The following is a 72,089-nucleotide window of genomic DNA, read 5'->3' as shown; positions in this document are numbered from 1 at the left end:
CTATGAAGTCAAGGGAATAAGATAGAGGAGGGAGTACAGGGAAAAAGCAAGAATGAAGTTACCTAATGACCTTGAAGGAATGGCCTGGAGGAAAGTCCGTTGGCATGGAAGGAGTCAAGGTAACTGGCTAAGGACAAAAGGGAGTCGGTGAACACATATCCTAAGGTAATGGTGTGGGTCCAGTAAAGTCAAGGTGAGTCACCTTACCATGAGCCTGAGGTGCCGCAGAGGTAGATCGCTCGTCCTGTGGAGTATGTGATGAAGGGGGAAGCGTCCTTTTAACATGAAAAGTGCCGCGACGTCACTTCCGGTTTCACTCTGAAGCGGTGCATGATGGTCGTGGTGCACTGCGCATGCGCGAGTGATAGATCCGGTGTTTATAGTGAAGAGCGCGTTATTGCTGCCGGTGGAACGCGGAAGTGAATTTTTGGAGCGCACATGTGACAAGGGAGGCGTGTTAGTGAGTCACATGACCGTGTTAGTGGAGGATCCAGGTATGGAGATCGCGTTTCAGTGCAGGGGTATGTGACAGGCTGGATATGGTTGTCACAAAGTGATGCTAGTTCTGTAATATAGAAAACAGGAATTAGGATACTGTATAGTGAATAATCACATATATACATAGAAACTATATTACAAAATTATATAGTGGAAGTAGTAATCTCAGCATAGTTAGTCACATTAACCATTAATGTTAATGGGGAACAGTAAACAAATTGCGCATAAAATGACAACACTTTAAATCCCATACCTGGGATGACCGCAATTATGTGCAAATACATCTATAGATGTATATGCATCTACATACAGGCACCTATAAGTACCTGGAGGAATGCGATGGATACACATGTGCACATATATATATCAGCGTATACATCAAGTAACATATGGTAGATCATAGGAAGGGGACAGGATTATGTGGTAGTGGTTGCTGGGAGAGGATTGTTAAAAAACCTGTTCATACCTCCGGTTTAAACCGTGAGGCTCAAGGGTACCGAGAGTATGGATCCATCGAGCTTCCCTTTCCCGAAGGATTTTGATCCTATCACCACCTCTACGGTTAGTGCCCACCTGGTCTATGACCTGAAACTTGAGTTGTGAAATCCTATGGCCTGCTGTTATGAAATGGAATGGAATAGGTAATAAGGTGCGACCGCATCTAATGTCCGATTTGTGTTTATTGATGCGGTCTCGGATATGCTGGGTTGTCTCCCCAACATATCCGAGACCGCAAGGGCACTTGATGTAGTATACAACGAAGGAGCTGTCACAGGTGAAAAAGTCCCTAATGGGAAAAGATTTCCCGGTTCTGGGATGTGTAAAAGAGCATCCCTTGGTGATGTTGGAACACTGGGCGCATCTGAGGCACGGAAAGGTGCCAAACTGTGGATTGTTGAGGAATCTTTGTCTAGGGGTGTGATGGTTGGAGCCAATATCTGCCCGGACCAGTTTGTCCCTGATGTTTGGTGATTTCTTGTAACAGATTAGAGGGGGTGTCTTAAATTCATTGATTTGTGGATAGGAAAGGCCAAGGAGTGGCCAATGTTTCAGGACAATTTTTTTAACCAATGGAGAAAGGGGATGGAATGTGTTGATCAATGGTATACGATCGGATTGTGTTAATGGCTTAGGAGATGAAGATCTCGTTTTAATAGCTATATTGTTAGGATAACCCCTCTGTCGAAACCTGCTGCTCATTTCATCATGTCTAACCAGGCAATTGTCCTTATTGCTCACTATACGGTCAACTCTCGTGTGTTGGCTGATTGGTAGCGAATTCTTTGTATGTTTGGGATGGTTACTGGTATAGTGGAGCAGGCTATTATTGTCCGTAGGTTTAGTATAGATATCCGTTGTAATGCTGCCGTCACCATTTTTTATAACCCAGCAGTCCAAAAAATTAATTTTGTCAGTACTGTGGTTGATGGTGAAAGTAAGACCGGTTTGATATTTATTGACATCTTCAAAGAATGAGAGTAAAGAATCTAGACCCCCGTCCCAAATCAGGAAGATATCGTCAATGTAGCGACGCCATAGCAAGGCGTGGCATAAAACCAAAGGATGGGAATGTATGTATTTATCTTCGAAGAAGGCCATGAAGATATTAGCGTAGGGGGGCGCGACGTTAGAACCCATCGCAGTCCCCCCTGCGCTGTATATAGTATGTATCCTGGAATAGAAAAAAAAATTTTTCCAGGATAATCCTGAGTAAATCCATACAGAATTTTCTGTTTCCCATTGGTAAGGTGGTGAATTGTTCAAAAAACCACTGTACCGCCTCCAAGCCATCCACATGGTTTATGCTGGTATACAGCGAATTGACGTCGAGTGTTACTAGTAGAGACGTGTGTGGAATCTGGTGTAGATCTGTTAATGTCTCCAGGAAATGGGACGTGTCCTTTAGATAGGAGGGAGTCAGAGGGATAAATGGTGAAAGAATTTTCTCAACTGTGCGGGCCAATGGGGAAAAAACCGAGTCCGTTGAGGCCACTATAGGTCTACCAGGGGGACGAGTGAGGTGTTTGTGCACTTTCGGAAGTGTGTAGAAAACCGGAGTAATCGGATGTGGGTTGCTGAGGAAGTCTCTTAATTTATGATCAATAATGCCCTGTTCGAAGTGATATTGGGCCGTGGTTTTAATCAAGGAGGCAATCTCAGATGTGGGATTGTGGGAGACTGGCTCATAAGTGGACCTGTCGGATAGTTGTCCCATTATTTCTGAAATATAATATTGTCGGTCAAGGACGACAATGGCTCCACCCTTGTCAGCCGGCTTGATAATGATGGTTTGATTGTCCTTCAAATTTTTTAGGGCTCTGGATTCGTCTATGGATAAGTTATTTTTGATGCGAAATGTGCCGGCATGAATCTGTTTATTCAGGTCCTCGATGTCATTGGAAACCAGTGAGACAAAAGTCTCAACTGGATGAAACGACCTCGGGGGCATGAACGTGCTCTGTGTTTTGAGTTGTAGAGATTTCAATGAGAAACAGGGGGAAATTACAGAAGAGACCGTAGTAGCATTATCTACATTATCAGCAGTATTTACATTGTTGAAGTGCACTTTCAGTCGTACAGATCGGAAAAACCGATCCAGTTCTTGTTGTACCGAGAAAGTGTCGTATGTTGGAGTAGGGCTAAATGTGAGCCCTTTCTGGAGGACCAAATGTTCAGCAGGAGACAAGTTATATGCAGAAATGTTGTAAACTAAGTTTGCATTACCTGTGACCTGGTCCATACACGGTCTGCCCGATAATTGCGATTGCCGCCTGTATCCCCTCCTCGTCTTCTTGTTGGAGGTCGTCGCTGGCCTAAAAAACTTTGTTGTTGACGCTGGGGACGAGTGTCGAAATCCGAACTCCCGGAAGAAGAGTAGCCTGTATAACGAGAAGGACGTCGTGAGAAGGAGGAGGACTCCCCTGAGCGCCATTTATAGACGGTCCCCTGGGAGTAGTCAATGAAGAAAAAACAAAAAGCCAGCACCAAATGTGCACTACAGCACTAAACATTCCAAACTGTACTTATTATAAAAAGATTTTTTGAGATTTTTGGCAAAAAATTGCAATTTCTTGAGCTGCTTCGCCACGTCACGGCAAATCTCATTTGAAGCAGTCCTACACTAAAATATTTTTATAAAATGTGCCATACGGCCTCACATATGAATAGTAGAACTGCTCTTAGCAGCACTCACCTGGTCTATTTCAATCCCGTACCCATGACTGAGTCATGGCTGTGGGCGGGACAGGTCCAAGCAAATGCTGCATGAAGTAAATAGCCTGTGCACAAAGCCTGATGACTTAATGTGAACAGTCACCAACCGCCAAAATCCAGACAGATGGAATACATCCCAAATTGGGGTGCATAGCAAGGTGGAGGTCAACCACCGACCAATTCAATGAAGAAAAAACAAAAAGCCAGCACCAAATGTGCACTACAGCACTAAACATGTTTAGTGCTGTAGTGCACATTTGGTGCTGGCTTTTTGTTTTTTCTTCCCTGGGAGTAGTCCTCCTGATCTCTGAAGAACTTGTTACGTTTTTTTGCCTCTAATGTTCTCCTAAAGTTTGAAATATAATCGTCGGTTTCTTTTTTGAGTTGTTCAAGATCTGTAGCTGATAGGACTTGTTTTAGGATAGCTGATAGGACTTGTTTTAGTTGAATTTCGGTTGCTGAGATGGTGGCGGAAAGTTGGTCGACCTCTTTTTGCAGGAAGTCGATCGTCAGGGTGATGATGTCCATTGAGCATTTATTTAGAATTGCTTCGAATTTGTCACAGAACTCATTATTGTCTGCGAAGATCGTTGGTCTTAATGAGACCCGTAGGCCCCTTGGAATGCGCTTGGTCCGATGATATTCGGCGAGAGTAGTCAGATGGAGATCTAGGGATGCGTGTCTCTGCAGCACCTTCTCAAGATCCCTTCTCTTGGTTTCCTCAGTTGGTATATTAAGGAAGGAACTGGGCTTCGTGACCCTTGATACTATGGTGTTTGTCTCTTCTTCATTATAAGAGAATGTGGTAAAGCTGGGTTGCGACATCGGCAGATCCAGAAAAAGGAATGGCCTTGTTGGGGAAATGAGGGAGCTAGGTCAAAAATAGATCAATCAATAAGGAAGGAATGACCTCGCGTCACCTCCCATAGGTGCTCAGGAGAAATAGGACAGTCAATCAAAGGTTAACTCCGGCACACTATTATTTCCCAAAAACCAGATAGGAGACAGTCATTGGATGTCAAAAATCCTTTTTCTTTTATTTTGTTAGTGCAAAACGTGAAAAAAGTGAAAAACGGTGCTATACAATTGTCCGCCAGGTGTCGACGTTTCGGCTAGCAAGCCTTCATCAGGTCGGCCAGACTAAATACATCATATACAGAAATGAAAACAAAACAAAGAAAAGGAAATCAGTCAATTGTAATAGATAGCTGTATTATCAAGGTAAACAAGGCTAAAACTATGCATCAGTTAACATAGATACTGATAGAACCATAGAGACAAGGGTACATAGAAAGTGCATACAGTATAAACCTGGGAAAGAACTCATGCATCAAGGTTCACAGAACCTGTTTGGTTATTTTTCTACTAATGCTCAGTTGATATAGATTAAAGAAATAACGTGAGTGACCGTGGGGTATGAAGAACATGGCAAGAATGCTCACCTTGACCTACACTGGAGTTACCAGCCTGGTAAATATGTAGAATAGCTGTAAGGATGTAAAGACCTCCGTACGGGGACAGCTGGGGAAGAGAGTACAAGTGAGAGAAGAGAAGAGAGGAATTAGGATGAGAAGTAGAATAGAGGAAGAGAGAGAAAAAAGGAGAAAAGAGAGAAAAGGGAGACAAAAAAGGAGACAAAAAGGAAGACAAAAGAGTTGTCAGTTGTGACATACCCTCTATGAGGACCCTGGGTAATATCGGTGTGCGGGATCCGGCCCTGGAAAACTTTATGTATTGGTCCTAATGAGGGAGTCTGGAACAGAGAAATCACGATATGTGCTTCTAAGAAGTATGGAAATAGGGAATGGCCTATTGGATTGAGTAGTAGTATAGTACTAATCAATAAGTGAGGTCCATTAAGGGAAGTGAAGTGTTAATTACCTTGGTAGTAATGTGTGTCTCTTATTGGAGCATCCAGATGTTCAGAAATGTGGTGGCCACAAGTGTGTCAATGACAGGGTAATTCCTGTGGAATAATATCATTGTCCAAAGTTCATTGAAAGGGAGAACGGGTAAAGAAAAGAAAATGAATAGAGCATAAAAGTTACCTATTGGCTTAGTAATATAGTCAGCTGTGAGTTATGTGGAATACTGTACTCATAGGACTGTTAAGGATAGTTCCTACAGCATGGATCTGTGTCCAGGACTCGTCGGGGTCAAGGGATAGTTATTAGGCTGTACAAAATAGGATTATATCAAGGTGATTTAAGGTAACTATAGAGCAAGGAGTAGGGGGAAGGTAGGGGGAGAGAAAAATGGAAGACATGTTACCTAATGGCTTCAGTGGTGTAGCCCGGGAGAAGGTCCGTAGAATTAGGAGACCATTGCCCTTATAGGAAAATCATACAGAGTGAAGTTCCTATGGTATAGAGACAGAGTCCAGAGCTCACGCTAGCAGTCAGGGTGTTATGCCTGATTGTCACTTTCGGCTACATAAGAGAAAACAGGAATAGTAACATGGTGACTATGAAGTCAAGGGAATAAGATAGAGGAGGGAGTACAGGGAAAAAGCAAGAATGAAGTTACCTAATGACCTTGAAGGAATGGCCTGGAGGAAAGTCCGTTGGCATGGAAGGAGTCAAGGTAACTGGCTAAGGACAAAAGGGAGTCGGTGAACACATATCCTAAGGTAATGGTGTGGGTCCAGTAAAGTCAAGGTGAGTCACCTTACCATGAGCCTGAGGTGCCGCAGAGGTAGATCGCTCGTCCTGTGGAGTATGTGATGAAGGGGGAAGCGTCCTTTTAACATGAAAAGTGCCGCGACGTCACTTCCGGTTTCACTCTGAAGCGGTGCATGATGGTCGTGGTGCACTGCGCATGCGCGAGTGATAGATCCGGTGTTTATAGTGAAGAGCGCGTTATTGCTGCCGGTGGAACGCGGAAGTGAATTTTTGGAGCGCACATGTGACAAGGGAGGCGTGTTAGTGAGTCACATGACCGTGTTAGTGGAGGATCCAGGTATGGAGATCGCGTTTCAGTGCAGGGGTATGTGACAGGCTGGATATGGTTGTCACAAAGTGATGCTAGTTCTGTAATATAGAAAACAGGAATTAGGATACTGTATAGTGAATAATCACATATATACATAGAAACTATATTACAAAATTATATAGTGGAAGTAGTAATCTCAGCATAGTTAGTCACATTAACCATTAATGTTAATGGGGAACAGTAACCAAATTGCGCATAAAATGACAACACTTTAAATCCCATACCTGGGATGACCGCAATTATGTGCAAATACATCTATAGATGTATATGCATCTACATACAGGCACCTATAAGTACTTGGAGGAATGCGATGGATACACATGTGCACATATATATATCAGCGTATACATCAAGTAACATATGGTAGATCATAGGAAGGGGACAGGATTATGTGGTAGTGGTTGCTGGGAGAGGATTGTTAAAAAACCTGTTCATACCTCCGGTTTAAACCGTGAGGCTCAAGGGTACCGAGAGTATGGATCCATCGAGCTTCCCTTTCCCGAAGAATTTTGATCCTATCACCACCTCTACGGTTAGTGCCCACCTGGTCTATGACCTGAAACTTGAGTTGTGAAATCCTATGGCCTGCTGTTATGAAATGGAATGGAATAGGTAATAAGGTGCGACCGCATCTAATGTCCGATTTGTGTTTATTGATGCGGTCTCGGATATGCTGGGTTGTCTCCCCAACATATCCGAGACCGCAAGGGCACTTGATGTAATATACAACGAAGGAGCTGTCACAGGTGAAAAAGTCCCTAATGGGAAAAGATTTCCCGGTTCTGGGATGTGTAAAAGAGCATCCCTTGGTGATGTTGGAACACTGGGCGCATCTGAGGCACGGAAAGGTGCCAAACTGTGGATTGTTGAGGAATCTTTGTCTAGGGGTGTGATGGTTGGAGCCAATATCTGCCCGGACCAGTTTGTCCCTGATGTTTGGTGATTTCTTGTAACAGATTAGAGGGGGTGTCTTAAATTCATTGATTTGTGGATAGGAAAGGCCAAGGAGTGGCCAATGTTTCAGGACAATTTTTTTAACCAATGGAGAAAGGGGATGGAATGTGTTGATCAATGGTATACGATCGGATTGTGTTAATGGCTTAGGAGATGAAGATCTCGTTTTAATAGCTATATTGTTAGGATAACCCCTCTGTCGAAACCTGCTGCTCATTTCATCATGTCTAACCAGGCAATTGTCCTTATTGCTCACTATACGGTCAACTCTCGTGTGTTGGCTGATTGGTAGCGAATTCTTTGTATGTTTGGGATGGTTACTGGTATAGTGGAGCAGGCTATTCTTGTCCGTAGGTTTAGTATAGATATCCGTTGTAATGCTGCCGTCACCATTTTTTATAACCCAGCAGTCCAAAAAATTAATTTTGTCAGTACTGTGGTTGATGGTGAAAGTAAGACCGGTTTGATATTTATTGACATCTTCAAAGAATGAGAGTAAAGAATCTAGACCCCCGTCCCAAATCAGGAAGATATCATCAATGTAGCGACGCCATAGCAAGGCGTGGCATAAAACCAAAGGATGGGAATGTATGTATTTATCTTCGAAGAAGGCCATGAAGATATTAGCGTAGGGGGGCGCGACGTTAGAACCCATCGCAGTCCCCCTACGCTGTATATAGTATGTATCCTGGAATAGAAAAAAAAAATTTTCCAGGATAATCCTGAGTAAATCCATACAGAATTTTCTGTTTCCCATTGGTAAGGTGGTGAATTGTTCAAAAAACCACTGTACCGCCTCCAAGCCATCCTCATGGTTTATGCTGGTATACAGCGAATTGACGTCGAGTGTTACTAGTAGAGACGTGTGTGGAATCTGGTGTAGATCTGTTAATGTCTCCAGGAAATGGGACGTGTCCTTTAGATAGGAGGGAGTCAGAGGGATAAATGGTGAAAGAATTTTCTCAACTGTGCGGGCCAATGGGGAAAAAACCGAGTCCGTTGAGGCCACTATAGGTCTACCAGGGGGACGAGTGAGGTGTTTGTGCACTTTCGGAAGTGTGTAGAAAACCGGAGTAATCGGATGTGGGTTGCTGAGGAAGTCTCTTAATTTATGATCAATAATGCCCTGTTCGAAGTGATATTGGGCCGTGGTTTCTCTCCCCCTACCTTCCCCCTACTCCTTGCTCTATAGTTACCTTAAATCACCTTGATATAATCCTATTTTGTACAGCCTAATAACTATCCCTTGACCCCGACGAGTCCTGGACACAGATCCATGCTGTAGGAACTATCCTTAACAGTCCTATGAGTACAGTATTCCACATAACTCACAGCTGACTATATTACTAAGCCAATAGGTAACTTTTATGCTCTATTCATTTTCTTTTCTTTACCCGTTCTCCCTTTCAATGAACTTTGGACAATGATATTATTCCACAGGAATTACCCTGTCATTGACACACTTGTGGCCACCACATTTCTGAACATCTGGATGCTCCAATAAGAGACACACATTACTACCAAGGTAATTAACACTTCACTTCCCTTAATGGACCTCACTTATTGATTAGTACTATACTACTACTCAATCCAATAGGCCATTCCCTATTTCCATACTTCTTAGAAGCACATATCGTGATTTCTCTGTTCCAGACTCCCTCATTAGGACCAATACATAAAGTTTTCCAGGGCCGGATCCCGCACACCGATATTACCCAGGGTCCTCATAGAGGGTATGTCACAACTGACAACTCTTTTGTCTTCCTTTTTGTCTCCTTTTTTGTCTCCCTTTTCTCTCTTTTCTCCTTTTTTCTCTCTCTTCCTCTATTCTACTTCTCATCCTAATTCCTCTCTTCTTCTCTTCTCTCACTTGTACTCTCTTCCCCAGCTGTCCCCGTACGGAGGTCTTTACATCCTTACAGCTATTCTACATATTTACCAGGCTGGTAACTCCAGTGTAGGTCAAGGTGAGCATTCTTGCCATGTTCTTCATACCCCACGGTCACTCACATTATTTCTTTAATCTATATCAACTGAGCATTAGTAGAAAAATAACCAAACAGGTTCTGTGAACCTTGATGCATGAGTTCTTTCCCAGGTTTATACTGTATGCACTTTCTATGTACCCTTGTCTCTATGGTTCTATCAGTATCTATGTTAACTGATGCATAGTTTTAGCCTTGTTTACCTTGATAATACAGCTATCTATTACAATTGACTGATTTCCTTTTCTTTGTTTTGTTTTCATTTCTGTATATGATGTATTTAGTCTGTCCGACCTGATGAAGGCTTGCTAGCCGAAACGTCGACACCTGGCGGACAATTGTATAGCACCGTTTTTCACTTTTTTCACGTTTTGCACTAACAAAATAAAAGAAAAAGGATTTTTGACATCCAATGACTGTCTCCTATCTGGTTTTTGGGAAATAATAGTGTGCCGGAGTTAACCTTTGTTTTCACCTTCATGGCCAGACTAATTTTTACAATTCTGATCAATGTCACTTTGAGTTAATAACTCTGGAACACATTTCAACCCAGTGATTCTGAGGCTGTTTTTTATGACATACTGTACTTCATGATAGTGGTAAAGTTAGGACAATACTTTTATTTGTGAAAATATTGAAAATTTGGGAACGATTTGACAATGGCAACATTTTCAAACTTAATTTTTATACTCATAAACAACAGAGTTATCTCACACAATTAGAGTAAATAACTTTTTCCACATGTCTACTTTACATCAGCCCAATTTTTTAAAGATCTTTTTTTCGTTAGGAAGTTAGAAGGGTTATCAGCAATTTCTCATTTATCCAACAAAATTTAAAATACAATTTTTTTAGGGTCCACATCACATATGAAGTGACTTTGAGCAGCTAGGTGACAGAAAATACCCAAAAGTGACACCATTCTAAAAACTGCACCCCTCACACTGCTCAAAATCACATCTAAAATGTTTATTAACCCTTTAGATACTTCACAGGAACTAAAGCAATGTAGAAGGAAAGAATGAAAACTTTACTTTTTCCCACAAAAAAAAGTTACTTTAGCACCATATTTTACATTTTCACAAGCTTATCAAATTACTGTTCAATTTCTCCTGAGTATACCGATACCCCATGTGTTGTGGAAATATACTGTTTGGTTGCATGGAAGGGCTCTGAAAATAGGGAGCGCCATTTGAATTTTAGAGCTCAAAATTGTCTGATGTGCCTAAAAAGTGTACCTCCCCCATAAGTGACCCCATTTTGGAAACTAGACCCTTTAAAGTCTATCTAGATATTTGATGAGCACCTTCAACTGCCAGGTGCTTTGTGCTTCACAGAATTTCATAACATTGAGCCGTTAAAATTGAAAAATACATTTTTACCACAAAAATGCTGCTTTAACCCCAAATCTTTCATTTTCACAAAAGTAACTGGAAATAATACTCCATACAATTTGTTGTGCAATTTCTACTGAGTTTGCCAATACTACATATGTGGTCGAAAGCTACTTTTGAGGAATAGTACAAATTGAAAAAGGGAAGGAGAGACATATTTGAGTTTAGATTTATTTGGAATGGTTTGCGAGTGCCATGTCATATTGGCATATCCCTTGATGTGCTTAAACACTGGATTTACCCCACAAGTGGGCCCATTTAAGACCCCTCAAGGAATTTATCTATATGTTTGGTGAGCACCTTGAACCCTCAGGTTCTTCACAGAATTTTATAACGTTGAGCAGTCAAAATGAAAAAATACATTTTTAACCACAAAAATGTTGATTTGACCTCAAGTTTTATATTTTCACTAGCATAATAGGAGATATTGGACCTTCCAATTTATTATGAAATTTCTCCTGAGTACGTCAATACTCTATATATGGTCAAAAATGACTTTTGAGGCACAATACAAAGTGAAGAAGGGAAGGAGTGCCATATTTGAGTTCAGATTTAGTTGGAATGATTTGCGAGTGCCATGTCACATTGGCAGAGCCCCTGAGGTGTCAGAGCAGCAGAAATCCCCCACGAGTGACCCTATTTTACAAACTGCACCCCTCAGTCAATTCATCTAGGGGTGCATATTGACACCAGAAATGGTGTTACAAAATGTTATCATTTTTGGCGGGGTGAGCAAAAAATAATTATTTTTACTATTTCCAATTTTCACAAGACAAATAGGTAAAAATATCTCACAATTTCTCTAGAACGTTTCAATACCCAACAAGGCACTGTACAGTACTGTTTGGCCGCATTGCAGGGCTCAGGAATGAGGGAGCGACATTTGATTTTTGGAGTACAAATTTTTCCTAGAATAGTTTGGGACTCCATTTTTAGAGCCACTAAGTGGCAGAACAGCAGAAAGTCCCCCAAGTGATCAAATTACACCACTCTGCGAGTTCATCTACGGCTGTAGTGACAATTTAGTCTATGGAAAACACCCCTGGAGTGAAACGCAGTGAATGTTGCAGAATTGACAATTGCAAAAAAGCCCTGGTTGTGCCCAGTACATTGTAATGCCATACATTATGTCCAACTCATGCTTCTGGAAACTTGCACACCATAAATTAAGCTGGGTTCCTCACTACAACAATGCCAAACATGAGGACGTTAACTGTGGTTTAGACATTATGGGACTCAGAAGGGAGAGGGGCATTTGAATTTGGAGAACAGATTTTGCTAAATTTCTTTTTTGACAGGGGGGTATAGCTTTTTTTTCCAGAGCCTTTGTGCTACGAGTAACCTGTAAATCCCCTGTATTTTTGTTACTGTATGATGGACTTGAGCGGGAACTTGTTTTTTTGTTTGTTGAGTTGAATGCTATTTGATGGCAATTTGGAGTACAGAACATTTTGGTTCTGTTCACATTCATCCTGTTGGTCTATACTGAGCATTTACATTAGAGTTTCCATCTACATCTCCAAAATACGTGATTCCGGTTGAAAATCCTGAAGGACCATTTTTGTTTGAATCATGTTTTTCAGAGATTTATATGTAATGCATGGTGTAAGCATAGATTGCAGGAAAAATATGAACCGCGCCATACTACGATCTTTGGGAGGCAGAATAAACAAATCAACAGCAGTTGAGGAATTGGCTTTATTTCTTTTTTACTCTGTTTACCTTGCGGTATACGTGATTAGGTGGCTTTATTCTTCTGGTCAGTACAATTGGGCCGGGGCCACATGGGGCACTAGTGCGATGTTCGCATGACACTCGGCTCGCGCTGGCAGCACAGCAGGAGCCGAGTGTCATGCGAGTGTCCCTGCTACTGAGGTCCGACCGTGCGAGCGGACCTCAGCTGCGGGGGGCAGGCCGGCTCTGAGGAGGGGCGGGCCAGCGCTGCGGAGGGGCGGGCCGACACGGAGGAGGGGAGGGAGGGATTTCTCTCCCTCTCTCCTCCGTAGCCTGCCATTGTGATTCTCGCTCTGCACGTGCGGTATACCAGTGTACTGCGAGTGCAGTGCGATTTTTCTCTCGCCCCATTCACTTGAATGGGTGCGAGAGAAAAGAGTCTCGCATTACAATCGCAGCATGCTGCGATTGTTTTCTCGGTCTGACATGTGCGCTGACACACAGGCTAGAATTGGTCTGAGTGGAATCCGATGTTTTATCGCACTCCACTCGCACCAATTTTCTCGCCGTGTGGCTTTAGGTTAAGTTCACACTTCAGTTGTTTTGCATCAGTCACAATCCGTCGCCTTGGGGAATTACGGTATCCTGCAAAATATTTTGCAGGAATCCAGTATTTCCCCATAGACTTCTATTAGTGACGGATTGCGACTGATGACCCTGCGTTGCACCCGCTGCGTCGCGGTCCATCGTTTTTGACTGACCGCCGAGCGGGGAGCAACGCAGAATGTAACGTTTTTCGGGCCGTCAAAATAAACGCGCCCCGCAGGAATCCGTTGCCATCCGTCAAGCTTGTAATGTATGTCTATAGTGCTGGATTCCGTCGTAATCCGTCTTACGACGGAATCCAGCGCAGGATTCTGTCATGCTCTACTGAGCATGCCCAGCATGTTTGGCACACCCCCTGGGCTGTCCCAAACACAAACGGATCATGACTGATCCGTCAAAAAATGGACGCACAACGGATGTAACGGACGCAACGGATCAGTTTTTTCACAGGATTCCTGTGAAAGGAATCCTGTAAAAACACATCCGTTGCATCAGTTGAAAACGACTGAGTTAAAAACGACTGATCCGTTGCTGACGGACCTGACGGATTTAAAACAACTGAAGTGTGAACTTAGCCTTAGGTCTTACAGTGATACTAGATTTATATTTTTTTTTTTAGGTCTGGCTACTATCACACTAAAAATGCTTTTTTACAAAATAAAGGTTTTTTAAATCACTGAATCTTGAAGGCTATAGCTATTTTATGTTTTTGCCGACAGAGTAATGAGAGGGTTTGTTTTTTGCACAATGAGTTGGAATTTGTATTGGTACCATTTTGGGCCACATTAATATTTTTTGATCATCTTCTATTTTGAGTTTTGTGATGCAGAATCAAGAAGAAACAGCAATTCAGGAATTAGGGTTTTTTAGCACCCTCTTTTTGGTGGCCATTTTTTACATGATAGCTGTTTTGCATTTAGCAGTCATTGTATAGAGCTTTTGTCTCACTCATGAATAATCTATTTGGTCTATTTTTGGGTGGCGATTCTGACAAGCCCAGTGAGTGTTGAACTTGGTGGGTGTGTTTATTTTAATAAATTGGTGACTAGTGACTAACGTTGTACAAATCTTTGGAAGTTCGGTTTGCTGGCAGCAATCAAATAGAACCTCCACTGGTTCAAACTCTACTGAGCCTGGTTCATTGTCATTGATTGGCAGTTTGAGTCTCCGCCCACATACAGACAGCCATAAGCAGATCACTGCCAGTGAAGGGTGACCTGGCTTTTTCAAATATTTTTTTATTGCACACTACACCAGATCATGCTGTTGTTACCCCTAGTGGGCGCTGTTCAAACACTGCAAGAGGCTCGCACAGGAATGAGCACCAAGCTTACCTGAGCACGGCGCTGCTTGCGCGAGTGAAGTTCGCACTTAAAGCATTGGAATTCTGAACCTGAACTGTAGTTTTTAAAGTTGGTGTTCAGCTTGAAAACCAAACCTCGGGTTAGCTCATCTCTACTAGTGACTACTGTTAAAACAACTACCCTTTATTACTAAGTATTGACTGGCTTTATATTTGATATTTTCTATGCACTAAGCACTTTTTTGGAGGTTTCCCTGGTGATGGGTACCAAATTTTGTGATTGGTAGGGGCATATTAGGGATAGCCACCATGTAACGAGGGCACCACATCCTTAGGGTGCTTAAAGCTCCATTGCCAGGCAGGGAGAAGTGGCAGGTCAGCCTACTTATCCCTAATTGTTATTGGGCTACAGAGCCTTTACCTTTAAGGATGCCACTGCTCTTTTTGCCCAAACTACCCAACACCACTATTGGTATCCTGTGTGCACATTTCATATAGCACCTTATTCTCTTAAGGCTGCTTTCACACTTGCATTGAACGGCATCCGTTGCTACCTGCCGCCTTGAGGAATTACGGTAACCGTTGCAGGAAACCGTTTTATTCTTCATAGACTTCTATTAGCTATGGGTAGCAACGGATGGCCTTGCATTGCATGCATCAGCCGACGCTGGCGGATGGAACGCTGCATGTAGCGTTTTTCTGCGCTTTGCAGAGTGTCAAAAAAATGCAACCTTTAGAATTCCGGCGGCGTCCGTTGTTTTTATAATGGACGCCTATGGTGGCGGATTCTGTTAGAATCCGTCATTTGACGGATTCCGTTAACGCAACTGTCTTTACACAACTGCGCATGCCCAGATGTGTAAAGTCAAGAAAAAAAACCTATAACGAATTGCCTTATTTTGTACGATCCGTTGCATCCATTGTGCCACTATATGCAACGCATCCGTTGATCCGTCACACAACGCAATGCAACAGATGCCGTTCAACGCAAGTGTGAAAGTAACCTAATATGTTTGCTTGGGACGGTTCTAGCAAATCTAACAAAGTATAAAAGTTTTAGAGGGTTTTTGTTTAGTTTTCATGATTCAGTAGCAACAGATCAAGCAATGATTCCACAAGTCACTCTTATTATTTTCGTTCCTGCAAAGTTTTACTGTTTGAAACCCTTGGGTAGAAAAGCTGTACAGCAGAGGAGTTGCTGCTGTGCATCCTGTGTGAAAGATGGTAACTGTGCTCAGGAAAGTGTCTGCTCATTTTCGCCATTCTAACATGGCAAACCACTCCCTTCTGGCTTTAAAAGAAAATGATCTTCCATAGGACTATTTTTTTTTCTATTTTGCCTCACAAAGATCACAATAAGGCTTGGTTTACATTTATCATGTACTCTTCCTTAACACTTAGGCTATGTGCGCACGTTGCGTAAAATTCATGCAGTTACGCTGCGCTTTGCAGCGCAGCGTAACTGCATGCGTCCTGCGTCCCCTGCACAGTCTATGGAGATTGTGCAGGGGCCGTGCGCACGTGGCGTCTCAGAGCGCAGCGCTTCGGCTACTGCCGAAGCGCTGCGCAAAAAGAAGTGACATGTCACTTCTTTCCTGCGCTTTGCCGGCAGCTCCTGCTCTGTCTATGGCAGGAGCTGCAGGCAGAGCGCATGGAATCGGCGCTCACTACGGACATTTCTGCAGCGATCTAAAGCGCACGTGTGATCTTCAGATCGCTGCAGAAATTTCTGCAGGCTAGTACGCAACGTGCGCACATAGCCTTACTTTGTGCCTTCTGTCTAAATCTAGGAAAAACAAACCCTGATGTAACATTTACTATAACGAGGCAGATGGAGTCAATTTGGACTCTGTATAAAACTATGATCTGTCGGTGTCCCTCTTTTTAGGCATGCACAAAAGTGCAGATGACCACAGTTTTGTGTTTGAAAAGATGGAAACCACAAAACAGAGGCCAAGAAGAAGTAACTCTGCCTGAGTGAATGGATCTGTCAGGTGTTCCATCTGAATCATGCATTTAGAAGATTTAGATGGAAACCGCAACGTAGAGCACAAGATAGCTTTGATTAAAGCCTTAGATCTTAAAGGTCTAGTTTCCAAAATTAGGTCACTTGTGTGGGGTTTCTGCTGTTTTTACACTTCGGGTGCTCTGCAGATTTGACATGGTGTCCGCAATCTATTCAATCCAAATTTGTGCTCAAAAAATCAAATAGTGCTTGTTCCCTTGCAAGACCTGCCAGGCGCCGAAACAGTAGTTTTTTACCATGTACGGGTTATTGCACTCAGTAGAAATTGCAGAACAAACGGTGGGGTCCATTTGCTAGTTTAGCCATTTGAAAAGGAAAAATTTGGGGCTAAAGCAACATTTTAATAAAAATGAAAGTAGTTTTAAATACCTTAAATGGTACAATTTTAATTTGCGGTCTTGTTTGCCGTATTTACGATATATAGGTTTCTTAAAGTCACTTCAAATGTGAATTGGTTCTAAATAAAACATATTTTGTAAATTTCATTGAAAAAATGAAAAATTGCTGCTAAACTCTTAACCTTACTAACATCCTAACATAAAAATAATTTTATTTTTAAGAAATTATAATCATATGCAGTAGACAAGTGGTACATTTTAAATAGTATTTATTAACTATTTTGTGTCCTATGACTATTTTAAGAGTATAAAAATTCTAAATTTTAGATAAAACACAGATCATATTACCTCCAACTTAAATTATAATGTGTCACAAAAAGCAATCTTAGAATTACTGAGAAGTATTCCAGACTTATTACAAAATAAAGTGACATGGTAAAGTTGAAAAAGGTGCCCATGTTAGGAAGGTCACACAGGCTTTGGTGGTAAGGGGTTAAGAAGCCTACAAAGTCTGTTAGTGCAGTGTGATATTAATTCCTTCATTTTTCTCTAGCCAGATGAGTTGAGTTCACCAGCGACAATGTGCGGACGAGCCGCTGAACACGCAAGTAAGTGTCACACCCCACGGCCGAGGCGGAACATATATACAACACCAGGTTGAAGAAGGATTGGAGCACGGCCAACCATCACCCGGCTCCCCCATTCAGGCCCTTAAAAAATAATACAAAATTTGAGAGTAAAGACAACAAGGACATTAGGGATGTCTTTCTCCTCTAAGTTATATTTGAAAAAAATGCTGACTTGGGTTCAACAAGGCAATAGGAACTTGGGGCCTCATTCTGCTTCCCATTGTTTTTCATGGCCTATAATGTATGCACCTAGGCCTGCTTCTTCACATTAATTAATTAATTAATTTTATTCATTTATATAGCGCTATTAATTCCACAGCGCTTTACATACATTGGCACATTGTTTTATAAATATTGTCAATAGCTTCTTGGAGCTTTCTTTGGGGTGGGGTGAGGAAGAAAATTATATTTATATATTTTTAAAGTGGTTGTCCACTACTCAAACAAGTCCTTCTCAATCTCAGTGTCAGCTGCAGCTCTGACTCCCTGTAGCTTCTCGTCCTCAAGATTTCTCTTGAGCTGCGCCAATTCTCTGGAACACACTACCAAGAACAATTCAATTAATTCTCAAAATTCACACCTTTAAGCAGGCCCTAAAAATGAATTTCTTTAGACTAGCCTATCACCTCACCTCCTTCATCTAACTATTCTTATTCTTCCCTTCATAAAATTTACTTCCAATTCTTGTCCCCTGTATTTTCTGGTTGCATTCCTCTTCATCATTCCTTTTCATGTACTACTTTTCTACTCTGTACCTGTACTTGTATAAATTCTGGCTGGCGACCGGTCCAGACAGCTGGATTTGAATCCCCTATTACTTTGATGGCTGGAACATACACGACAAGCTTTTCTTCCCCCAGTTTACCTTTTGTGCCTCCCCTATTTCCTCATAGACTGTAAGCTTACAAGCAGGGCCCTCACTCCTCTTGGTATCTGAATTTTATTATTCTGTAATATCTCATATTGTCTGTACATGTCCCCTCCAAATTGTAAAGCGCTGTCGAATATGTTGGTGCTATATAAATAACAATTATTATATTGGTGTTCAATTTGTCCAAAGGGGAGAGTGGAGCCAGTGCTAATTGAGTGCAGGGCTCATGTGACGTCACATAACAACTTCACGAGAGCCCAGAGAGATCAAATGCTGACATTACTGGAATGGTATGGGAACCAGAGGTGAGTAAGAGTGTTGTTATTTTAATGGGGCAAATACTCAGATAAAGAAGGGGTTGTCCGAGTAGTGGACAACCTCTTTAAGTATTTTATTCCTCAGTTGCTAAAAAACCTTGTTCTCTCATGTCTTAAAAAATAAGCCTGTTTCCATATTTATTTGCCATCTATATGATTTTTGGTAAACGTTAGTTCTGGGTGGCATTGACTGGTAGGTATGTCCAGGCAGACATAGGCTCCAGTTGCCACACTCCCAGACAGAGGTTTCTCAATAACCCACAATTTGGGACCTTTCCCTGTCTTAGATGCGCTCAATGTTCCAACATTACCAAGGGATCCTCTTTCACACACCCCAGAACTGGCAAATCCTTCCCTATCAGGGATTTCTTCACTTGTGACAGCTCGTTTGTGGTTTATTACATCAAATGCCCCTGCGGTCTCGGGTATGTTGGGGAGACTACCCAACATATCCGAGACCGCGTTAACAAACACAAATCTGACATCAGATGCGGGCGCACCCTACTGCCCATCCCATTTCATTTCATAACCGCGGGCCACAGGATCTCTCAGCTCAAATTTCAAGTTATCGATCATGTTGGCACCAACCGCAGGGGTGGAGATAGGGTTAAACTTCTCCGTGAAAGAGAAGCCCGATGGATCCACACTTTGGGCACCCTTGAGCCCCATGGTTTAAATCGGAGATATGAACAGGTCTTTTAAAGACCATTTTTCGTGTTATATACCCTATCATTTTACTTACTCCTACCTGTTGCTCATAGTACATTATCAAACTATATACACATGTATGTACCCTTTTTTAATATATATGTCCATACCAGCATTTCCTTTATCCTGGAGTGTGTGCATATATATTGCCTACTTAGGAACCATTGATTTATTATCCCACCACTATGTAATATTAAGACTATCAATAATAAACAGATCGCTACTGTATTGTATATAATCTCTGGTTTGCTTATATGAATATGTGATCATTCTGCTATATGACACCCTAACTCTTCCTTTCTCTATTACAGAACTAGCACCACCTGATTACCACATCCAGCCCACCACTTGTCCCTTCACTGAAGTACAGTCTCCGTTCCTGGCTCCATCTCCTGCACGGTCATGTGACCCACCTGCACGCCCCCCCTGTCACATGTGCGCTCCAGCAATCCACTTCCGCGTTCCACCTAATAGTGACGCACCTCCTCTTCTCTGCACTGGACAAACGGCATCCACGCGCGCAGGCGCAGTACACCATGCCCCCTAAAACCGGAAGTGACGTCGCGGCTCACTCCGGTTTAAAAGGACGCTTTCCCCGTATTCCTGCATCCCACAGGACACGCGATTTGGCTCTGCGGCACCACAGGTTCTTGGTAAGGTGACTCATCTGTACTTTGCTGGACTTTTTCTGCCATCATTATCTCTGCATTCATTGTCTTTCCCTCCTCCATTATCAGCTGCCTCTGACTTTTTCCATGCCCAACGGACCTCTCTCCAGGCTTTAATACAGAAGTCACTAGGTAATGCTGCTCCTCTACATACTTTTCCTCCTCTACCCCTTTACTTGCACACCTGATCTCCTAGTTACCACCAGGTCACCTTGGCTTTGACTGTAAGTTTATATTATTGGCATAACAATCAGACGTAGCATCCCGATTCCTGGTACGGGCCCTGGATCCTGCTTCTATATTGCAGTAACTACTTTCCTTAGATAACATTATTTACATGAGTATTGTACCATCATTTTATTTTAAGTCATGTAACTGAAGCAATCATCAGACATATTACCCTGACTCCGAGCGTGAACCCTGGACCCAAGTTCCACACGCTTTATACATACCCACAGTATGTCTTCTATCCAGCGAACCTTCATCCTAGCTACACCATAGAAACCACAGGTAATCCTATCCACATCACTTATCTCTCATTGCAGTTACACCACACCCTATAGCCACTACTGAACCACCCCATATTCCCTTTTATACAGCTACAATTACAGCCGAGCCCTTGTCCTGATTCCAAGCCTGAACCCTGGGCCCTAGTGTCCCTCTAAAGTAGCTACTTTTTTCCTGACACTCCTACGGTTATAACATCCCTGGCCACTTCAAACCAGAGACACACACGACTGCCAAGGTAACCAATATTTTTAATCTTTTATATGGACCTAATGTATAGAACAACATCACCTTATACAACTCGGCAGATCTTTTTCCTGCTTTCAACAATCTTGGAATACTTTACATGTTCTCTGTTTCAGACTCTTTCCCTCCGCGCAATGTACTTTTATAGGATGTGATCCTATATGCCGGCACTCCCAGGGACCCTATATAGGGTATGTTCATTACTGAACTTTTTTTTCTTTCTCTCTCTTTCTCGCTCTCTTTCTCTTTTTCTCTCTCTCTCTCTCTTTCTCTCTCTCTCTCTCTCTCTTTTTCTCTCTCTCTCTCTTTTTCTTTTTCTCTCACTCTCTCTCTTTCTCTTTTTTTCTCTCTCTCTTTTTCTCTCTCTTTTTTCTCTCTCTCTCTTTTTTTTCTCTCTCTCTCTTTCTCTCTCTCTCTCTTTTTCTCTCTCTTTTTTTCTCTCTCTCTCTCTCTTTCTCTCTCTCTCTTTTTCTCTCCCTCTCTCTCTTTTTCTCTCTCTCTTTCTCTCTTTTTCTCTCTCTCTTTTTTTCTCTCTCTTTTTCTCTCTCTCTTTTTCTCTCTCTTTTTCTCTCTCTCTCTTTTTCTCTCCCTCTCTCTTTTTCTCTCTCTCTCTTTTTTTCTCTCTCTCTCTTTTTCTCTCTCTGTCTCTTTTTCTCTCTCTCTTTTTCTCACATTGTCATTTCTTTTCCTACAGCAGTCTCCGTATGTGATCTCACAGCTACTAACATACTCACCTGATTATGATTCCAGTTTAAGGTTAAGGTGAGCCTCCTTACCTTGCTCTCTACTCCCCACGGTCACCCCACGTTGCTCATTTTATTCTATATCCTTCATTCTAATTCAGCGGATTTACTCCATGTATGACGCATCCCTAATTTGTATACATATACCTCTGCACGCTTGTCTCAGTTGCATTGTATGTCTCTCTGACGTTCGCTCTGATATTTGAATTTTGCCTTTTCTGTACCTTAATGATGCAGCCAATATCTCAATGGATTGATCTCCTTTCTATGTTTTGTTTCCCTTGTTTTGTAAATATTGTATCTAGTCTGTCCGACCTGATGAAGGCTTGTTAGCCGAAACGTCGACACCCAGCGGACAATTGTTCAGCACTTTTTTCACGTGTGACACTAACAAAATAAAAGAGAGGGATTTTTATCCAACTACTGCGTTCCTTCTTTCTATGGGAAATTAATAGTGTGCCGGAGTTAACCTCTATTGACTGGTAGGTATTCTGTCCCATCATCATCAGACTTGTGAATCCTCCCAGTGCACCCACTGGCCAGAACCCGGTTAATTGATGTGACCTTGCTTAGTGCAAGCGTATTGAGTAAGGCGGCGCCCACTAATTGAGTTCTGGCCAGGAGTATGCCAATCACATACTTGACTGTTGTTTTCATTCTAGACCAGACAACCTCTTTAAGAAAAATCATGGCTTCCTTTACCATCATCCTGATTTTAGTAAAAATTTGTATCTTTTGGGCATTTATTTGTATGAATCCCCCAGGAGACTTATGTGCAGAATTCGGCCCAAGCCCATGGCTGGGGACATAAATGGCTGTTGTAGTGTTATCGTTTTGTCATCCGCTCACTGGATAAGAGAAGGAAAGCATTAATAAGATACATAGTACAACCAAGTTGTCCAAAATGAACAAAAAAGGCAATGCCATAAAGTAATAAAAGATCCATCTCTATGAAACAGCAAACAATAGGCTGGAGAGGACAACTCTGGCTATTATTTTATGCAATACCTAGGTACTAGAAAACCCCTGTATCTGCACCAAATTTATTAAGATAAAGATGACATTTAGTAAATGTGGTGCATTTTTGGAAAACTGAATTGAAACGGCATTCTTCAATCTCATTGTTCTTCTCACTTCAAACTCAATGTGCAGAAGCCTTAATATATCAATTGTCAATAAAATCAACCAAATGCATCTCCCATTCTTCCCAATATCCTCTCACCACTTTCTATAAGCAGATTACTGAAAGAATAGTTTTGCTATCAGACAACATAGAACTCTTGCCCCATGGGTGCCTCTTTACCATCACTGGGTCGCTCCGATCTGTACCCATGTTATCAGTGCTACCCAAAAGACCAAAATATAAGTTTCCTAATTGTAGGAAAAAAATGCAAAAACACAAACTGAAACCCTGGCCATGGCAAACACAGAAGAATCTGCAATTCCCACTATGGTGTTTCTTGCTGGTTAACCAGATCTAAAATAATATGCTACTGTTATTACTTTGCAGTTTCCATGGAGATTCTATGTTTGTTTACACAGGAAATCCACGAGAAGTTTCAATCAAGTCCGGAGTCTCATATTTGAATAGCAGTAGTTTGCATACTAGTCAAATAAAGGCAAAGTACATTTTCATTGATCTTAAAAGAGATACCAGTGTCTTAAGGCGGAGGCCCCTGTTCTGTGTGCTTTTCTCTGAGACCTGCAGGGCTAGGGTGTAATAGAGATTACTACTGTTAACACACTGACCCTTTTCTTGTAGAACACAGGAATATTTATTTACTCTCATTTGTAAAATTACAGGAACTACATATTTATATGGTGAGAAATATATTTTTTCATTGTGCACGGCACCTCGCAATGCCACATGACTGCATTACTGGCTCTGGGGGACACGGCCTACTGCAAGCGTTGGTGACATCTATTGTATTGTTGTCACTAGAATATATAACGGGGAAATGAAATGGGGCCATGTGGCTATTTACCATGTATGAAGCTGAACTGACAATTAGTGTCATGATATGGTGGCATGTGATTATGTTGCCATATCTGTGGCAGTGCGAGAAGCTGACCAGAGGTGGTCATGGTTAGCCTCATCCTCCAGAAGGTGTCAAGTTAAAACAACTGATTGTGGTCATGCTTCACTACGCTTTGATGTTGTCACTGCTGAGAACTTACATTACTTTCCTAAATGACTTTACTTCCATTATATGCTTAGTGCTCATATATCCCTTAGTATATGGAGTGAGGTTCCCTGGTTTTATGTATAACAAGTATAGAAGAGTATAGAAAAAAATCCACAGAATCTTAAAGGGTTTAACCCATAAACAATGTATAAATTATTCACAAGATAGATGTGGTAAAAAAAAAGAACTACTGGTTGGTTTGGCTTCTGAGACCCCCAAAAATAGGGGTCCCAAAGTTCCTTGGTGCACATTTGCAACCACCAACCCCATAAGCAGTGAGTGGAGCAGCGGTTGCATTTGCTCACTTCTGCTCTTGTCACATATGGGACTTTGGGACCTTCTTTATTCTAAGGTTCAATGGCGGTCCTACCATAGTGACACAACATCAGGAATGGACACAAAAATGGGCGCCTGTGTGAGGACAATATGTGGGCCCTCTGCAGTCATCCCATTGTAATGCACATTTCCACCTGCTTTGTAAGCAGAAGGGGGCCCCTTACATCAGGTTGCACCAATGGTATGTCTGCCCCTGTATAGCATCATTTACTAAGTAATATCTCTTTAATAAAAACTGTTATTATTCTATGAAGGCCAGGGCCACACAGGGAATACTATGATCCCCCCGCATCACACTCGGCTCACGCTAGCAGTACAGCAGAGCTGAGTGTCATGTCCCTGCGACTGAGGTCCAATCGTGAGAGCAGACCTCAGCTGCGGGGGGCGGGCCGGCACTGAGGAGGGGCGGGCCGGCGCTGAGGAGGGATAGATTTACCTCCCGCTCTTCTCCGTATCCGGCTATTGCCATTCTCACCCTGCCGGTGTACCATGAGTGCAGTGCAATTTTTCTCTCACCTCATAGACTTGAATGGGTGCGAGAGAAACAAGGATTGTATTACAGTCGCAGCATGCTGCGATTGTTTTCTCGGTCCGATTAGGGCTGAGAAAATAATCGCTCATGTGCGCTGACACACAGGCTAATATTGGTCCGAGTGGAATGCGATTTTTTTATCACACTCTACTCGCACCGATTTTCATGCCATGTGGCTTAGGCCTAATTATAATGATATTTCTCAGTGACTGCGGTGAACATTACTACTTTAGAGTTGGATATTGTGGACAATATGTCTGATATGGTTATGACCATGTTCTTACTCTTTCATCTCATTGGACATTATGGGTTCAGTACAGTCTTAGCTCTTACAGACCTTAGTGCGGAGATGCAGCCTTAGAAGTGTTGACACGCTAACATATTGTGTTACAATAACACAGGATATTAGTATGCAAAAGGGGTTAAAAGAATATTAGGCAGCCAAGTCAAGACAGGCTAAACAAATATCACACCCTTAGCAGGAGAATAATCCTATTTTAATCTCCTTCCTGTGCTGATGTATAGGCACTTCTTGTAAGGAGTAAGAGTGGAGCTTTTCCTGTAGATATTCAACTTGTAATAAAAACAATTAGCCGGATTCAGACATAAGTACAAATGTTAAATAAGCAGAAATGGAAGAGCAAACACACAAGTATTGAGAGCTGAATATACATCTACCTTGTTGGCTTTGTGCTATTGTCAGATTATTATATTAGTAAACCACAGTGATTTGCCTCACACAGAGTGAAAGTTAAATATGAAGTTTGGATTATGAAGTGAAGAGGAGTTTAACTCTCAAAATATAAACTTTACATCATATGTTAATATGATAATCGGCCTAATGCATGTTTGGAATCCAAAAAAGTGTAAACTGTAACCATGGGGATATATAGGTCTACATAGGCACTGTACACATTGAAAGGTCCGCCAGTCTCGTCAAAATTGCCCAGTTTGGCAGAACTGAATGTTCATGTGATGCAGTAAAGGGAACCTGTCATTCTTCTTGCCCAAACCGAGAGCAGCGTTAACCCTAGAACGAATACCTGGGGCCTCGCAGGCCTGCTAGGTTACTTGTTTTCTATTGTAGATTTCTATGGTTGCGTGTTCTGGGGTTAATTATTGTATGGCTGCATGATTACAGCCAGGTATGTTTTTTTCTAAAACGCTCTGGAATTTCAGAAAAACATAGTTTGAAGAGTAAACAGGAACCATAGAGAAAGAAGAGCCGAGTCTGAGTCTATTGAGGTACCTGGCCAGGTTCTCCCTATCCCGCTCCAGTAGAATGACAGTTACCTCTCATGTGTGTACATAGGGAGACCTTTCAATCACCTAAAGTGGGTAAGTGGGTGGGAGGATACATCTGGAGACAGCACGGGACTAGTCAGGTCTCTTGTTGTGATCCCCAGTTGGCTCTTCAGATTGTTTTCTCTGAAATGATGCCAGAGCATTTTAGAGAAAAATATATATGGCTGCGATCATTATTCACGCTGCCTGTTTGTATTTGAAAATAAAATACAACCGTCAAAATTTGTGGGGTAAAATGTAAAAATTTCCAAGATAATTCAATTATAAACATAGCAAAAAGGCAATGGTATTAACCAGCCAAAATCATAGAAACAAGCATCACATTTTTGAATCAAATCAAATGTCTGTGTCTGCCTCCTTCTCTTCAGCGCCTCCCCCGTCCGTAAACTTTAATGAACAGCAACTGTCATCTCACCCTTCAATGAGTCAAAATTCAGTCTTCACTAAATGCAGATTTTACCAGTGAATTGTAAGTGAATGATCAGTACAGGAGGAAGAAGGATATTTCTATACAAGTAAATACAGTCATTGCCGAATGTGTTGGCATCCTAGAAAATGTTTCAGTGTTTCTCCAAGAAAATATTACAATTATACATATTTTGTCATACATACAATTCCTTTTTGCGTGTTAGAACAATAAAAAAACAGAAAAAAGGCAAATTGTACAAAATTTCATATAAAACCCCCAAAATGCACCAGATAAAATTGTTTATCACCTTTCCAAAATTGTGGGTAAACAACTTAGTTTTTACAATCATCTCATGCTTGAAACAAACTTGTGGCAAGTAACAGCTGTGGGCAATATGACAAATCACACCTGAAACCAGATAAAAAAGGGAGAAGTTGACTCAATCCTTGTCTTGAGTGTCTGTGTGTGGCACACTAAGCATGGAGAACAGAAAGAGGACAAGAGAATGGTCTGAGGACTTGAGAACCCAAATTGTTGAAAAAAACAACAATCCATCTGCAGAGATCATGATGTTTGTCCATGGTGCACAACATCATCAAGAAGTTTACAACCCATGGCACTGTAGCTAATATCCTTGGATGTGGACTGCTGAGAAAAAATGATGAAAAGCTGCAACGCAAGATTGTCCAGATGGTGGATAAGCAGCCCCAATCAAGCTCCAAAGAAATTGAAGCTGTTCTGCAGGCTATGGATGCATCAGTCCAAAATTGTAGAAAACCCTGGCACACAGTTTAAGGAAAAAGGTAAACAGGCAATAAGTTTGTTGTATGCTTGTGTTTTATTCAAAGAAAAAAAATTTTCTGTCTTTGGGACAGAACCGTTCAATGTGAATTGTTACACACTGGTTGTCACTTCAGCAATTTTTTCTTTGAATAAAACACAAGCATACAACAAACTTATTGACTGTTTACCTTTTTCCTTAAACTGTGTGTCGAGGTTTTCTACAATTTTGGATAGCTCTTTTCTCCCGAGCACCAGGCTTCCAGCAGTTGAGCCCAGCTTACCTCCTAATGGATGCATCAGTGTCAGGGCAAACTATCCATTGACTTTTGAATGAAATTAAACGCTATGGCAGGTGTGAAGATCTGAGCTTGTGGGTAGAATCAATCACCTAGGTCGGATAGCAAAGTAATTATTTTTATTCCTTCAGTCCATGGTCTTACAGCTACTCCGGCTACTTGGCCAATATGAAATGTCTTCAGTCCACGAGATCCCAAACCATGACCGGTAGTTCCACTGCCCCCTTACCAGGCGATACTCACTGTCTCCCAACTTTTGGTTGGCCCACAGCTTTTGTATCTCCCAACGGTATAGTAAGAAGTCACAGCCTATGTTTGTCCAGATAAATGATACCATGATCGTAGCACCTGTATCCAGCTCCAGCCAGCAAAAACAGTCCTTATGCTCTGCCACACGATGAATATCATAACCATAGCGTGTGTATCCAGCTCCAGTAGTCCTTTTGCTCCTCCAGACAATGAATATCCCGACCATCCAGCTTCAGCTGGCTACAATAGTCCTTATGCTCTTCCAGATGGCAGATATCACGACTGTAACACATGAATCTGTGGCTCGCCCCTGAGGCTTCAGTCGCCACAGGGTACTGCATCTCACTTAAGGTGCAGTACTCATTCTAGGTAATGAAGAGGTTAATTGCTGGTGTTTCTCACATTCACAAAGCACACATAGTTAGATGCGTTCCCACAGGGATTGGCCTAGGTTAGACAGGGAGGTGGCCATCACGAAGCATGGGACTTTCCCGATCACTAGGACAACCACCTGGGGGGCGGGCACCACTTGGGGAAAAGGAAGGAACATCTTCACACTTTACTCAGTTTACCCCGGGCACAGCTTCGCATGAGGAGCACAGTCAGGACCATTGGTCCAGGCATCACTTCATACTTCTGGGAGAACTATAAGACCCGTGGCTTGGAGCAGGCATCTCAGCCCGTGCGCTCTACAGCTACCGGGGATTCCAGGGTCTGCGGAGAGTGTAGGAAACACTCGCAGCCCATTCCTAATTCCGTCCATGGGATTGGAGGGACCCGACCAGAAAGGACACACAGTGAGAACACCGGCGGTGACCTCCAAACTATCCGAGATCGGCAGGGACCGGCACTCTAAGGGTGACAACTGGACAGTGAGTAAAAACCTTGGACCGCAACTACTGTGTCAGCCCTACATTGCCAGTGCCGGCAACCCGCGCTTCGGCGCCAACGGCCACTACTACCTCCATCATCCTCCCTGGGGTCTAGCTTCACCTGCGGGAAGCTGAACTATCCTAACTGCAACACCATCCACCCAGTGGCGGCTAATCCCTGGCAGCATAAAGAAGGTGACGTCATGAGACAACTACTACCAACATCCTCATCATCCCACCATCATCCTCCATTCCCCTTTTGTGGACTCCTCGGGGTCACAAAACCGGGCAGGGCCACTCGTGATATCCCCTGACCCTCACCGACTCGGTGACGAGTATTCCCAAGGCCCCGTGGGGTGCTCCATATCCAGTTCCAATCTCTTTAGTCCATTCATGGGCAGCAGGACCTGCCTGCAGCAACAGTTTCTAGTACCTTAATCTCACAGCATCAACCTCCTCATTGACTAAGCATGTGGTTTATTGTTCTACATCTCCTTGAATCAGCCACCATGATGGGCAGAAGTACTAATCACAGTCAGGCCCTTAGACATTTTCTACATGAATCTGTAAGTATGAAGGTTCCAGAAGACCAGTCTCCTACCCAGTCTGCAGAGATGTGTATTAGAGAAGCTTCCTGCAGAGAAGAACAAACAACACACAACCCACCACCACATGCAGGACAACGAATCCTACTGATGAGTAGAGATGAGCGAACCTTCAGTTTTGAGGTTTGGGTTTGGGCTCGGAAAATGACATGAAAATCCCCGTGGTGAGTATTGCGCTGTGCTCATGTCTGAGTGCTGCGCAGCATTGTCCAAGCTGCGGGATGTGTGTAATTGGCTCAAATTTGACTTATGTTCTGCATTCTGAGATGTTTTGTTCATGTGGTTATAATAAAAAAAAAAGCACCGCCCACGCACCTCCAGAAGTGTTTTGCTGAGGGCTAAAAGCACAATACTTCTTGAGGTGAGCGGTGCTTTGTTTTCAATTTCTCTGTGAACAAAACATCTTAGAACGCAAAATGTAAGTCAAATCATAGCCGATAACACACATCCCACAGCTCGCACAATGCTACGCAGCACTCAGACCTGAGAACAGTGCGATACTCGCCACAGGGATTTTCATGTCATTTTTCGAGCTCGACCCGAACCTCAAAACTGAAGGTTTCCTCATCTCTACTGATGAGTAAGCAATACCTAATAAAACAAAACAGTAAATTTGATGTAATCGGTGCTCCGTACTGTAAAAAGTCTACTCTACATCCAATAGTCTTTAGTCCATGGCTAGCTCCTCACACTCCTTGCCCACATTTTTAGCACAGAAAGTCCTGGGCTCCTCTCTCTTGTTAGCCATTGTAATGTGCGCTGGGGTATGTGGCGTATTGCTATATGCACATGCAGATATTTGCTACCACTGCTGTCCACTCTATCATCATGGCCCCTCTTGGTTAGGACAGCCAGCATCTGCCTCAACCTTAGTCAGTTGATCCTTCCCCATCTAGATGACCGTCCGGGGTTGTGGTCCCTACGCAGAGCTACATTCCTCCAGTGGCTGTTCTCAGTCCCACTCAGCCAAGCTTTGCAAAATGAGATGTTCCCAGTCCATGAGATCCCAAACCGGGACTGGTAGTTCCACTGCCCTCGTTCCAGATGATACCCACTGTCTCCCAACATTTAGGTGGTTCTCAGCTTTTGTATCTCCCGCTGGCATAGTCTGTAGTCAGAGCCTATGCTTCTCCAGACGACTGATATCATGACCATAGCACGTGTATCCAGCTCCAGCCAGCAATAGTCCTTATGCTCCTCCAGATGTTGAATATTATGACCGTAGAGCATGTATGAAGTTCCAGCAGGCAACAATAGTCCTTATGCTCTTCTAGACAATGGATATCATGACTGTAGTGGATGTATCCAGCTCCAGCTGGCAGCTATAGACCTTGTACTCCTCACGACGATGGATATCATGACTGTAGTGTTCAGATGAGCAGAAGAGCTCGTTACACCCACCCCCTTAGACATTTTCTAAATGAAGCTCAAACTCTGAAGATTCCAAAAGCCCAGGTTCTGGCCCTGTCTGTGTATTAGAAAAGCCTCCTGCCGAGAGAAACAAGAAACTCACAACCCCCCACTAGATGCATGACAATTAAGCCTACTGCAAGCCTGATTACATTAGAGTTAATGGAGGCTATTGTTACAACCCATTCGCCCTTCAAATTGTAATAAAACACAACAGATCATCGCTGTGTGTTGTAAAAAGTCCACTCTACATCCATTGGTCCAATAGTCTTTAGTCCATGGCCAGCTCCTTAAAGCAGGAGACCCAGGAAGACCCCACTGCTGACACAGAAACATAGAAAAGGTAGACTGCAGTTTGCAAAAATGAACATGAGTAAGCCAAAATCCTTCAGGGAAAGCATTTTGTGGACAGATGAGACCAATATAGAGCTTTTTGGTAAAGCACATCATTCTACTATTTGCCGGAAATGGAATGAGGTTTATAAAGAAAAGAACAAAGTACCTACAATCAAATATGGTGAAAATTCAAAGATGTTTGGAGGCTGCACTGCTACCTCTGGCACTGGGTGCATTGATTGTGTGCAAGGCATCATGAAAACTGAAGATTACCAAAGGATTCTGGGTTGCAATATAGAGCCCACTGTCAGAAAGCTGGATTTGCTTCCTTGGTCATGGGTCATCATAGGTCAGCAGGACATTGACCCCAAACATACTTCAAAAAGCACACAGGTATGGATGTAAACAAAAAGCTGGAGAGTTCTGAAGTGGCCAGCAATAACTCCGGATCCAAATTCCATTGAACACCTGTGGAGTGATCCTAAAATTGCTGTTGGGAGAGGGCAACCTCCAAATGTGACCTGGAGCAGTTTGCAAAAGAAAAGTGGTCCAAAATTCCAGTTGAGAGGTGTAAGAGACTTGTTGATGGTTATAAGAAGCGATTGCAGCTATCAATTCCACAGGGTGTGCAACCAAATATTAAGATGAGAGTGCTAAATATTATTTTTTGAGTTTTGTGTGAAATTATGTCCAATTTGACTTTTTTCCTTTGTTGTTTATGTTGTTCCAATACACACAAAGGAAATAAAATGTGCATAACAAAACATGTATAATTGCAAACATTTTCTGGGAGGAATACTTCATTTTTTAGAACAATTTCAAGGGTCCCAACACTTTTGGCCATGACTGTATACATTTTGTAATAAATCTTATTCATTAAATTAAATTAATCAAAAATTAATCTAAGTGAAAAAAATGTTCATCTAACAGTTTTCAGTTCCAACTACAGAATAAATTCTGTTACCAAAGTATCAAAACACAACTCCTAGGGTACCATAGCTTGATGTACACATGTAGCATTGTGTATTGCAAAAGGTGGGTCATAAAGGCTCCTCACAGCTATTCTCAATTTCAAATTGGTATCGGCCACACTCCCCTTGGTGTGCCACTACATCTTCAATTCCCTGCAGGAAAACACATGACCTGGCCTGATCATTTTCTTTATGACCCTGAAGTCTGGCTACTTGTCCCAATTCTTCACCTCCTGCCGCCTCCAACTCAAAAATATTTCCCGAATCCGAACATTCCTTTCCCAAGAAGCTGCAAAAACCCTAGTACATGCCCTTATTATCTCCAGCCTGGATTATTGCAACCTCCTGCTCTGTGGCCTCCCTTTTAACAGTTTCGCACCCCTACAATCTATTCAAAACTATGCTGCCCGGCTAATCCACCTGTCCCCCTGCTACTCTTCGACCTCTCCTCTCTGCCAATCCCTTCACTGGCTTCCCATTGCCCAACGACTCCAGTTCAAAACACTAACCATGACCTACAAAGCCATCCACAACCTGTCTCCTCCCTACATCTCTGACCTAGTCTCCCGGTACTTACCTGCACGTAACCTTCGATCCTCACAAGATCTCCTTCTCTACTCCCCTCTAATCTCCTCTTCCCACCATCGCATCCAAGATTTCTCCCGTGCCTCCCCCATACTCTGGAATGCTCTGTCTCAACACATCAGACTCTCGCCTACCTTGACAAGCTTCAAAAGGAACCTGAAGACCCACCTCTTCCAACAAGCCTACAACCTGCTGTAACCCACAGTCTGATATAGCGCCGCACAACCAGTTCTACCCTAACCTACTGTATCCTCACCTATCCCTTGTAGACTCTGAGCCTTCGCGGGCAGGGACCTCTATCCTCCTGTACCTGTCTGTGTTTTGTATTATTTATGATTATGTACTTGTACCTATTATGTATACCCCTTTCACATGTAAAGTGCCATGGAATTGATGGCGCTATAATAATAAATAATAATAATAATTCTTATCTAGTATAGATAATACTTGCTGTAGGCCCACTTGCCTGTAATAAGGAATCCTTCTGCCACTTGATGCTTATTCACTCTAGAACTTGCTATCAGAGTATAGTCTCTCTTCTTCACACACAACACCCATAATACAATGCTGGTCTGCCAGCAATAGGACCATAGGTCCTTTCCTTTTCTGTGCTTTCCACTAATTGACTAACAACCAAAAAGTAACTTCCACTGTAATGCCCACTTAACTGCTCACGCCACGGGCTGTCCCTAAGATTTAACCCTGTCCTCTGACTAACTAAAGGTCCAGTCACACATAACGAGATCGTTAACGAGATCGTTACTACGTCACAGTTTCTGGATCGTTGTTAATTCGTTGGTGAGATCGTTGGTGAGATGTCACACAGTCATTTTTCCAACGACTTTAGTAACGATGCAGCCACCTGTATAACGATCTCGTTGGTCGTTGGGATCCTGTCACACAGCAGAAACTGTGACGTAGCAACGATGTCATTAGCGATCTCGTTATGTGTGAAGTGGCCTTTAGTGCTGTATTCCACCAAATAAATAAAACCTCATGTAAACATGACAATGCATTATATCACTAGAACGTCTTCTAGAGGAGTGTCGACAGCTTCACTCCTTTACAATGGCACATGTGCTGTGAGAGATGTGGGAGAGCAAAAGTAGGGAAATATTTGATTGGCTCTGAATTCTGAGCACATTACTAGTATCACACCAATAAATGCAAGCCTAAAAGCAGACATGGCAAGCAAAAACACAGCATGACCACTATTTGTGGTGGTGGTGAATCTAATATCTATATATATATATATATATATATATAGATAATTGCCTTATTCTGTCTGTCTGTCTGTCTGTCTGTCTTGCTCCAAAATTCTGTCCTTACCGTGACAAGCGTCTCATTGGCCGCTCGCCTCGGCTCCGCCCCCCACACGGATTGGCCTCTCGCCCTGGCCCCCTGCACGCATTGGCAACTCGGCCACGCCCCGCCCCCTCACGCATTGCACGCTCGCTCTGGCCCCGCCCCCGCACGCATTCCCCGAACCGCCACGGAGCCCGAACTCCCAGGTGAGTGCTGTACCCCCGGGAGCCCACATCAGCATACGCCGCCAACCCAGCCGACACATACCCTCGCATTGCTGGGGTTGTCGGCGTACGCTGGTGTGGGCTCCCGTGCGAGTGGGGGGCGGGGTACGCTGGTAACCATGGTACACATCGAGTAATATTGTGTAGCATGGTTATCAGCGTACACCGGCTCCCAGGTGAGCGCATCAAGGTCCTGCAGCGGCGGAACACACACACACGCACACACATAGGCACAGACACACACACACACACACATCAGAAAACTCTCACACACACCTCACACACACATCAGATCGCATCCACACACTCACAACATCCCGTGATATTGCTTGCTTCTCAGCGGCGATACTGTGACCTTCCAGGACCTGCCGGAGGATCACATGGCCAGAAGCATGTGGTATCTCCGGATGTTGAGTGTGAGCGCGTATGTGCAATATCGTCAATGTGTGTGTGTGTATGCGATCGGGTGTGTGCGTGTATGCGATCGGGTGTGTGCGTGTATGCGATCGGGTGTGTGCGTGTATGCGATCGGGTGTGTGCGTGTCGGCAGAAGGCAGAGGAGCACTGCGTGCAGCACAGCTGCTGGGACCGCACACCGGAGGGCACAGGCAGAAGTGGGGTGTGAGTGTATGCGATCAGATGTGTGCATGTATACTGTCTGATGTGTGACTGTGGAGCACGATGGGGGTGCACAGCATGGGGGATGGAGCATGATGGGGAGTGCGCAGCATGGGGGATGGAGCACGATGGGGAGTGCGCAGCATGGGGGATGGAGCACGATGGGGGGTGCGCAGCATGGGGGATGGAGCACGATGGGGAGTGCGCAGCATGGGGGATGGAGCACGATGGGGGGTGCGCAGCATGGGGGATGGAGCACGATGGGGAGTGCGCAGCATTGGGGATGGAGCACGTTTGGGAGTGCGCGGCATGGGGGATGGAGCACGTTTGGGAGTGCGCAGCATGGGGGATGGAGCACGTTTGGTAGTGCACAGCATGGGGGATGGAGCACAATGGGGAATGCGCAGCATGGGGGATGGAGCACGATGGGGAGTGCACAGCATGGAGGATGGAGCACAATGGGGAGTGCGCAGCATGGGGGATGGAGCACGATGGGGGGTGCGCAGCATGGGGGATGGAGCACGATGGGGGGTGCACACCTCCCCCCAAAACACACACACACACACGCACTGCACAACACACCACACACACACTGGGAACCACAAACACCGCCCTACACAGACACCCACACACACAGACAATGCCGCACACACACAACACCCAACACACAAACACCACGGCACACACAAATATACGCACATACCGCCCAACACACACATTGCAAAAAACATACCTCCCCCCAAAACACACACACACACCCCACACCCACACAAACCGCGCAACACACACACACATTGCTACAGACACACAGCGCTCCACAAACAACGCAACACAACGCAACACACAAACAACACCGCTCTCACCCCCCGCCACACCCAGACAGCACCCAGAACATGTACAGCGCCCTACACAAACACTTGGTAACTACACACAACAACATCTATATATATATAACAAAAATCATACATTAACTACACAATACGTAAATTCTAGAATACCCGATGCATAGAATCGGGGAGCACGTTTGGGAGTGCGCAGCATGGGGATGGAGCACGATGGGGAATGCGCAGCATGGGGGATGGAGCACGATGGGGAGTGCGCAGCATGGGGGATGGAGCACAATGGGTAGTGCGCAGCATGGGGGATGGAGCACGATGGGGGGTGCGCAGCATGGGGGATGGAGCACGATGGGGGGTGCGCAGCATGGGGGATGGAGCACGATGGGGGGTGCACAGCATGGGGGATAGAGCACGATGGGGGTGCACACCTCCCCCCAAAACACACACACACGCACTGCACAATACACCACACACACACTGGGAACCACAAACACCGCCCTACACAGACACCCACACACACGGACAACGCCGCACACACACAACACCCAACACACAAACACCGCGGCACACACAAATATACGCACATACAGCACAACACACACATTGCACAAAACATACCTCCCCCCAAAACACACACACACACACCCCACACCCACACAAACCGCGCAACACACACACAACGCTACAGACACACAGCACTCCACAAACAACGCAACACACACAAACAACACCGCTCTTACCCCCCGCCACACCCAGACAACACCCAGAACATGTACAGCGCCCTACACAAACACTTGGTAACTACACACAACAACATCTATATATATATATAACAAAAATCATACATTAACTACACACTACGTAAATTCTAGAATACCCGATGCGTATAATCGGGCCACCTTCTAGTAGATCTATAACTGCCTATGAAAAGATTGTCATTAGTGATGAGTTAATGTGCTCTGCACTGCTCGTTACTCGATCAAGCATCAGGGTGTTTGGGTATTCGGCCAAGTATCGGCAGTGCTCGAATATTTAGTCCGTGAAACAGAAACCACAATGCACAGGCTTGCTTCACAGGATATGTGCAGGCACCCATGGGTGAGCCATTCGCAGTCTCTGAATAGCTCTCCCAGGGGATAAAACAACGTTCTTAAACGTAGTGTGACCTCCCCCAAAAAAAACCTACCCTCCCTCCCGCTGAAAATGCTCTGTTTATGGCTGGTTTTATGCAGATACCCAAACAGGCCAATCATTGACTTTCCATAATGCTTGTTACCCGTGTCGAGCTCTTCAGAACCTCTGTCCAGTTCGCATTGAGTAATGAGCATTCAATCATTTTAGTGCTCACCCAACACTAATTGTCATGTGTTTCTTTTAGAACAATGGTTTGCCTTATAGGGAGTATGTCAAAAGATTTTGGCCTACTAAACCATGAAAAGCTCTGAGTAGGTTAACCCCTTTACCACCCAGCGATTTTCTGTTTTTGTTTTTTCCTTCCCTTCTTCCATGAGCCATAACGTTTTTATTTTTCCATCAATATAGCCATATGAGGGCTTGTTTTCTTGCGGGACCAGTTGTATTTTGAATGACACTATTCATTCCATTTTCACTATATGGTAAAACTGACCTGGCATTATGATTCTCCAGGCCAGTACAAGTTCGTAGATACCAAACATGCTCGTATAGTTTTACTTTTGTCTAAGTGGTAAAAAAAATTCAGAAGTGTGTTTTAAAAAAAAAAAAAAAAAAAAAAAAAGAATTTCGCTTTTGTCAGCATTTTCCAAGACCTGTAGCATTCTCATTTTTCATCAGGGACTCAGCAAGGGCTTATTTTGTGTCTTGAGCTGGTGTTTTTAATTATACCATTTGTGGGCTTAATGTGATGTTTTGATCGCCTTTTATTGCATTTTAATGCAATGTTGCCGCAACCAAAAATATGCAGTTCTGGCATTTTTTTTGCAGCAAATAGCATGTAGGATCCGGGGTTGAGGACCGGCCCCACAATGGAACCACGCTATCAGCATACAGAACGGGACACTTTACTGACACCGGGACCCTCAAGTGCTTCATGCCATCGGGGTCCAATACTTAGTGCATCAAAGGAGGAAAGGGCTCACAGGCTGACAGACACACCGGACTTGACCTTTCACGGATCCGGGATCAGCTGGAGCCCATCGTGGCGGAGATCAGTGCTCTGGGGCAGCGCTTGAAGTATCTGTGAGTAAAAAGACCTGGAACCATAACCCCTGTCTCTGCCTCTCCTTTACTGACGCCGTCACCCAGCGCTGCGGCGCCAATGGGGACTACCACCACCCCCGTCATCCTCCCCGGGGTAATCCCGCTCCGCCTGTGGGAAGCGACAACATCTCGGCTGCACCCAACATCTGCCCCGGTGAGAGACCCTGCAGCGGCGGCCCTCATCCCTGGCCGTGTACCACAGGTGGCGTCACGATCATCGTAATAGACTTTCCTAACCATCACTACCACCCTCATCCTCCATCCCGCCTCCCTACCACTCTCAAACCCTCCATTCTGTACGCCTTAGGGCAACGGAACCGGGCCAGGCCACCCCATGATCATGCAGAGGATCTGCACCCCTGGCCCGGCAACGAGTAGGTTAAAACACCTGCCCCGTGGGGCGCTACACTGGTACTCTGCAGGTATTCACAGGAAGTGATTCATGACAGAATAGGGGCCATCAGCTGACCCTAAGCTGTCATGACAACAGATTTGCGCCCCATGATCACGTCATGAGAGCACTGATGGCGGCGAACAATGGATAGAAGTGTGATAATTATGAGATTTGAAGGTCTTTTTTGTCTTCTCTGTGGTTTCTTTTGGTGACCATTCATATATATATAGCTCCTGAAAATATGGACCTGGTTATTCAATTCTTTTTGTTCTACCCTCTGATGAAGCAGAGGATCTGCACCCCCAGCCCGGCAACGAGTAGGTTAAACCTACCCCGTGGGGCTCTACATTTGGCATCACAAACAGGATTCTCGTGCCCAACCGGGTACTGTGCGCCTAATGGAAAAAAGACTGTTCATTTAAAATTTGGAATTAGCCACCATTGCAGAACACCAGTTGGCGGGAAAATTCCCGCTCTTTGAGGGCTGACGGGCTGGAGTGATGCGAAAGTCAAGCTCTGCCCCCGGATGTCAAGAGACTGCAGAAACGAAACTAGAGATGACCAAAAGAGAGAGTCTACCCTTGAGCTCCAAGGAGGTGGTCGCAATTTGACTTCATGAGCTGAGGAGTTTTCCGGATGGTAGAACCCGGCTGCCAAGGGGGCAAACCAGTGCACTTATGTATGCGGACACCAGAGGACCTGGAGGCGGAGGTGCTGCTCCTGACCCAGCAGATGACATGGCGGCAGCTGGACGCCATCAGGGAATGGGAGGCTTCGATGATGGGCTCGGTGGCGGTGATGCGGCCCTATGCTCAACCAAGACCACTACACGTGGAGGAAGAGCAAGGCGGGGGGTGACAACTGACCTGGTTGCCCCTGCCAAAAGTGACGCTTTCCAGGAACCACCGACCTGTCTGCCTGCCCCGACCCTTGATCGGGAGGTCTGTGACCCGACCCTGTAATCGGCCGCCAATGACCAGGCAGCTGAGGACCCGGCCGCCGACACCCTGGTAGCCGAAGACCTCGCTGCTTCAAACCCGGCAGTCAACACCCAGGCCGACGATGACCAGAGTGGGGAAGACCAGATCGCTGACCCTGACCAAGATCCAACTACCGCTCACCAGGTAGCCACAGAACAGGCTGCCGTGGACCAGACTGCCTGCAATGTTTCCCTAGCACCGGTAGCAGGAGAACCTGTTGCCTCAGAATGGGGAACTTGTGGAGAACTGGGATCTGTGGGTCATACCGGACAACCAGAGGACACCCACCCGTGACTGCTGTGGGGCAAGTCCTATTGCACCTCTTTTGCTGATGCAATGGGGGAGTCCATGATTGTGGAGGAGTACCACCAGGCCACCCTTGTCCAGCTAGCCACTGAAGAAAGTAAGCAACAGGCTCGGCTGGCAGAGGTGGAACGGAGGAATCTGGCAACCATAGAGCACCTCCGGCGGGCCTGTCCATTGACCCGGGGAGAGCTCCACAAAGGTACTGTCTCCAAGTTTGACCTGAATAAGGGGTGGCGGTTCATCACTGAACCAGGACTGGGTAGGGAGGTGTTTGTGTCCCAGCGGGATGTGGAAGCCCATCTCCCCAGAGGTTATCCTGGTAGAGACCTGTACCCCGGTGACGGAGTTATTTACACTCGACAAAAGGGAGAGTGGGGCTGGTATGCCCTGGATGTGGGGCTCTGTCGTCCGGAGTCAACAGCTGCAGCAACAGCACCTATCCCAGTAACCAAGACAGTACCTGTTGTTCCCCAGGAGCCCTGCAAAGAGGCATATTAATCTAAAAAAAAAACAAACAAACAATATTTACTGTATTTTGGCATATTTCTCTCTTGAAGATCCAATTATTTTTTCTAAATCTCCTGGTTCTAAAACCTGCACATATTATCTGATAATTGCTCTTTCCCCATATCCGGATTGTCATAGAGTAAAAGACAGGCTGGATCTAATTAAAGCATGTGTACTTGAACGCACATCGCGCATGCGCATAATAGCGCTACAGAGTACTGAGAGAAAGGGCGGGCATTGGGGACGCAATTGCGTTCCAAATCGGGCGCTCCAACGTGATGACGTCCCGCGCTGGGAGGAGTGGCGTCGCATCCCAGGATCTCATGTTCTCCATTTATGCGTTCCACCGCATGAAGCGGAAGTCAGGAACAGCAGGAGGATGCGACGTCACATGCCAGCAGGAGCTTTGCAGCCATATAAACATGGTGCTCACTTATACCGGTGTGCAGCACAGGAAAGTCGCTCTGTCGCCAAACGGTGAGTCTTTTGCTCTCTTTCATTCTTGAACCCCCCTTAAGGAAGTAAACAGGGGGGACTGTTATAAGTCAATATCCCCTGTTTTGATTTTTTAGTACACTTTCCGGTTTTATGGTTGGAAACCATTATCTCCTACCAAAGCTCCCCTGATGAATATGGGACATAGGAAACGCATCGGGAGGAGGAGAATTTGAACAGGCAGTAGGCTCAGTTTACGGGATCCCGGATCCAGATTAAAAAGGAATCGAGGAGACGCCTATAGAGCAACTGCTATATAGGAAATGAGCACACCATAATGGGTGAGACCGTTCCTGATCATTTATATTGTGCCTGAAAAGAGATATTAACCCAGATCTAAAGGACATATCCCTGAGCACTATCTAATTTTTGTCTGAATCTGTTTATGCCGCACTGATTCAGTTATGATTTGTTATAATACATCATTGCCATACATTTTCTACTGAGGTGCCACTAGACAGGATATACTGGTTCCTGTGAATCCACAAGGGACAGGCGACTATAGAGCTGTTATCTGGCGCTCATTTGATGAATTTTAATAGAGGCAAGATGACTCTTGCTTCCTTTTAAGGATATATTTAATAAAAGTTATATTTTATTTATTTTTGCTGTATAATTGGTCCTACATAATTTAATACCATATCAGTGGCTGATTTAGATTGCCACAAATCTACCCAAATCCTTAGGGATAATTACCTGAAACCGGCCGATCAGAAATTCCCATGCTCCCCAGTAGATAATATTTTAAGTTTTCGCTGTTTAAAATTATGGACAACTGGGCCACTGGACATTGTGTGGTCGGAACTGTACCTGTAAATAATTACACTTGTTGAGCACCCTTCCAGAATTTTTGCTGGCTTTTTGGTCCTTCGGGACATCTGCTAAAAGTGGTGCACCGACCGGTGGCACACTGGACTCAATCGTCATCTGTAATGACCGGTTTTCCTTAATGAAGGTGTGGTAATGCTCTGTTTAAAAATGTAAATACTGCTGAACCCGCGTACAGAATGTAAATAACGTGTAATTATGCTGTGCTAACTAGTGTAAATATTGCCATGTTGATATCATGTACAGAATGTTTATACCTTGTGTGAATGTGAAAATGATGCTAGCTAAAAACCGTACGGAGTTAACTGTTTTGCAACGTTCAAGATGCTGTGCCTCCTATAAAGGGAAGAAAATAATGTTTGGTTTTAAATGCATAACAAAAATGTGGTGATCACTGTAAAATGTTGCGGCCCTGGAGTGCTGCCATTTGCCACCGGGGAATGATGCGTCCTTGCGGCTTCAGGCGCCACACGGAACTGCACCCCCGTTAGGGCAATACTGGTTTCCACTCACACAAACATACAGACAGTGGGTTGCCCTCCCCAATGGGGACCGGGCCAGGGTCAGATCACAGTAGGAGGTCACTACAGCGGTGGGTTTACAGGATACCACCGCACCTGGGGCTTCCCGATCCACTGGAATCAGGGACTCAGGATCAGGGAGAAGCAACAACCAGGGAGAGTCAAGAGCACACAGTGGGGAAGAGCAGGTTGACCTAGTGAGAGTAGTGAACCAGCCAGTGGCAGCGGCTGGGGGCAACAGCTCAGAATGCACAGCACAGCTACAACAAGGGAGAGAACAGCTACAGACACAGAGCACAGCGAACGTGCCACGAGCAGCTCTGTTTGCCAATGTGTTCAACGCGGTCACTGGGGAGAAGCAGGCGGCTGCTTCCACAGGACCAGCGCTGTCGGGATACAGAATCCTAGGGCAGATATACTTCACGTTATCTACCAACTCTGCAAGGGTCGCGGGGAACGGCTAGAACAGTCACTGGACCCGTCCCATCGAGTCTGCAGCAAATAGCATATAGGATCCGGGGTTGAGGACCGGCTCCACAATGGAACCACGCTATCAGCATACAGAACGGGACACTTTACTGACACCGGGACCCTCAAGTGCTTCACGCCATCGGGGTCCGATACTTAGTGTATAAAAGGAGGAAAGGGCTCACAGGCTGACACACACACCAGACTTGACCTTTCACGGATCCGGGATCAGCTGGAGCCCATCGTGGCGGAGATCAGTGCTCTGGGGCCAGCGCTTGAAGTATCTGTGAGTAAAAATACCTGGAACCATAAGCCCTGTCTCTGCCTCTCCTTTACTTACGCCGTCGCCCAGCGCTGCGGTGCCAACGGGGACTACCACCACCCCCGTCATCCTCCCCGGGGTAATCCCGCTCCGCCTGTGGGAAGCGACAACATCTCGGCTGCACCCAACCTCTGCCCCGGTGAGAGACCCTGCAGCGGCGGCCCTCATCCCTGGCCGTGTACCACAGGTGGCGTCACGATCATCATAATAGACTTTCCTAACCGTCACTACCACCCCCATCCTCCATCCCGCCTCTCTACCACCCTCTAACTCTCCATTCTGTACGCTAGGGCAACGGAACCGGGCCAGGCCACCCCATGATGACGCAGAGGATCTGCACCCCTGGCCCGGCAACGAGTAGGTTAAAACACCTGCCCCATGGGGCGCTACACTGGCACTCTGCAGGTATTCACAGGAAGTGATTCATGACAGAATAGGGGCCATCAGCTGACCCCAAGCTGTCATGACAACAGATTTGCGCCCCATGATCACGTCATGAGAGCACTGATGGCAGCGAAGAATGGCGCGATCCCCACCGGAGTACATTTAGTTCACGCTGTCAGAGTTTAACAGCATGATCTAACTAGTTAACTGATCAGCAGACATGTGTGGGCAATAATGCGGGCTCACCGTATAGGTACATCCTAGGTCGTGAAATGGGTTTAAAAACAAATGGGGATATACCTTTGTGTCTGTACAAAGAAATTTAAAAGTGAATATGTAATCAGAAAATTACCTATTGTTTAAATCAGGATTTTATCTCAAATGTGCTTTTAAAAATGTTTTCTTATCACTATCTATACTACAATTAAATATAAAATGTACATTTAAATAAAAATCTGATTTAAACAACAGGTTATTTTCTAATGTCACATTCCCTCTAACTTTACTCCGTCATGTAAATTAGTCCGCGAATGCCTTGTGGTTGCTTCCAAGCTCAGAAAATTGGCTTTTGCCACTAAACCCTCTTAAAGCCCACACATTTGCTGTTGACTGACGGATCCATAGCTAGTGTGTAAGGGCTTTTTCCACTTACGATATTCTGGTGCGAGTGCGATCCGATAAAAATTGGATTGCTCTTGCACCAGTGTTAATCAATGAGGCAGTTTCCTATTTCCTTTTATTTCTTGACATGAATCGTGCTCTTGGTGCAATCTCAGCATGATGTTTGGCAGTGAGTCTCGGCTCATGCACCCCCATACAAGCCTATGGTTGCGTGTGAAACATTGCACTGCACTTGCATGTTATGCGACTGCACTGCGATATACATAAAGACAGACAGAGGAGGAGATGGGAGAAACTGCTCGCTCCCTCTTCTCTGAGGCTACGATACGATCGCAAGATCGCATCACAGTCGCATGACCCTCAGCTGACGCACGCAGCAGAGGGTCATTAGCATATTGCTTCCAATGCTCTCGCATCAGAAGCGGTACGCAAGTGGAAAAGAACCATAACACTAAGATCCCATGGTCGCACTGATCATGACAACCTCTGATGGGGACTACAGAACTAGAAGTGTCAGTCAATTAGCTTGGTCATCAGTGTAAAATCTAAAAGTATTAGTATTATTTAATATAGCTAATGACATTAGAAGTGAAAAAAGTTCCTAAAAATATGCTTAATCTAAAAATTCGTTAAACAAGGTCATGTTCTAATGACACGTTCCATTGAAATGAGTTTTTCTTTTGTAGGAGGGAATTCCATAAACCAAAACTTACTCATCCACCAGTAATGCGTTGAATGTTTTTGTACTTATTTCTGTAGCTCTTTTACTGATTTTGCATTAGACTTGACACTATTTGCTGTGCAGGGAACTTGAACATGGCTTCATTCACTGCCTAGGTGTAAGGAGGTGGACTGGTTGTTGGCGTTCTTTTCCCTGAAAATACCAATCGTGTATTGTATTGTCATGAAGTGTAATATGAATTCTATGTCTTTTGGAAATATTGTGCTATGTGGATTGTGATGTGATGTGTAATGTATAGCACTTTTATACAGTCATATGAAAAAGTTTGGGCACCCCTATTAATGTTAACCTTTTTTCTTTACAACAATTTGGGTTTTTGCAACAACTATTTCAGTTTCATATATCTAATAACTGATGGACTGAGTAATATTTCTGGATTGAAATGAGGTTTATTGTACTAACAGAAAATGTGCAATCCGCATTTAAACAAAATTTGACCGGTGCAAAAGTATGGGCACCCTTATCAATTTCTTGATTTGAACACCCCTAACTACTTTTTACTGACTTACTAAAGCACTAAATTGGTTTTGTAACCTCATTGAGCTTTGAACTTCATAGGCAGGTGTATCCAATCATGAGAACAGGTATTTAAGGTGGCCACTTGCAAGCTGTTCTCCTATTTGAATCTCCTTTGAAGAGTGGCATCATGGGCTCCTCAAAACAACTCTCAAATGATCTGAAAACAAAGATTATTCAACATAGTTGGTCTGGGGAAGGATACAAAAAGTTGTCTCAAAGATTTAAACTGTCAGTTTCCACTGTGAGGAACATAGTAAGGAAATGGAAGAACACAGGTACAGTTCTTGTTAAGCCCAGAAGTGGCAGGCCAAGAAAAATATCAGAAAGGCAGAGAAGAAGAATGGTGAGAAGAGTCAAGGACAATCCACAGACCACCTCCAAAGACCTGCAGCATCATCTTGCTGCAGATGGTGTCACTGTGCATCGGTCAACAATACAGCGCACGTTGCACAAGGAGAAGCTGTATGGGAGAGTGATGTGAAAGAAGCCGTTTCTGCAAGCACGCCACAAACAGAGTCGCCTGAGGTATGCAAAAGCACATTTGGACAAGCCAGTTACATTTTGGAAGAAGGTCCTGTAGACAATGATCCAAAACACCGCTCCAAATCTACTCAGGCATTCATGCAGAGGAACAATTACAATGTTCTGGAATGGCCATCCCAGTCCCCAGACCTGAATATCATTGAAACTCTGTGGGATGATTTGAAGCGTGCTGTCCATGCTCAGCGACCATCAAACGTAACTGAATTGGAATTGTTTTGTAAACAGGAATGGTCAAATATACCTTCATCCAGGATCCAGGAACTCATTAAAAGCTACAGAAAGTGACTAGAGGCTGTTATTTTTGCAAAAGGAGGATCTACAAAATATTAATGTCACTTTTATGTTGAGGTGCCCATACTTTTGCACCGGTCAAATTTTGTTTAAATGTGGATTGCACATTTTCTGTTAGTACAATAAACCTCATTTCAATCCAGAAATATTACTCAGTCCATCAGTTATTAGATATATGAAACTGAAATAGCTGTTGCAAAAACCCAAATTGTTATAAAGAAAAATGTTTAACATTAATAGGGGTGCCCAAACTTTTTCATATGACTGTATGTAGTCGCCAGACAATAGGGCAAGAAATATTAAGAGTTGGGACTAGCCCACAATGGGATGGGTTAGCTCATAGGGAAAGAGGCAGTTCCCTTCTAGAAACTTAGTGAAGAACTAGTGTGTGACAGAAATAGAAGAATAGTCTTTAGGTCATCAAGGCCGTATGCAGTGGGTGACCTTTCAGTAAACAGAGAATGGAGACCGAATTGGGATAGCATGATCCTGAAATGTTTACTGAGAGACAGAACGTGAGACAATATTGAGACTAGAGACCCTTCAAACAAAGAGGCCCCAGGCAGAAGGGTCTGGAAGATGGGACTTTAGCGATAACTGGTTAAGACAGACTGGTACTTGGACAGAGTCGACTTTCACGTGCGTAGCCTGCCCAAGCATCTGAGAGCACAATTCTCTTCTCTGACACTACTGACAAACCCCCTCCCCCTCTCCTCTAAGAGGAGAAGAGACATTTATATGGAAGCATCTGGGAGCATAAGGCTGTACTCTGGCCATAGTGATCAAAACCTCTGTAGGAGAATGGATGTGGAGTCGCGGAAAGAGAAAGTGACTGTCACGGATAGGACTGTTGTGTTGGGCTGGGCTCTGCAGGGACTCACAGGACTGGTAGGATCAGGAACAACTCAGAGGGAGCTGAGAATGTGTCTGAAAATGTGTTGTAAAATTGTAATGATCTGGATGTTATGTGCCCACTATGTAATACAGTATATAAAGTTGTTATGGAATAACTATTAAGTTAACAGTTGTTGTTGAATCTGAACTGGTGATTTCCTTGTGGATATGAGTCGTCATCTGGTTTTGGCCAGCCAAAGCCAACAGTAAAATGCGGACTACACAGGCTTACAACCCACACAATACAAGTCCACACACCCAGTGATAACCATGTCTTTCCTGTAGTGTGTCGAGGTGTCTGGAGTCAATCATTTGCCCATGAATGCTGCCCCGCAGCACTTTAGGCCTGAAACACACATCCGTTAAACACGTGCTTGTTTGTCCCGTTTCCGTATGTACCGGAGACACGGACAAACATGCACCAATGTTAATCTATCATTGAGGTCACACGTGCATGATTCCATAAGGTCCGTGTGTCCGTGATCCGTATGTGTTTATGTTTTGCACGTAAGCATGTCCGTTTTCAGCACGGAACACGCATACACGGACCCCATGAAAGTCAATGGGTGTGTGCGCACAATAACGTGACACGAATGCATCTCTGTATGCTCTGTGTACGTTTTGTGCTTTTTTGTAGTGATGTCGGTCATTCTTTCTTTTTCTGTCTATGTCGGTCAATCTCCCTCAGTCCGTCGGTTGGTCTCTCTGTCTTTCTGTCCCTCTCTCACAGTCTGTCAGTTAGTCTCCCCCCTCTCTCATACTCACCGTTCCCCGATCACCGGTGCGGCGCTGCACTGCTGTTCAATAAACTCTGGCGGCTTTTACTATTTTGAAAAAGCCGTCCGCTCATTATTCAATCTCATATTCCCTGCTTTCCCCGCCCACCGGCGCCTATGATTGGTTGCAGTGAGGCGGGCCCGATGGGCGGGTCTATACTGTGCATTAAAAAAATAAATAAATAATTAAAAAAAAACGATGTGGGGTCCCCCTCATTTTGATACCAGCCAGAGTAAAGTCACACGGCTGAAGGCTGGTATTCTCAGGATGGGGAGCTCCACGTTATGGGGAGCCCCCAGCCTAACAATATCAGCCAGCAGCCGCCCGGAATTGCCGCATACAATAGATGCGACATTTCTGGGACTCTACCCGGCTCTTCCCGATTTGCCCTGGTGCGTTGGCAATCGGGGTAATAAGGAGTTATTGGCAGCCCATAGCTGCCAATAAGTTCTAGATTAATCATTGTAGGCGTCTGTGAGACACCTCCAATGATTAATCTGTAAGTTACAGTAAATAAACACACACAGTGAAAAAATCCTTTATTTGAAATAATAAACACTACAAAAAACCCGCGTTCACCAATTTATTATGCACCAAATACCCATCCATGTCCGGCGTAATCCACGGAGGTCCCGCGTCGCTTCCAGCTCTGCTACATGAAGGTGACAGGAGCTGCAGAAGAACACCGCCGCTCCTGACAGCTTCATGCAGCAACTGAGGTGAGCTGCACAATCAGCTGAGCTGTCACTCAGTTTACTCGCGGCCACCGCTGGATCCTCCACCTGTGACAGCAAGTCGCCCGAGTGACAGCGATGAAGTCACAGGTGAGTTGCGGTCACGAGGGGAGGATCCAGCTGGCTGCGGTTAACCTGAGTGATGGCAGCGCTAATCGCGCTGCTCACTTCAGTCACTCGGGAGATTAGCGGTCACCGGTGAGTCCTTTACGGGTGACCGCTAATCAGGACGCGACACAGACAGAGCCGCGGGATGACAATGAAGTCGGGTGAAGTTCACCTGAGTTCATTCTCAGCGCGTGTCGCTGTCTGCTGTCAGTCGACATGTAGCAACTACATTTTACATCACACACGGACATTTCACACGGACAACTCACACACACGTCAGTTAAGTTTCACACGCACACACAGACATTCCACACGCACACACGGCTAGCATACGCAGTTCACACAGATGCCACACGGACCATAAAAACGGACACAAAAACGAGACACGGACCCGAAAAACAAACGTAACACAAGTACGTGTTTTTTCATGGATGTGCGTTTCAGGTCTTACTTAGGGAACACTATAGCAAGAAAGAAATATCAGTATCTAGATGCAGGAGCATTTTTTAGTGATTTTAGTTGGAAATGTTTTGCATACTCTAAGGGGCACTTTGCACACTGCGACATCGCAGGCCGATGCTGCGATGCCGAGTGCGATAGTGCCCGCCCCCGTCGCAGCAGCGATATGTGGTGATAGCTGGCGTAGCGAAAATTATCGCTACGGCAGCTTCACACACACACTCACCTGCCGTGCGACGTCCCTGTGGCCGGCGACCCGCCTCCTTGTTAAGGGGGCGGGTCGTGCGGCGTCACTGCGACGTCACACGGCAGGCGGCCAATCGGAGCGGAGGGGCGGAGATGAGCAGGATGTAAACATCCTGCCCACCTCCTTCCTTCCGCATATCCTACGGAAGCCACAGTGACGCCGGTAGGAGATGTTCCTCGCTCCTGCGGCTTCACACACAGCGATGTGTGCTGCCGCAGGAGCGAGGAACAACATCGGACCATTGCGTCGGCGTAATTATGAATTACGCCGACGCTGCACCGATGATACGATTACGACGCTTTTGCGCTCGTTAATCGTATCATCCAGGCTTTACACACTGCGATGTCGCATGCGATGCCGGATGTGCGTCACTTTCAATTTGACCCCACCGACATCGCACCTGCGATGTCGCAGTGTGCAAAGTGCCCCTAAGAGAATCATGCAATGCTGAGTCATAAGTAACAGCTTTTAATGTGCAAAATTTGCATTTCTAACATGATACTTAACAAATAATACCGTAAATAGATGTAATACTTTATTATATTGAAAACTAGTAAAAATTTGGAATAGGAAAAGTGTCCCATTAGTTGTAAACCATATTCTTCTACTATATAGACCTAGAAGTTTCTAAATGCGCAATAATTCTGTTATACAAGCTTCAAAGATTTGTACTTAAAAGCCAAGTACAGATGGGTCTTTATAGACAGATGAGGCACAGTCCCTCTAGCTCCTGGTTTTTGTTTGTGTTCCTTTCCCATGAGCATATAAGTGGTACCCTCAGTCATACACTAGCTCTTCACTAACAGAAAGGTTGGCATATCTAAAAAGGTCCTATTCTGTGCCCATTCATCCAAGACACTTCTTTTTTTTCCAGACTTTCATACCAAGCAATCAATTTTTTTTTTTACTGATTTCTTAATAGTTTACCAATTTATGACGATGGTGGTTTGTCATTCTCATTTCTCTTCTTCCATTCAAAAGTTTGCCTATTTAAAAAATAGAGTTTCCCCCCTCCCTTTCGTTGCTCTTGCAAGTTTCCTTCACAAACAGCCAATTGTCACTGCCAATTAGTGCATTGTTAGCATACACAATGGCGTTACTGTAGCCAGTGGATGGTCTGCTTTTGTGCTTCTCCAGTCGGCCGTGGGGGCAGTCAAGATGCATTTAGTGCTGAGCATAACATGGACAGAAACTGCCATCAGAAACTAAGAAAAAGAAAAGGAGGAGGAGGTAGATGGGTGTTTGAGGAGGACCAGGGCAGAAGCATGAATGCTATTGAAGTGTTAGCCCAACTTGGTGAAAGGGCCAATGTGCAGACCTTACATTGAAAACTCCTCTTTCAAATACAAAGACAAGCTTGGCCATAGCAGTAATTAGTGCTCTAACTGTGCCATGTCCACTGTGCCTGCAATACCAATTGTCCCCATGTTTACGCTGCCTCCCGCCAATCAAAGGATGAGAATGGGGCCACTTTTCTCTTGCCTCAGCAGTCTACTGCTTTTCATTCACATACTTTATGATTGCTTCACCATCCTAGACTTTAAACCCCCTCAATGTACAAGTGTATAATCTTGCAATTATTTGTTAAGTAATTTAAAGGAAAAAAAAGACCTTTATTATAATATAATCATTTCCATGGACAGTATGCTTTAGGCACATGCATCATAAAGACCATACGACTAATGACCAAAGCTACTTCTATTCTGAAATGTTCAGCAAACTATTTAAAGCGGTCCCTTAAAGCCACCACACAGTTTAGATTAATGTAGGCCAAACCAGCCGATATCAACAGGTTCGGCTGGCTGCCTAATGTTTATTAGTGGTCTGGAAAAATGATTGTTGGGGAGTTAAAGGGGTGGTTCAAAGGCCAAAATAATTTTCATTTTAAATCCCAATCTATTTAGTGCCATGATCTAAACTATTTTCTAATACACTTGCTATACTTTTTGGATATAACACGCACTTTTTCCCCCACAAATTTAAGAGGAAAGCGTGGGATGCATGTCATAATCCAGCTGTGCCTGGCTCTCTATGGGCAGTGGTGGCATGCGACATAGGGGGCAGAAGCAGGGTCGCCGCTGCAGGAAGCCAGCAGCTAGTGTGTTCCCACTATTAAAGAAGATGAATATTCACTGCTCCCCACACTCATAATCCCACCCACCTCTCGGCACTGAAGTCGGTGCCGAGTGGTGGGTGGGATTATGACCCCCAGTGAATGTTCATTTTTTACTTAATAGTGAATACACTGATTGCCCCAGCTTACTGTAGGGACTGAGGTGATCACGTGTCCGCTATTAAAGAAAATTAATATTCACTGCTTCCTGCACCCATAATCCAGGGCGTGGGTAGTAGTGAATATTAATTTTGGATTAGCCCCCAGTGATGTCATCCGCTGTTCATTGCAAACAAGCCAAAGTCAGTTCCCAGCATCAGAAGAGGATGCCATGCACCAGTGGGCCGGATGGAAGGTGAATAAAATTGTTTGATAGGGGACAAATATACCAAATTGGGGGACATATGCCAGGATTAGGGACATAAATACCATGATAGACCCAGGAAGGGGATCATATATACCAGGATAGGGGACATACAGTACAGACCAAAAGTTTGGACACATCTCATTCAAAAGAGTTTTTTTTATTTTCATGACTTTGAAAATTGTAGATTCATATTGAAGGCATCAAAACTATGAATCAACACATGTGGAATGAAATACTTAACAAAAAAGTGTGAAACAACTGAAAATATGTCTTATATACTACTAGGGTCTTCAAAGTAACCACCTTTTGCTTTGATTACTGCTTTGCACACTCTTGGCATTCTCTTGATAAGCTTCAAGAGGTTGTCACCAGGAATGGTTTTCACTTCACAGGTGTGCCCGGTCACTACCTCTTGAAGCTCATCAAGAGAATGCCAAGAGTGTGCAAAGCAGTAATCAAAGCAAAAGGTGGCTACTTTAAACAACCTAGAATATAAGACATATTTTCAGTTGTTTCACATTTTTTTGTTAAGTATTTCATTCCACATGTGTTAGTTCATAGTTTTTATGCCTTCAATGTAAATCTACAATTTTCAGAGTCATGAAAATAAAGAAAACTCTTTGAATGAGAAGGTGTGTCCAAACTTTTGGTCTATACTGTATATGAATAAAATAATTCATGTTCAATTTTCAAAGATCATGTAATATAAATAGAGAGTGTTTGCTCGTTCAGTACTTTTAGAAATTGAAAAAAGAAACTGGTCAATAGCAGTTGGAGCATTGGAACAAGTCATATTGATTATCAAACATTGTATCAGTGGAAATCTTTGTGCAACACATTATGAATTGATGTATTCAAAATAATTAGTCTCGCTTATGGGATTTCAGCATTGTTTGCACAGCCAAATAATCTGAAGTGTATTTGTGATCACAGTGCCCGATGTCCGATATTACAATATAATGATGGCTATTCAGCCATTTCATTTACAATTCTCATCTAGTGTAAACACTTGTCTGACATTGCTTGGTAATCGTAACACTCATACATCGTTTAAAGGGTATCTGTCAGTAGGTTTTTGCAACCTCATCTGAGAGCAGCACGATGTAGGCAAAAAGGCCCTGATTCCAACGATTTATCACTTAAGGGGGCTTTACACGCAACGACATTGCTAACGAGATGTCGTTGGGGTCACGGAATTTGTGATGCACATCCGGCCTCGTTAGCGACGTTGTTGCGTGTGAAACGCACGAACGACCGTTAACGATCAAAATTATTCACCTAATCGTTGATCGTTGATACGTCATTCTAATCCCAAATGTCGTTGCTGTTGCAGGACGCAGGTTGTTCATCGTTCCTGCGGCAGCACATATCGCTATGTGTGACACCGCAGGAACGAGGAACATCACCATACCTGCGGCCGCCCGCAATGAGGAAGGAAGGAGGTGGCGGGATGTTCGGCCCGCTCATCTCCGTCCCTCCGCTTCTATTGGGCGGCCGCTTAGTGACGCCGCTGTGACGCCGAATGAACCGCCCCCTTAGAAAAGAGACGGTTCGCCGGCCACAGCGACGTTGTTAGGCAGTTTGTTCGTGTGATGGGTCCTAGCGATGTTGTGCGCCACGGGCAGCGATTTGCCCATGACGCACAACCGACGGGGGCGGGTGCTTTCACCAGCGACATCGCTAGCGATGTCGCTGTGTGTAAAGCAGCCTTTAGAATGCTGAGTACAGCCGTTTTGACACAATCAAAGATTTGAGACATTGCATGTAGCAGGCAAGAAGGAAAACAACAAGATCCAGAGGAAAACATAAAAATAGTCTTTGTTTTCAAGTAAAAAACATTCCTTGATTTCAAACTTTAATTAAAAATTTTTTTTAGCATTCCACAGCATGGGGCAAAAAACATATAGAAAGAGGTGACAATGTACCGGACTACGCGTTTTAGCTTACGCCTTCATGTTGGACCATGATGAAGGCGTAAGCTGAAACGCGTAGTCCGGTATATTTCCACCTTTTTCTATATGTTTTTTTGCCCCATGCTGTGGAATGCTAAAACATTTTTTAATGAAAGTGTGAAATAAAGTAATGTTTTTTAGTTGAAGACAAAGAATATTTGTATATGTTTTTCGCTGGCTCTTGTTGTTTTCCTTCTTTCCTGACTCTTGATTGTGTGGCTGGTTCCCACCCTGTTTTCCTGCGGATAACTTCCAATATTGGAAAGCAGTACACTGGCCTCCACAGAGACCAGTAAGCTGGCTAATAAACATTTTTTCATTGCATGTAGCAGTGGTGGGAGAACTGCCCCACACCACACCAGGCTTTCAGTGTACATTTCCATAGACAGAAGCTGCTAATCACAGAAGGGCATGAAGTCAGATTACAGCTCAGGAGCTCTTCAAACCCACTAATGATAAAGCTAAGAGGCTTAAGCTAACATTGCAGGCAAACAAAAACACACTTTGTGATAAGAGACACAGGGCTGAATTCTCTGTTTTAACTGTTACAGCATGCTGTCTTCAGATTAAATAGCAGAAACCTGCTGACAGATTTCTTTTACCCTTAGGGGTACTTTGCACGCTGCGACATCGCTAGCCGATGCTATGATGCCGAGCGCGATAGTCCCCGCCCCTGTCGCAGCTGCGATATCCTTGTGATAGCTGCCGTAGCAAACATTATCGCTACGGCAGCTTCACATGGACTGACCTGTCCTGGGACGTCGCTGTGGCCGGTGACCTGCCTCCTTATTAAGGGGGCGGGTCGTACGGTGTCACTGCGACGTCACACGGCAGGCGGCCAATAGGAGCGGAGGGGCGGAGATGAGCGGGATGTAAACATCCCGCCCACCTTCTCCCTTCCGCATATCCTACGGAAGCCACGGTGACGCCGGTAGGAGATGTTCCTCGCTCCTGCGACTTCACACACAGTGATGTGTGCTGCTGCTGGAGCGAGGAACAACATCGGACCATCGCGTCAGTGTAATTATTGATTACCTGACGCTACACCGATGATACGATTACGACGCTTTTGCGCTCGTTAATCGTATCATCTAGGCTTTACACACTACGATGTCGCCTGCAATGCCGGATGTGCGTCACTTTCAATTTGACCCCACCGACATCGCACCTGCGATGTCGTAGTGTGCAAAGTGCCCCTTACAGTGTACAGATACATCTAGAGATGCAAGAAAATAAAACAATAAGAAGATGGTAGTACATATTTCTCCAGCTCTATCTATCTTTGATCTGTTACAAGTTTTATATTTCAGCTAGAAATTTAACATGATATCTATTTTACTTGCTTATCGCCATTAGTTTTCATAGCGCTTTACAGACATAATCATCATTGTTCTCATTGGGCTTCACAATATAAATTCCCTATCATTATGTCTTTGCAGTGTGTCAGGAAACTGGAGAACTGGAAGGAAACCCACGCAAACATGGGAAGAACATGCAAACTCCTTGCAGATCTTTTCCTGGGCAGGATTTGAACCCAGGACAACAGTTTTACAAAACTACACTGCAAACCACTGAGGCAATGTCCCCTTTTTGAGATATATATTTCATCTATTTGAAGCACCGTCTGCTACTTTGTCTGTTTTTAATATTATTCTTAATAAAATTTTGTTTATTTTTATAAAGTCTTTGCCACTTCCATTGTTTCAAATAGTATACTGATTGACTGTCGAGATTTTCCACATTCATTCTGCGTATAAGCAGACAGTGAGTAGCTAGAGCTAGAATAATTGTTAATAGTGCGCTGAACTTTGGGCTTTTACAATAAACCTGAATATTCCTATGTTACATAGCTGAGATTGGTGTTTTAGTCTTTCAGAAGCAGATTAACAATCTTTTAAACATGTCCTATTTCTTTCTGAAAGCCTCTCTGGTTAAGAGTATGTTCACATGTGATGTAATAAAATCCATTCGGATTATGTTGTGGATTTGCCATAGACTTTACCTTGTGCACTGGAAAATGGGAAATCTGCTGTGAAAATCCATACAAAAAAACTTTATTTGCAACAAATGTTAATTCTTTTGAAGACACATGAAGAGTCATCAAGGTTGTAAATTTAATATATAAAGCTGAGTGTATGTGTGTGTGTATGTCCGCTAAAGGAATCCGCACCGTCGCATTTACAATCACAAAATTTTGCACAGACGCCCCATGTGACTCAGGGAACGTCAGAGACTATGTTTGGGCGAGAAAATTTAACCCAATGCTTTACAGTTACTCTTCATTTATCCTGCCTCAATTAAACTGAATGGAGGTGGGAGCTATAGGTTATTAATAGCAACTGTCAGTGCTTGCTATAGGAACAAAATAAACTGTTAGTATAAGAAGCTTATGTGTGAGGTAATATGATGTCAGTGGGGAGACGGATAGAGAGACAGACAGAGAGAGGGAGATAGGGAGAGAGACAGACAGAGACAGACGGGGAAAGAGACAGAGATAGAGACAGACAGAGAGACAGAGACAGACGTGGAAAGAGACAGACAGAGACAGCTCTGGAAAGAGACAGCCCTGGAAACCCTGGAAAGAGACAGCCGGGCAAAGAGATAGTCCTGGAAAGAGACAACCTTGGAAAGAGACAGTCCTGGAAAGAGACAGATAGGCAAAGAGACAGATGGGCAAAGAGACAGACCTGGAAAGAGACAGCCGGGCAAAGAGATAGTCCTGGAAAGAGACAACCTTGGAAAGAGACAGCCCTGGAAAGAGACAGATAGGCAAAGAGACAGACGGTCAAAGAGACAGACCTGGAAAGAGACAGACCGGCAAAGCGACAGACGGGGAAAGAGACAGACCGAGACAGCCAGGCAAAGAGACAGCTGGGCAAAGAGACAGACGGGCAAAAAGACAGACCTGTAAAGAGACAGATGAGGAAAGAGACAGACGGGGAAAGAGACAGACAGGCAAAGAGACAGCCAGGCAAAGAGATAGATGAGCTAAGAGACAGACCGGGAAAGAGACAGACCAGGAAAGAGACAGACCTGGAGAGAGACAGACCTGGAAAGAGACAGACGGGCAAAGAGACAGACTTTGAAATAGAGAGACGGGGAAAGAGACAGACGGGGAAAGAGACAGACGGGGAAAGAGACAGACGGGGAAAGAGACAGATGGAGAAAGAGACAGATGGAGAAAGAGACAGACAGGCAAAGAGACAGACGGGGAAAGAGACAGACCAGGAAAGAGACAGACCTGAAAAGAGACAGACCTGGAAAAAGACAGACGGGGAAAGAGACAGATGGGGAAAGAGACAGCCCTGGAAAGAGACAGCTGGAAAAAAAGACAGCAGGGTAAAGAGACAGCCGGGTAAAGAGACAGCCAGGCAAAGAGACAGATGGGCAAAGAGAGACGGGGAAAGAGACAGACGGGGAAAGAGACAGATGGGGAAAGAGAGAAACAGACAAACACACACATAGAGATAGAGACAGACACAGAGATGGAGACAGACTGATACAAATACAGACAGAGAGATAGAAACAGACAGAGACAGACAGACAAGGAAAGAGACAGACAAAGAGACAGACAGACAGCGACACATACAGAGACTGGGAGAGAGACAGTTACTATCCCGGGCAACGCCCAGGTACTATAGCTAGTCTAATATATAAAACTGAGTATATGTATGTGTGTATGTATGTGTGTGTGTGTGTGTGTGTGTGTATGTAGCACCCACGAGGTAAGGGTTAAATTATTCGTCGCCGGGCCTGGTGATGTCGGGTCTGGGGAAATCACGGGTGGCATTTTCTGTCCGCTTTCGTGGCCCCGAGGTGTACAATAAAAGAAGGGGTTGGGGGCGATGATGGTAGAGGATTGTTTTCGTGACGCCACCTGCGGTACACGGCCAGGGAATTAGCTGCCGCTGCTGTCATTGTCCTCCGGGGTTGATGGTAGTAGCAGCTCAGATGTTTCTGCTCCCCACAGGTGGAGCGGGCCCCGGGCAGGATGATGAGAATAGTAATGGCGGGCACAGAAGCGCGGGGCAGCGGCAAGGAAAGGCGGACACAGTCTCTGCGGGTTCAAGGTTCTCTTTACTTATAGTCCTGGTTTTACCTGGAAAATGCCGGTCACCGCCGTGATGGGTCCCAGGCGATCCCGAGCAATTCGAGGTCACCGCCGGTGTTCCCACTGTGAGTCCTTTCTGGTTGGGGTCCCTACTATCCCGATGTAGGTGGATATGGAATGGGTCATGGGCATTTCCTGCACTCACTGCAGACCCTGGAAGCCCGTGTAGCTGTAGAGAACCCTGGCTGAGCTGGATGCTCCAAGCCACAGGTCCTATCACTCTCCCAGAAGTGTGAGGTAAAAGAAGATTGGACCAAGGTCCAAGGTGTGTGTCTCACCTCAAGCTGTGCCCGGGGCTAACTGACTATGTGTCAAGATGCTCTTTCCCTTTTCCCCAAGTGGTGCCCGCCCCCCAGGTGGTTGTCCCAGGGACCGGGAAAGTCCCATGCTTCTTGATGGTTACCCCCTTATCTACCACAGGCCATCCCCCCAGTGGGAAGGGACCTAACTGTTTGTGGTTTGTGAATGTGAAAAACACTAACGATTAACCTCTCCTTACCCGAGATGAGTACTACATCTTAATGGAGATGCAGTACCCTGTGGCGACTGAAGCCTCAGAGGCGCCACATTCCCCTCAAGCACACTCCCGGGCTGCAATCAAACAAAGTTAGTACACCGCAATTTTTGGTATGCAATAAACAAAATAACAATTTTCCCTTTATGGGAGGCAGCATCAAACATTTCAACCATATACCAGTTAGCAAGAAAAATCAATTGCATCAAGAAAAACAAACATCAACATTGCATAAAAAACAATTATTCTTGCTTGGCTGGTGGTGGTGTCAGAGCGCTGTTCCCAGCCCCCTGGCTCTGGGCACTCAAAGGACATCCTCGGGCAAAATGTCCAACCTGTTTACATCAGCAACAAACCGGTATTAAGATGTCAATGGTGTCAGGGGCAGGTTTCTCCTCAGAGGCAGGCCCTGAACCGGATTCCAGTATAACTCTCTGCAAAGGCTTTGAGTCCAGCATCTCCAGTGTCACGGGTGCAGTGTCTGGGGTAAGCTGGTCTTCCTCTTTAATGGACATGTCCTTGCAGGCATGGGGTTTCCTGTTGGTTTACGGCAGTGGGGCTCTCTTTCACGTTCTTTCTGGGCGCCACCCATGCTTTCACGCTCTTTTTGGGTTCTGCCCATGATGGCACACCTCCTCTATTCCCGCGCTGCACCAGTAATGGTGACTGTCCTTTTTTGGGGATAAAATTTAACACAGTTCTTTTAAGGCGCACAGAACCTGATTGGCCTGGGCACGTTATCCTGTCCGTGACGCCAAGTTGTAGCACCCATGGGGCAAGGGTTAAATTACTCGTCACCAGGCCTGGTGATTTTGGGTCATGGGATGTCACAGGTGGACCTTTCTGCCCGGTTTCGTGGCCCTGAGGTGTACAATAAAAGAAGGGGTTTCAGGTGATGAGGGTTGAGGATTGTTTTCGTGATGCCACCTGCGGTATGCGGCCAGGGAATTAGCCGCTGCTGTTGCTGTCCTCTGGGACTCAGATGTTTCTGCTCCCCACAGGTGGAGCGGGTCCCGGGGAGGATGATGAGGGGAGTAGTAATGGCGGGCGCACAAGCGCGGGGCGGCAGCGCCGGCAAGGACACGCGGACACAGTCTCTGCAAGTTCAAGGTTCTCTTTACTTACAGTCCTGGTGCTGGTCACCACCGTGATGGGCCCCAGCCGATCCTGAGCAATTTAAGGTCACCGCCGGTGTTCCCACTGTGAGTCCTTTATGGTCTAGGTCCCTCGTATCCCAGTGTAGGTGAAATATGGAACTGGTCGCGGGTGTTTCCTGCACTCGCCGCAGACCCTGGAATCCCGTGTAGCTGTAGAGAACCAAGGCTGAGCTGGATGCTCCAAGCTATGGGTCCTATGACGCTCCCAGAAGTGTGAGATAAAAGAAGATTGGACTGAGGACCCATGTGTGTGTCTCACTCCAAGCTGTGCCCGGGGCTAACTGACTATGTGTCAAGATGCTCCTTCACTTTTCCCCAAGTGGTGCATGCCCCCCAGGTGGTTGTTTCAGTGACCGGGAAAGTCCCATGCCTCTTGCTGGCCACCCCCTATCTATCCCGGGCCATCCCCCCAGTGGTAAGGCACCTAAGTGTTTGTGGTTTGTGAATGTGAGAAACACCAGTGATTAACCTCTCCTTACCCAGGATGAGTACTACATCTTAAGGGAGATGCAGTAGCCTGTGGCGACTGAAGCCTCAGGGGCGCCACATGTATGTATGTATGTCCACTAAAGGAATCCGCACCATCAAATTTACAATCACAAAATTCTATCAAGATAGGGTACATAGAGTACATTAATGAGAAAAAAATGAACTTTGTTGACTTTACCAAATGAGTGCAATGAAACTGGGACGCCCTTGGACTATCAGGTCATCACAGGGTATTGTACAATCTGCCCTTCCGTGCAATATCCACCTCCTTCTTGGTTATGGGCCCCCAACTACATGGTGTTGCCTACATCAGCTAATCAAATCCTAGGTACACTCTGCACCACACCCACCAAACACACCAGTGGACGGCCTGAGTGGAATAGGGTCGCCCACTTGGGGGGTTGGAGAGGGGTGGTCAGGAGTGTCAGGAGAGGGAGAAGTGTGTTGGAAGTGAAGGAGAGAGGAGGTCAGGAGCAGGGCTCCTAGGAAGCTATCTAGGTGGCAGACAGTAGTCTGGGCCTAGAGGAGCTGGACCCTCGGTCGCAGGGGATCGTGGCAAGGGGCACGGAACTGTTGAGGAAGACAGCCGGTGGCCTTGCACCATCACCAGGCTGGGACCAGGGCACGACTGGGTACGTGGACCCTAGGTCAGGGAGTAGCTTCAGGCAACCTGACAATTTACCCAACGAGAACGGAGCCTTCAAGATCCGCTCTCCACCCACTCCAAAATTGGGGTAATAGCGCAACGAGGGGGATAGGACTTTCCACTGAAACGGTCCAGGAAATCCCAAGCGTGAACCCTGAGAGCAAGCTCCCACACTTAGCCATAGTGGGGAGCGGAACCCGGCAAGTTCCATATTACCGGGACCAACAGAGAAGTAAACTTAGTGCCAGGAGGCAGGTAACGGATCACCAGGCAGCACCATTGGGGACGGGACCCAAACTAGCTCCCCTCAGCGGCAGCGGTATCCAGAACTTTGGTTTATCCAGTTGTCGGTGTAAGCTTAATGGACTGAGTGAGTACGCAAGTGACCCCTTCACTCCCCACGGCACTCCCCAAACTCCATCACCGAGTCCCGGGGCATCCCCCCTACCCGAGGAGGGTTCTAACACCTGGCTGCGCCACTCCATCACCCCCGGGTACTCTCAGCTGCAGCGGTGGTACTCCAAATTACCACACACCACGGGTGGCGTCACGAACTCTAACACAATCCCCTGTAAATACCCCCTTTATTTGAGTGGTCACACGACCCCCGGGTCAGGAGACCCCTCGAGTCACCGCGGATCAGGATCCGAGCAGCCCGGCTGCTGACACGGGGGCGGCACAAAACAAAGAGTGAAAATTTTAAAAGGGTCTGAATACTTTCCATACCCACTGTATATGTGCCCTGCTATGTAATGTGTAATGGCCGTGTCTGACCATACAGTGACATAATTGGCACATACCACAATTCCTGGCCAGAAGGGAAACCCCTTAAATTATTAATCTCCATAATGTAGCTCCTCAAATACTAAAGTAGAATTAAGAAAACTGCCTACGTGCACTATTATGACACTGCAGTGCCCCCACCAAGATAAAGATGACTACATTTGTAGGCTGCACACTCTGCAAAAGGTGGAATCTAAACCATAGCTTAATTATTCTTCATGCAATGTAACCAAAGTACGTAATTTAGAGTGTAAATACAGATCTATACTAAAGGGAATCTGCCACTAAATTTTTACTTCCTAATCTCAGAATAGCATGATATAGGGTCCGCGACCCTGATTCTAGAGATGTGTCACTTACTGAGCTGCTGGCAGTAGTTTTGATTGGGGTCATATTTGACTCTGATCTGTCTTTCGCTCCCCACATTCGTTCACTCACTCGCTTATGTCACCTCCACCTCAAAAACATCTCTAGAATTTGACCTTTTCTTACTGTTGACTCTGCAAAAACTCTAGTGTCATTCTTATTCATTCTCATCTGGATTACTGTAATTCTGTACTAAGTGGTTCCCTATTACTAAACTCTCCCCTCTCCAATCCATTCTGAATGCCGCAGCCAGGATTATTTTCCTCTCCAACTGCTTCACTGATGCCTCTGCTCTGTGCCAGTCATTGCACTGGTTGCCTATCCATTACAGAGTCCAATATAAACGTATCACTCTGACCGACAAAGCTCTCCACAGTTCCGCACTGCACTACATCCCTTCCCTCATCTCTGTCTATTACCCCACTCATGTCCTCTGTTCTACTAATGACCTAAGACTGACAACCTCAATAATTCAAACCTCTCACTCCCGTCTTCAAGATTTTTCAAAGTTACCCCAATGCTCTGGTACACACTACCAAGAACAATTCGATTAATTCACATAATCCACACCTTTAAGCGAGCCCTAAAAACGCATTTCTTTAGACAGCCTATCACCTCCCCTCCCTCATCTAATCTAGTCCCATTCTGCCCTTCACAAAATTTACTTCCAATTCTTGTCCCCTGTATCTTCTGATTGCATTCCTTTTCATGTACTTTTTTACACTCTGTATGTATAAATTCTGGCTGGCGACCGGTCCAGGCAGCTGGTTTTGAATCCCCTATTAAATCGATGGCTGGACCAGATATGACAAGCTTTTCATGCCCCCATTCACCTTTTGTGCCTCCCCTATTTCCTCATAGACTGTAAGCTCACTCCTCTTGGTATCTGAATTTAGTTATTCTGTAATGTCTCATATTGTCTGTACATGTCCCCTCTGAATTGTAATATGCTGCAGAATATCTTGGCGCTATATAAATAAAAAATATTATTATTATAATAAACTCTAGGACTGGTAAGTTTGTTGCCATATAGTTATTTATATCCATAAACTCTGAATAACTATGCCCCTACCATTGACTGGCAGTTTTCTGCCTATGCAGTGTACACACAAAGCTGTTGATAAGTGGTGTGGGTGGGGTTACACAGAACGCAGTATTTAGAGAACTGGTAGATCTGCAGCTGATAAAACAGGAATTTTCACAAAACTGTAGTAAGCAGACCGGTAAGTGACACAACACTGGACACATGGTTTGTGCCCCAAATAGTGCTGCTCCTTGATGGGGCATCAAAAAACCTGGTGCAAGATTCACTTTAGCCAAATAAATTGATGTATGTCTGTACTGTATTACGGTGAATAAGAACAGTATACAGATCACCCACCTCTTCATGGCAATACTCAGTCTAAATCAGAACATACAGTATTTGTATACGAAACAGAAGAGCATTGATCTGTTTTTAAAAAATGAAGCACCCACTCTTTTTTATGTTTTTTATTTTTTTATTATGATGGAAATAAAATTGTGTTTATTAATTTCTCACTATAACTTTATAGTGATCATGGGAAATAATTCAATATTAATACTTTTATTTATACAGCGCCAATACTTTCCACAGCAATTACAATTAAGCGTTGTCATGTATAGACAATAAAGACATTGCAGAATAACACATAGTTCCACAGTTACAGGAGGAGTGAGCTTACAATCTATAAGGAAATGGGGGGCCACAATAGGTAACATATACTCGTCATATATGGAACAGCCATCATTGTAATAGATAGGGCAGACACGATAGGTAGAATGTGCTTCTTATATATGGGTTGGCCATCATTATTATAAATTTGGATGTTCAAATAAAGCTGCCTGGGCTGTCATCAGCAAATATCTGTAAGATTATATTCCTCTCCCATAAACTGGAAGAAATCTAGAGCACAAATGGGTCATGTATAGTGATGAACGAACCCGAACGATAAGGTTTGGCGTTGGTACACCTAGTGTCCATATCTCTAACTGAAACATGGACTTCTCAGGGAAGTTTCGGAGGCCAAACAGTTAGTTTTTTATTATTAAGGGCAAGGAAATCAGTGAAATGTTAGAAAACAGTGCTCAAATGAACAGGCACAGTAAAAAACAGTTATTAACCTTTGCTGGGTACTTTTTTACAGCTCTCATCTGTGCCGTGGATCTGATGTGAGCTGTAGTACCCGGCAAATGTTAATAGCTGTTTTTTTTACTGTTCCCATTCATTTGAGCACTGTTTTCTAAGATTTCACTTATTTCTCTACCCTCTATAGCCCTCAATAATAATTTAAAAAAATTACGTGGGAACCCCCGTATTTTAATAACCAACCAAAGGTAAAGCAGCAGCTCTGGGCTGATATCAGGCTGGGAAGAGGCCATATCCATGTCTCTTCTCATCCTGATAATAGCAGCCCTAAGCTGTCAGCTTTACCCTGACTGGTTATCAAAATAAAAGGGATCCCACCAGTTATTTTTAAATATTTAAAAAAAAAAAAAAAACAACTCCTATTTTTGATAACTAGCCAAGATAAAGTGGACAGCTGGGGATTGGTATTATCAGGGTGAGAAGGGCCATGGACCTTTGGACATTTGACACTTTTCAGCCTAAAAATATCAGCCTGCAGCCGCCTCAAAAGTGGCACATCCATTAGATACACTAATTCTGGTGCTTTGTCTGGCTCTTTCCGACTGCCCTGGTGCGATGGCAATCTGGGTAATGGTTTTGGAGTCGATGCCAGCTGTGTAGTGTCAGCTGGCAGTAAGTCCAGGTGTTAGTAATGGAGAGTGGTCTATCAGACACCACCATTAGTAACCTGGCAAGTAAAAAGTTAAAAAAGACCCGCACACACACACACACACACACACGTACAGGAAAAAATACTTTATTTAAAAAACCTCCACAATTCCCTCGTTCACCAATTTTATTTAAAAATGAAAAAAACAAACAAACCAGGAACATTCAATGTTGTCCACGGAATCAGATGTAATACAATAATGGGACCCTCAAAGACATAAAAAAAGAGAAGTTAAATAAATAAATAGAAACAAGACAGTCCCTCGTTCACCCCCCGCAGATCTGACATAATCCAATACTGATGTACAAAAAATTATTAACTAAACCGTCTTAATAGAAAACATTTCTACAACTGGTTTTAGTGCTCACATTCTGAACTAATGTGCCAGACTCCTCACACCCAGAAACACCAATTTAGTATATATGTATATATATATATATATATATATATATATATATATATATATATATATATATATATCTCAATCAACATACAAGGTGGACCAGCTGTCCTCCGAACTCTAGATAATATATACCTGCTCTCTCTGTGTTGCACGGACCATGACTGGGAACAAATCCAACAATGTAGAAAATCAACGTGGAGAGGTCCAGCAGGAAAGGAGACTTCAGGTATTGAATTAAAATCCAAAATTTATTGCAAATGGATTAAAAAAGTTTCCAGAGTTCAATAGCAAGGCACAGACATCACGCTGAACAGAATACGCGTTTCGGCGGAGACAATGTGCCGCCTTCTTCACGGTCTCAGGCTGGTTCTGGAATGCCCAGTCAATCTTAAATAAGAAAAAAAAAAAAAGGGAAAAAAAACATTCTCCAGGTAGTGAACTGGGAGTGGTAACAGTTGTCAGTAAACACATTAGTGTTTAACTCTATGTATTACAGAAGCAGCTAGAGAGAACAGACATAAATGTGAACAGAACTTGTATTGTACAGAGTTATCTGACTTAATATAAAAACAATTAAAAAACACAGATGTATATTTTAGAACAATAGTGCAACATGACATAACCATTACAAATATGCACAAAATATTCAAAAAAGTTAGAGCAGTACCACTATAATAATATGGGGGCACCTAGCAAAAGAAGAAGAAAAAAAAATAATAATAATAAAAAAAAACCTTTGACATTCTTTCGTATATCAACTGCAATACTGCTAATGTCATTTATTTAATTAATTGCGAAGTTTGTTGCAAACAATATGTAGGTTGCACTATGAACATTTTAAAAAAAAGGATTAGAAAACATCTTTCTGATGCTGCCAACTTACCACCAGCAGGAGCATCTGTAGTCTCCCGACATTTTTCACAAATACATGGAGGGGATGTTAGGGGTTTTTCATTCTTAGGCATTGAGCAGGTTGAAGCAGAGAGAACGGGGGATTATCATAAAAAAATCCTAGCAAGAGAAAGCAAATGGATGTTTCTCTTAGATAGTAGGCTCCCACATGGATTCAACAATAGAATGGATCTAGCAATACACTATAACTAACCAATGTGTCCTATATCGCCATTTTTGTCCCTTTTTTTTTCCTTCTTGTGCTAGATGCCCCCATATTATTGTAGTGGTACTGCTCTAACCTTTTTGAATATTTTGTGCATATTTGTAATGGTTATGTCATTTGCACTATTGTTCTAAAATATTCATGTGTTTTTTAATTGTTTTTATATTAAGTCAGATAACTCTGTACAATACAAGTTCTGTTCAGATATATGTCTGTTCTCTCTAGCTGCTTCTGGAATATATAGAGTTAAACACTAATGTGTTTACTGACACCTGTTACCACTCCCAGTTCACTACCTGGAAAATGTTTTTTTTTCCCCTTTATTTTTTTTCTTATTTAAGATAGACTGGGCATTCCAGAACCAGCCTGAGACCGTGAAGAAGGCGGCACATTGTCTCCGCCGAAACGCGTAGTCTGTGCAGCGTGATGTCTGCGCCTTGCTATTGAACTCTGGAAACTTTTTTAATCCATTTGCAATAAATTTTGGATTTTAATACAATACTTGAAGTCTCCTCTCCTGCTGGTCCTCTCCACGTTGATTTTATATATATATATATATATATATATATATATATATAATATATAAAGCTGAATGTGTGTATGTGTGTATATGTCCGGGATTGGCATCTGCACTGTCGCAGCTACAGCCACAAAACTTTGCACACTCACACTTCTGGACCCCGAGAGCATCATAGGCTATGTTTTGAGGGGAAATTTTAACCCCACTCTTTACAGTTATTCACCAAAAAACCTGCCTCCATTAAAGTGAATGGAGCTGGGAGCCACAGTGCAGCCAGAACTTCAGAAGAATGCGCGGCCACGCCCTTATATGGAATGTTGGCGTGTCACAATGCAGCCAAGGAAAGAGCCAGCCACAGACAGGGTAAGAAACAGACATAGGGTAAGAGACAGACACAAAGAGACAGACACAGACAAAGAGACAGACTGACAGGGAAAGAGACAGGGAAAGAGAGGGAAAGTGACAGACAGGGAAAGTGACAGACAGGGAAAGTGACAGACAGGGAAAGTGACAGGGAAAGTGACAGTGATAGATAGACATGGAAAGAGATAGATAGACAGACAGGGAAAGAGATTGAGACAGATGGAGAAAGAGACAGACATGGAAAGAGACAGACAGACAAAGATATAGAGAGAGAGAGACAGAGAGATATATACAGAGGGGGAGACAGACAGAGAGGGGGAGAGAAACAGAGAGACATGTTGTGAGGCGAAATTTTAACCCCGCGCGTTACAATTTACCAATCAATTTTGCCCCTATCTACATAATGGGGGAAAAGTGAAACAAAAAGTGTTGGGGGCAAATTGACAGCTGCCAGATGTGAACAAGGGGGACTTAAAGAATGAGAGCGATGGCGCCAAAGAGTATATACCGTACAGTTGCTAAGGTGGGGCCGTGACATGGGATACTCACATCACTCTGGGATATGATCACACACACAAAATGTGCACACACACGTGCTTGAACACATATACCACCCTCAGCACACATTTCACCACACATACACCAACCTCGCCACATAATCGCCCTAAAACACACACAAGTCAGGTATTATCCTTCAAAAATAAAAATCTGATTAATAAGCAGATTAAGCTGATTAAGAAACAGAGAGACAGTTACTATCCCGGGCGTTAATATATTCTATTTATACATTGTATCCCGGAAATGTTAGTACATTCTATATTGATAACAGCGGTCATTAACCCGGGCGAAGCCGGGTAGTACAGCTAATATATATATATATATATATATATATATATATATATATATATTATTTATTATTATAGCGCCATTTATTCCATGGCGCGTTACAAGTATATATATATATATATATACATATATATATATACATACAGTGTGCAGAATTATTAGGCAAGTTGTATTTTAGAGGGGTTTTTTTTATTGATCAACAACTATGTACTTAATCAACCCAAAAGATTCAAAAATATCAAAGCTTTCTATTTTTGGAAGTTGGAGTAGGTTTTTTTTAGATTTGGCTATATTAGGGGGATATCTGTTTGTTCAGGTAACTATTACTGTGCATAATTATAATTAGGTGTACTGTTTTCCCTCCTTGTAGATCTCACATTTTATGAGGGACCACATGTTCTCTATGGGGTTCAGATCAGGTGAACAAGGGGGCCATGTCATTATTTTTTCATCTTTTAGACCTTTACTGGTCAGCCACGCTGTGGAGTAGTTGGATGCATGTGATGGAGCATTGTCCTGCATGAAAATCATGTTTTTCTTTCTTTTCGATACCGACTTCTTCCTGTACCACTACTTGAAGAAGTTGTCTTCCAGAAACTGGCAGTAGGTCTGGGAGTTGTGCTTCACTCCATCCTCAACCCAAAAAGGTCCACAAGTTCATCTTTGATAATGTTGATGATACCAGCCCATACCAGTACCCTACCTCCACGTTGCTGGCATCTGAGTCAGAGTGGAGCTCTCTGCCCTTTACTGATCCAGCCTCTGGCCCATCCATCTGGACCATCAAGAGTCACTCTCATTTTATCAGTCCATAAAACCTTTGAAAAATCAGTCTTAAGATATTTCTTGGCCCAGTCTATATGTTTTATCTTATGTTTCCGGTTCAAAGGTGGTTGTTTTTCAGCCTTCCTTACCTTGGCCATGTCCCTGAGTATGGCACACCTTGTGCTTTTTGATACTCCAGTAACGTTGCAGCTCTGAAATAAGGCCAAACTGGTGGCAAATGGCATCTTGGCAGCTTCACGCTTGATTTTCCTCAATTCATGGGCAGTTATTTTGCACCTTTTTTGCCCAACACGCTTCTTGCGACCCTGTTGGCTATTTGCCATGAAGCGCTTGATTGTTCGGTGATCACACTTCAAAAGTTTGGCAATTTCAGGACTGCTGCATCCCTCTGCATCCCTCACAATTTTGGACTTTTCAGAGCCCGTTAAATCTCTCTTCTGACCCATTTTGCCAAAGGAAAGGAAGTTGCCTAATAATTAAGCACACATTATATAGGGTGTTGATGTCAATACACCACACCCCTCCTCATTACAGAGACGCACATCACCTGATTTACTTAATTGGTAGTTGTCTCTCAGCCTATACAGCTTGGAGTGGGACAATATGTATAAAAATTATCATGTGATCAAAATACTCATTTGCCTAATAATTTTGTACACAGTATGTATATGTGTATATATATACATATATATATATATATATATATATATATATATATATATATATATATATATATATATATATCTCAGTGGTTAGCACTGCAGTCTTGCAGCGCTGGGATCCTGGGTTCAAATCCCACCAAGGACACTATCTGCAAGGAGCTTGTATGTTCTCCCCGTGTTTGTGTGGGTTTCCTCCGGGTACTCCGGTTTCCTCCCACACTCCAAGGACATACAGATAGGGACTCTAGATTGTGAGCCCCAATGGGGACAGTGTTGCCAAAGTATGTAAAGCGCTGTGGAATTAATAGCTCTATATAAATGAATAAAATTATTATTATTATATATACACTCCACCCCCTTAGAGGGCACGTTCACGATACAAAACTGTGACAGTTTGAAGGCCATGATAATACTGTAAGAAAATTAGACTTATTAATTCCTTTGCCACAAAACATTCTGCATCTACTTTTATTACTTTGGATACCCATTGTTAGGCAGTTAAAGGAAACACATTCATTCAATTAAGTATATATTGTTTAATATTTTCATCAATATTTCTTTTCAAGATGTATAGTTTGATTATCACATAATTTCTAAAAGAAAATGTGGATAACTATTTATGGAAAATATTGCTATCAACCTGAAAAATAAATGATTGACTCTTGATACTTGTGATGTATCAAGTGCAATCACACAATGTCTACTGCCTTAAAGCACACAGATCAAGTTCTAGATCGTAGGTCCTGGAGAATTGATCTTCAGAATCCTCTAACCCTGCTTTATTTTCTCAGCTCAGTTTGACAGATTGGATCTCTGGGGTCAACAAGCCATTGGCGGAGGCCCTAAGAGCATTCTTCACTTCAGCACAGACTGACGCCACACCTAAAGAAATGCAGGGAACAGCACTATGCTGCCTCTCCACTGCTGTACCTTGCATTATTCTGTTTATTTAAAATGACCATGCCAATTCACCCCTGGTCTGTAAACAGCTCAAAAAGAAGGCTTAATGCTACATTAATCTACTTCCTCCAAACAATCAGTGCATTAGGCGAGATGTTCGCCTCAGCAGCCCAAAAAGAAGTTCTACACAAACTTATTGAAGTAGAAAGGTCATAGCACAATGTAACCTATTAACCTCAAAGAAACTTATTAACCTCAAGGAAACCTCCTCTTTTTTTGTAAAGTTCTTGGAATTTGCAGCTCTTTTCTACCACCAATGATTTCTCACCTGCAAAGCTCCATTATTTAACGGCCCATTCTTGAAGCTGTCAACAAAGCTACAGACATTCTGGCTAGAAGCCCTATGGAGTCCTTCTGCTACTTTCTTTCACGAAGTCTGTCATTCTCCATATGTTCGCTGGTAACCAGTCTGGTCAGGAAGTAAGCTTTTAAGGTTTTTCCACAAAAATAAAAGAAAGGAAAAAAAAACAATACTAAAAGAGATATTAATGAAATAAATAAATTGATCAATGGATTATTCAGTTGTAGAGTGTAGAAAACTGTAATTTATTCCTTAGTTATAGTTATCAGGTAGCTTCAATTATGACATTTTCTGTACATCCTAAATACTACAAAAAGGATTCCCCAAAAGTGACCAGGACATGTTCTATATCTGTGCACAGTTTTGCACAATTCACATTATACACCTTCACTATATTCTATCTACAAAAAACAAGATTGCCTTTGTATATCAAATAAAAGTAAACTATTCAAAGGCAAGTAAACAGTACAAATGTTCAACAAAGGCAATAAGAGCACATAAAGTGGCTGGTGTATTGAATACAAAGGGAGAATCAATACATTAAAAAAAAAAGAAAATACAAACAGTGAATTAATTCACCAATGTTTCTCATTGGGCAGCAAGTCAGCAAAATGCAAATCAGACAACAATTTTCCATGCCTCCTGCCAGATGCCTGAACTTTACTCCATGCAGAATATTGATATTTATTAAACATCCATTAGTTTGTCCCTGTATATTATGCAGCCCAGATGAAAGAGGAAAACAGCTGTATATAACGGGTTAATCTGCATGAAGAGGACATAGCTGGTTCTAATGGGTTAATTTGCAAAACGACATAGCTGCTTCTAAAGGGTTTAGCTATAAGAGAAATAAAAAGTTGCCTGTCAAAGTTTGAGTCTCTCATTACATACACACAGCTAGCAACTGCCATAATGAAAAGAAGACTGTGGCAGGGTTTACCTTTAGTGTTGCTACTTCGAGCGATCTCTTGCTCAATAATACACAACAATGCATCCTAAATCCTTATTATACATTACATTAAGACTCGTAGGATGTCTGCGTCTGCATGTCGCCCCACGTGGTTTATCAGGAGTTCACTTGGTAAGGCTCCTGACTGAGATGCAGGTTGGTCTCCGTTCCAGAGGGTGTGGTGCCAGAGCTCTGATTATAGCATTCGCCACACCCTTTGGCTCACGTGTTCTGAGAAGAATCACGTGATCTGCTGGGCGGTCTATTTTAGTTTGTAGTTCCATATTGATTTTACCTGTGATCAGTGTCCTTACTTGACTCAAGCTTCCCTACTCTCTGGTATTAGGTTTGATTTTTCTCCCACCTCTCTTATCTCTGTGGGTTTGACTATTCCCCTGACTTTGAATATTCGGTTTGGTCAACTACTCCTCTGGCACTTAGCCCTTGGCTGGTTATCCTTTTTTCTAGCACTGGTACATGTTTTTTACTGCCAGTCTCCTAGTGTTGGTGTCTGTTTTGTCATGGTTACTTTTTAGTTTTTTTCCCATTGTCTCTTCTTGTAGACTCTAGCACTTAATAGAGCAGGCACCATCATCCAGTTGTGGACCGTTGCTTGGGGTGGGTCATGCAAGTAGGCAGAGAAAGAGGGCGGTTGGAGACTAGCGGATGCACCTATCCCCCGACTGTGACATTTTAATTTTGTTAGATCAGATTTTACCTGTGTTTACATATGGGACATCCAAATAGAAGGAAGAGGGTTTGATCTCTGGCACATCTATTGAATGTAAGAATTCTAAAAGTCAATATTGAACTCTGGCAAGGTCAATTTTAGTATTGTTATATTTAATAGATGGCACCATAGATCAAATCCTCTTCCTTCTAATGAGACAATTTGCATATTTAATTTCCCAGAGGGGCATTCCACATCTTATGTCTCCTTACACTGGCATGTCTGACA

General features: G+C 43.9%; 1 long non-coding RNA gene across 1 annotated transcript; it reads left to right on the top strand.

Annotated features, from left to right (window-relative positions):
• The first annotated feature begins 21,628 nt into the window (after positions 1–21,628).
• On the top strand, positions 21,629–54,953 carry LOC142245999 (uncharacterized). The gene is made up of 3 exons (XR_012724839.1): positions 21,629–21,690; positions 21,977–22,153; positions 54,782–54,953. It is a non-coding gene; the product is annotated as an uncharacterized LOC142245999 (long non-coding RNA).
• The last annotated feature ends 17,136 nt before the right edge of the window (positions 54,954–72,089 follow it).

This window comes from Anomaloglossus baeobatrachus, chromosome 7 (genome assembly GCF_048569485.1).
Source record: "Anomaloglossus baeobatrachus isolate aAnoBae1 chromosome 7, aAnoBae1.hap1, whole genome shotgun sequence".
In the NCBI taxonomy this organism is placed as follows: Eukaryota; Metazoa; Chordata; class Amphibia; order Anura; family Aromobatidae; genus Anomaloglossus; species Anomaloglossus baeobatrachus.
The sequence above is the reverse complement of the archived record's forward strand: the minus strand, read 5'-3'. Positions and strand labels throughout refer to the sequence as shown.